Below are 72,089 nucleotides of genomic sequence, written 5' to 3'. Positions count from 1 at the left end.
CACCGGCTGTCCTGTGTTCCCGACAATGGCATCTTCAGTGTGGGCACCCATGCTCGAGTAGTGCTGCACTTTGTGAATGGTCCTGTAGTCTTCTAGGAGCTGTCACATGTCCCAGAAGACTATGGGGAGGGAGGACAACTTCCGCTTTCGATTGCATAGGTGATTGCAGCGGGATGGGTATCTGTCACTTTTTGGTACCTGCTCTCCCCCCGCTCCCCAAAGGTGCCAATCCTTAATGGGGAGCTCTGGACCAGTCCTTGAAGCGGAATTCCCCCTTTTTGGGTGGAGCTCTGCTTTAATGTGAAGCTGTTGCATTACTTTGCATTGACAAATTTACAGTAGATTGGCTTTAAACTCAACCTGTCAGGTTCTAAAAAGATTCTAAAACAACAATAGTGTAAACAGTGGGAACTTTGTGGTATCTGGAAGTACCTGTGCCAATCTTCAAGTTTATAAATGTTTGTGGTACCCCTGGTTCCTGGACACATGCTCTCAGCAATAACTCTATTTCTGTCCAAGTCAGCTCTAAGGCCAACACCTCCTGGAACTAAGACCCACCCCTGATTATTGAAACGATAGAGCTTTAGTATCTTGAAGAAACTTTGAAAGTAGGCTGTAGGGGCGGGCTTAACCTGAACTCTAAGCCCTCCCCCAGAGGATCCTGTGTATGACATATGGCCAGGATCCAGTGACTACTCAGGCACAGAGATAACGATTTGAAACAAAAAGAGGTACTGCCTGCGGTTTAGCGGTATCATTAATTTAGAAAAGTTTTAGGACTGGACAGTTTTGGTTTAATAGAGGACAGTAATAGATTTGTGCCTTTTAATTATATGTTATGTATGATGCGTGTAATTATTACTACATTATTTATTTATAGCCCTTCTGTATTCTGTAGCAGTTTTAAATCACAAATGGAAAAACAAGAATTATTATAACAATGAAAGATGTTGTAAGAAGATCATGTCTACACACCATTAAAAGAATAAGAAAAGTAAAATGTAAGGAACAAGTGCACCAGAATAGGTGCCAGCCATGGCACCTGATCCATCCAGCAATGACTGCCCATTCTCTCTAAATACAATTGATTTGTAAATTGCAACTTTCAGTGTGCAAATACTGCTATAGCTCACAACAGAACAAATATAAAATGTACATTGCACATAACCTTATAATATACAGTATGCTTTTCATGGGTTCTATCTTATGGGTAGGTTCCAAGCCCTACACAACAAGAAGTGGTCTATTGGAGTCAACATTCCCTTGCCAGTCCATGGTCACCCAGTTAGACACAGATAGGCAAAAATCAGAATATGTAAATGATACATACTGTTACTCTCTGATTACAATTTAGCGGTGTTCCTATTACAATAATACATGACCCTATGTGTTTAACAAATATTTCAACTTGATAATAGAAAGAAGATCCTTACTACGCCAGCAATATTTCAAAGAAATCTCTGTCTCAAAGATGGCAAGCAGTGAAATATGAAGATGAAATACGTATATGGTCACAGTGTTACCTGCCAAAGGATTTGTAGTTCTATTTAGCCAGTCCTGCAATTTACATAGACCTGCCAGACAATAAAGCCAGGTCATTCACTTCACTTTTTGTTTACAGCAGTTAAAGTAGTTGTAAACCTCAGACATGAAATACAAAAAAAGCATTTCCCTCTATAGTGTGTACTTGTTTCAATTCAGAGCACTAAGTGTCATTTCTGTCTGCTGTTTCACTCCTCTGCTATAAGCATGAATCACTTCTGACAAGTTTTCTTGACACGAAGAGAAAAATGGTGACGAGGGAGGGATCTCCAGCAGATTGACAGCCTCAGCTCTGTGAGCTGTGTGTAGGGGGTGTGCCTCTTCCCTCCAATCAGATCTCAGATCTCTCTTCCCTGAGCTCTGCAGTGTGCAACTTCTGCCCCCTTTTTTTCTGAACTCTCAGACAAGCTTTATACATTCTGGATTTTGAAGGGATGTAGAGAAGAGAAGACTTCAGATAGACAGGTACAATTTATATAGAAGGATTTGTTTAATCTCTTGTGTATAACCTGAGGCTAGTCACTTGACTTGGTATATGTAAAGGTTTACAACCACTTTAAGCAATATAGCCTAGTTATATCCCTGTACCATAACCTGCCTGTAACTATAGTGAAGGAGCAGTAGAACACTCCTGAGGTCATCATGCTGCTCTGTTCTCCTGTCAGCATATTCCCTTTTAACACATATGCATGCAGCAGAGCATGATCTGCTTCTAGTGCTGCCCCTCAATCTCCTAGTCCGATTGCTGCTGTTCACTGCATGACAGGAGTCAGAACATACATTGATTTTTTATTTAACCCCTTGGGGCCGGCGCCTCCCTTTAAGGAGTTTGTGACACCTGGGAAGCAGGGCGGGTTTAGGGTCATGTGACCGCTAATCATGGCGGTCACATGATCGGAAAGCTCCAGCCCGCAAGTAGCAATCGGGACCTTTCCATGAGGCGCTGGTAAATGTGCCAGGAGCGCACTCTTGGTACATGTTTTGTTTAAATATGTGGCCCCTCGGCACCAAGGCCCAGTCACTGAGAGGCCGCATGTTTGCATACGCTTGGCGCCAAGGAGTTAAAACAATTAACATGCGTTGTTTTACATCTTCATGATGTTCACCTTTAAAAATGCCTAAGAACATTTACTCAAGGACATTTCTTCGAACATGATGGCATGATATCTATTTTTATTGGTAGTATTGTATCTTGTTACTCTATGTTACTCTAATATAGATTGGTCGCACCCAGAATGCAGATTTCTTTCTTACCCTCTAACTTTGCATGGTAAAAAAGACTGAAAAGAAAGAAATATTCAAATGATATGCTTAGCATTAATATAGACGTGTTAATATGTGTTACGTTCACATGGTTCATCTATGTTTCTGTTGTGTTAAAATAAACAGTATCAGCTGAGTTATATAAGTGTGTGCATATACGTAACATTAGAAAATTAGACAATATATGGATAAAAATCTTCATTGAGGCAAATACCCTGTTTCTCCTAAAATAAGGCCTACCCCCGATAATAAGACCTAGTGCTATTTTTGGGAATTGCTAAAGTATAAGACCTACCCCGAAAATAGGACCTAGTTGTGATCAGGGCTTTTTTTCACATGGAACATGGCGGAACACCATTCCGCCACCTCCGGCACTGGCCTTGTGCACACCCATATCTACTGTCTCTTATAAACACAGAAGCGCGGCTGAAGTGACAGCACCATCAGCTCTCACAGATCCTTCCTACCTCTGTAGTCACTGTGGGACAGGGAAGGAACAGATATCTGCGGGTGCAGTATGCAGTGTGTTTAGGGGTGGGGCATCTCCTCCTGAAGCCTAATGCATGGAAGGCGATGCCCCAGGGGTGATCACCAGCCAGTGGGGAAGAGGCGGAGCGGTGAGTAAGTGCGCTTGGTGGGAAGATAGGACCCAAAACGGGAGTTACTATAGAGAGGGGCCGGCTGCTGACAGCTGTGTTTTGCAAAGCTAGCTAACCATATGAGGGCAGTGGAGGGGGAGGTGGGGATGAGCAAAGGTGAGCTGCAGTCAGGTGTTGTAGAGGTAAATTGACAGGTGAGTTGTAGACAGGGTACATAGGTGAGCTGCGGCTGGGGGGGTGCAGAGGTGAGCTGAGTTCCAACCCACCTTTACACCCCCCAGCCACAGCTCAGCTCTGCACCCCCTGGCCACAGCTCACCTCTGCATCCCACGTCTGCAACTCACCCCTGCACCCTGTCTGTGGCTCATATCTGCACCCTGTCTGTGGTTCATATCTGCACCCTGTCTGAAACTCACCTGTTAAGTCACCCCTGCAACACCTGACTGCAGCTCACAACTGTCATCAACTGGCCCTCTCCATAGTAACCCTCATCCACAACTGCCTGCAGCTCACCTCTGCACCCCCTGTCCACACTTGGACATTTAAAAAATAAGACCTACCCCGAAAATAAGACCTAGTGTGTTTTTTGAGCCAAAAAAAATATAAGACAGTGTCTTATTTTTGGTGAAACACGGTAGGTATCTAGAGCAATTACTATATTCTAGAAATCTGCATACTAACACTATAGGCTCCACACTGCTTTCTTTAACCACCTGAGTGCTAGCCCAAATATACTCCTTCATTACCAAGACAGTTTTCAGGGCTGTGATCCTTTGACTGACAAATACTCAGTCATGCAACACTGTGCCCAAATGAATTTTCAATTTTTAAACAGATAGCACTTTCATTTGGTGATATTTGATAACCAGTGGATTTTGTTTCCTATATAAGTGCAAGACAGACAATAAAACAATATTCTCTTACTTTCTCTTATAGAGTACATCAAATAATGACCCCCAACCACACACATTGGAGTTGATTTACTAAAGGCAAATAGACTGTGCACTTTACAAAGTGCAGTTGAACTCTGCTGGTGCAGTTGAGCCAAAGCTTAGTAAATAGGGTAAAGCTTCACTTTGCAAAGAATACCCAATCATGTGCAAGGATTGGATGATGGAAACCAACAGACCTTCTGCTCTGGAGCAAATGTCTTGCTGAGTGCACAGTCTATTTGCCTTTAGTAAATCAACCCCTATGAAACTGCTACTGCTGATCCCTTTCTTTCTATAATCCTTCTTCCTCCATTGGGAGGGAAAGGGGACGGCTGAATATTTGTAAACACAGGCAGTGTTTACACTTTTGGTCACTGCAATTGGTTCACAACTATCAATAGTTACAGAGCTTCTCTGGTTGTCTCTGTACATTTTGCCTCTTCTGGTCACCTGTGTGTGATTTCTGCAGCTCTGTTTATTAACAGCACTCCAAAAATTACCTATCTTCTGTTTTTTCTTTTAAATGCTTCAGTACTAAAGTACTAAAGTGGTTAAGCTAGAATAATAATATTTTGTTGGTGAAGATTAGAATCCAGTAATTGCTTGTAGAATCATTGCTGAATTCCTAAATGTCAAAATACGTTTTTTAGGCACACCAAATATGAATTGGAATAGTCACAAGCAATAACAAAAAAAAACGTTTTATTGGTTTTGGTAGCAGAGGTAGTCGATTTTCTTTAGGCTAAAACTTTTCTTAGTTTCAGATAGAATAGGAAAGGATTTCAACTCCTCTCCAATCATTTTTGGCCCAATGGGGAGGTTTCCCTTCACTTACTTTACCAAAAGTCCAACAGGAAGTAAGAGGAAATGTATCCAAAGTAAAACTGACCATAGATGGATCGAAATTCAACCCATTCAGCAGGGAACAGCCAAATGTTGTTCCATGTTTGGCCACTGCAGTTGAACAGAAGTCGATCTACCGAGTCCCCCGCTGTCAGAATACAATAGCACAGCAGGGCGGATTCCCCCCCCCCCCACCTGAAATATATGGGGGTATCAGTTCAGTGTTATTCATTCAGCACGCTATCTGAACAGAAAAAAAAAATAAATTGAACCATGTATGGCCAGCTTAAGTGAAATTAACCTATTAGTTGTCACTGGAACAAGTTCCCCCATTGGAGGATTTCCCCTCACCCCTTGTTCTTGTGACAATTGTAAAATGTTGGATTTCTCATTACTTTCTATCTCAGTGATAATGGTCAACAGGGTACATAGGAAGATGAATTCCCCCAGAGGATTGTAAAACATTCTAGGGGTTCTAATGCTTTTCTATTCCACTAAGATTAATACAAATGCACATTATTGGATATTATATTCACTTTGTACAATAGGTATGTACATTACACATTATATGGCACAACTGTTGTTCTAAGTTACTAGTAGTTATAACCCGATAGTAATCGTTTTATTGACTCCAGGGGATAATAGTCAACAAATCAACAGATTAAGTCGTAATCCTCCAATCCATACATTATCCCACTGACAAATACTGCAAAGTGGATTATAGAAAGTCTGAACAGTGGCTGACATAGGAAAACTCATATGTAAGCAGTCTATGAAATTGAAACTGCATTATAGTACAGGCGTACCTCGGTTTACGAATTTAATGCGTTCTGCAGGACTTTTCGTATTGCAAAAAATTCATAAACCGAAACTCGGTTTCCCATAGGAATGCATTGAAAACCAATTAATCCATTCCGGAGGTCAGAAAAAAGCAAAAAAAAAGTCTTTTATCTGTTCAAAACTCTTTATAAACCGCACTTTAAAGGCATAAATACTGTACAGGGACATGATTAAAAATTAATTTGTAAATGCACTGAAAACCAATTAATCCGTTCCGGAGGTCAGAAAAAAGTAAAAAAAAAGTCTTATCTGTTCAAAACTCTTTATAAAGTGCACTTTAAAAGCATAGTACTGTACAGGGACATGATTAAAAAAAAATCGTAAATGCATGGAAAACTAATTAATACGTTCGTATTGCGAAAAGAATTCGTAAACCGAGCCAATATTTTCAATGGATTATCATTCGTAAACCCGAAAATTACGTTAAACGAGGTGTTCATAAACCGAGGTACGCCTGTATATTACTATATAGGTGTGCTAATTAGCATAGACCACATTAAAGCTGAACTCCAATCTTACTTTCAGTCTTTTACAGTTGTGCAGACAAATCTTCTGTACTGAAATAGTTTACTCTGAATTCACTGCACACTGTGAACATCTCACACTACATTAGAAGCTGCAACAAGTCAGATATTTCCTGGTTGGAGAATATCCAGCTTCTGCTAGCCCTTTCCACCCCAGCTTTACTATATCTGCCTCAACCCTTTCATTCATTGGATTTTGGTTCTTTCAGTCATAGAGACTCGGCATCCCATGTGGGCATTACCTAGGTTAGTCCCAATACAAATACAGTCTGCCTACAAACTCCAACCCCTACAGACTGAGACTAACTCACCAAGGTGTTTTGCTAGTTGCATAAGTTCTTTTAAGGGCCAGCCCACTCCTTCATCGGGGTTGAGAGTTCATGAGAGAGGGGTACTGAGACAGGCCCCGCGCACAAGCTATCATCTTCCTGCATTGCATAGAGAAGCACAAAGACCCAGTGGTTAAGGTAGTAATTGAAAATAAACACATAATAGATGTAAATTGTACAACAGAATGTGTCCCTATGCCAGAACTCACAGTATCAAGTCACATCACCTGAAAACGTTTTGTACCTTTATCCCTTCCGGATGCCATCTTCCAGCCCTGTAAGCTTCTAAATGCTGGAAGGCAGATGCGGGCATTCAGGTCAGGTGACTGCTGTGCTTGGCTATCAATGCGCTCTCATGATCAGAAAACTCACAATCACATCGGGATGTATCAGGAGCTTTCCAGTCCCACGCCAGTCCCACACTCTCAGTACAGAAAAGTGTTAACATAGTGCCACATATATGCGTTCTCTCGGCATTAAAGCTCACCCGTCAAGAGGCCGCATACATGCATATCTCTGGAGGGAAGAGGTTAAACCATGTAAACCATGTCACCTGTCATTTTATACATTTGTTTTATTAAGTCTTTATAAGTCCTATTCTATCCAATTTTTTTTTTTATTTTTGTTTAGGATGAAGAAAGGTTAGAGTCTCTGTCGGGTTTTTATTGCAGTCTGGAAGTGATGAGAAATCTCTGCCACAGGGACACGGAAAATTAAAATACATTCTTAGTAAAATCCGTTCCTAACCTCGGAAACCACTAAGCAACTTATTCACTCCCTGGTTATATCTCGCCTTGACTATTGTAACTCCCTCCTCATTGGCCTACCTCATCGCAGGCTATCCCCTCTTCAGTCTATCATGATTGCTGCTGCCAGACTCATCCACCTCATTACTAACCGTTCTGTATCTGCCACCCCTCTCTGCCAATCCCTCCACTGGCTTCCCATTGCCCAACGGATAAAATTCAAAACATTAACAATAACGTATAAAGCCATTTATAACTCTGCCCCAAATTACATCACCAATCTTGTCTCTAAATATCACCCAAACCGTACTCTCTGCTCCTCGCAAGACCTCCTACTCTCTAGCTCCCTTGTCTCCTCCTCCCATGCTCGTCTCCAGGACTTCTCCAGAGCTTCCCCCATCCTCTGGAACTCTCTACCCCAATTTATCAGACTATCGCCTACTCTGCTCACTTTTAGGCGATCTCTGAAAACCTATCTCTTCAGGGAAGCCTATCCTGTCCTTAGCTAATAATGGAATCTTCTACTCTTCCAACCAGTCCATCCCCCACAGTTACTACCTTTTGTACCACTAGCCCCTCCCTCCTAGATTGTAAGATCCAAGGAGCAGGGCCCTCCTACCCTCTTGTATTGAACTGTATTGTTGCTGTATTGTCTCCCGTTACATTGTAAAGCGCTGAGCAAACTGTTGGCGCTATATAAATCCTGTAGTATAATAATAATAATAATAATAATAAAAAAATGGGGAAGGGTTAGAACACTTTTAAGACTGAGTGTGCTTTTTGTCCTTGTGCAAACCATGGCCTCCATTTATTGTATAGGCATCATAGGAAATAGGGGAATGTAATTCCTATTTTTAAATTTTATTTCTGACTTGGGAAGTCAGAGAAAGAAAGAAATACCTGCCAAAATGAGAAAAATAGAGAAAAAACTGACTGACTTTAGGCTTTAAGTTAATCACTAAGTTACCCTGAGGAAGGAGGACCCAAAACTTTTGCTGCTTGTCACGTCACATGATTTAAAAGAATCATGAAAATACATTTCTGGAGTGCTAGTGACTTTTTTCTTGTTTATAGGCCTCAAAATAGAACGTGGTAGAGTTGACTGGGTGGGTGAGAAAAATGAAGATGCTCATTATCTGGAGAAGTTGAGGTGCTTGGCAGACCAAAGGGAGTTTGGGGGTAACAGGTTTCAGTTGATAACGAGGTGGAAGATTTTCATGGGTTGTTATCAGAGAGGTTGTCACAGGTACTCATCAGTCCAGGAGGTTGTGCTGCTAAGGGCTTAAAGGTAAGTAAATGGTACTAGGTCTAGGCGGTAGCTCCGAATCATCAGTCTGGATAAATCATGGGTTATCATCGGTCCAGGGGTGCTCATAATACTCAGGAGGTAAATGGCTAACAGGATAGTTTGCCAGTGGTCCTTGGTTTGGGAACTTGCAAGCGCTCATCAACAATGTGGGAGGTGGAGTGTCCTGGCAGAGAAGTGTAGGTGCTTATCAGTCCAGGTAGGACACAATTACTGGGCTGTTACAGACTTCCCTGCTGAAGGGAATCCTTTCTGTCCTGTGAATTCCATGCTGGAGGGAGACTGCTTTGTTAGACTCCCATGCTAGAAAGAGACCATTCTGATGGATGGCCTAGTTGAGACTGCACTAACAGACTATGATGTTGAAGAAAGTCAACAGAGCTTCTGCTCACTTACTAATCTCTGGAGCAACTGCACTTGCAAAGTGCACAGTCTATTTGCCTTTAGTAAATCAACCCCATAGTCTTTTCTCCTGCCAAGGTCCTTCTGCTCTTATTGAGTCACATGATAGAATCAAAGGGTGTCTGCAAATGTTGGTTTTGAGTGGAGCTTGGGGAGGCTGCTCTACCAGTCAAAGTGGAATTTTGATCAGGCTTGGAGTGAACAAATATGCCAAAAAATATCATCATATTGGTGGGCAGGGCATTTACAATCTATGCTATCTAACAAGCCTGTTATAAATATCCAGGTATTCAGAAGGTGTCAACAAAATTGGGCCACATGCCATTTTTTTTTGCAAATTCTGTTTATTAAATTTTTAAAGTTTACATGTAAATACAAAACAAAGCCCACTGGGCATACCCAGGCTTGGAAAACACAACACAGAAAAAAATAGAACATAACACAAAGCAACAACATAAAATGGCAACCATGCCTGCTTGCATTCTATGCACCTTTCACTGGAGATGCATCCATTGTTGGAATGATAAGATAACTTCTAAAAGTACAATAGTATAATCTATAACAGGAGAAAAGGGTGTGTCAACATGGGATCTACTGGGAGTCATCAGTAAGAGCTACAGAATCTGTGGACTCTGGGAATCCTTTGGATTCATAAGTGAATTTATATAGTGGCACCACTGCATTAACCAGGTATTTCCAGAAATTAGAAGTAAGGGCCTGGGGAGATGTCCATTTAAGGACTATAGCCTTGCATGCTTAGAACAGCAACAATCCTATCCAAGTTCTCATGGGTCTAGACATAACCAAGAGATGAACTAAACCCAGAATAAAGACATCAATACTTATAGGTACAAAGATAGCAATTGTGGAGCATATACACCTGGAAACGTTTGCCGGCCATATGCCATTTTTCTACGCTCTAGAAAGCATTTTTTAATTCAAATCTGTCTTGGATTATGATCTCACTGCAAAGCAGTCCTCTTCAAGCTGAGAATGGCCCTGCCTATGCATGGATCTCATAAGGTTCTGTGAAGTCTTTTTTCTGGATGGGTACTTTACTACACAAAGTTCTGTTACTCAATCATCAAGAAAGACTGATATGAGTGACAATCCCTCCCATTGGCCTCTATAGTGTGCTTCTCAGTCTACCTCTCTGAAAACCAGAGGGCAAAGCTTTGAGCTTCAGGGTCAATAGGAAAATAAGAATCTTGGCAACAATCTGTGTTCAACAAGTGGATCAGCCAATTGAAAATGGTAAATACTAAGGTCCAACTTTGGACCTTTAAGTAATACATTTTCATATTTGAATAGAATATACATTTAATTAATCTTGGCCAAGAACGGCCACATTACTGTCATTTCTACCAAAATTCTCCTGAGCAGTTCTGCAGCTTAATGAGGCTGATTGGTGACTTGTTGATTTCCCTTGAGCAAATAAGCCTTTGATGCAGTCCCTGGGAGAGTGGTTAGCTGATGAATTGACAAAATCTAATCAGCTTTATTGGGAAACAGGTTAAGGGCAGCCGAGTGTCAATAATTCTCGTTCTGACCCCCTCATCCATTAAATGGAGCTGGCTCATTGCAGCCTGGAGACCCTTAGCATTCTGCTCTGAAATTGCTTTCATAAACTCACCATTATTAGCAGTCCGTGGAGAAGGCTCATTTAGTCTGAACATCCGAGCGATGTCACATCTATCATGTGCCTTTATGTATCATTTGCTCATTTGCTGAATGTCTCTCCGTAACGTTTTTGGCAAAATGACTGGCCCCTTGCCTTAGTTTACTCGGTTTTGCTGATCTAGACAGTAGATTCATTATTTTCTTGTTTTGCGGAGCCCGACAAATGGAAATGGCAGCTTTTAAAACAATTGCTGTTGAAATTTCACCTAAATTAAATTTAGCTTGTATGTTTGAAGATGTGGGCTGACCATAGATGAGCAAAATGTGTTCTCTGAGATGATGGGTGGAGAAATACCTGCCCATCCTTAAAAGGGCCCCATGATGGCAAATGTTCTCAACAACTTAGAAAATTTGTGTGAGCAACCAAGAGCATGGCTGATAATCTGAAGTGCTGGTTAATGTCCCTGATGTAGCTCTAAAAGGCCTGATCCTTGCCCTAGCAACATAACAAATTGGGGCAAAATTGGTTTATTTATGGTCTCACTTAGGTTCACTGACCATACACAGGGTGATATCTGCAAGCGTTCCAATGTTTTGAGCAACACTTGCTTACTCTAGTTCTATGTACCACAATATTGTTTGATTGTTACCACGACAATACATCATGAATACATTAAGGGATAGTTAGATTTTACAAGTTCAGATAATCACAGCATTACCGTAAGAAACATAAACATCTTTCACTATTTGAGGCTTAGATAATACAGGTAGTTGGGGGTTTATTGGTGTACAAAGCAAGGCTTAAAGCGGATCAAATTTACCTTTCTGTCAGTGGTCCCCTTCCCTCTCCAGCACCGGCATCTTCTTCTGAGTGGTGGTCTGGGACTCTGCAGGTCTCTTCATAGTGTGGGTTCCCATGCACAAGAGCCAGTCATCCCAGCACATGAGGAACATGCCTGCAATGTAAGCTGAGCTTCACATGAACAGCTCAGTTTACATGCCAGAGAACACTGCGAGCAGACAGGTAGGTGTATTTTATTGCAGAAGAGACTTTACATGTCTATTCTGCAATACAAATCTTGCTTGCAGTTTTTGACATTGGGACTTTAGTTATCATGCCCTGCTTACAATTGTTCTTAAGGGACACTTATCACAAAATATTCCCTCTGTTATTAAACCGTACACAGAAGACACTTATAAGGGACTCATGCAAGATGTTGATTTAGTTTATTAGAGACCTTTACTCTTTAAAAGGTTGTCATATACGAGGTAAAGTCAGTTGACAATGAACTCTGTATTCTAATTGGGGTCTTGTGTCAGCTCACTTTTTCTGTCATTGCTCAAGTATTTAAAACCTTATTCAATCAGCGCAACACACCCTAAAATAAAACGATAGTGCTCTAAATAGTTGCTGCTAAAACATTGTTAGTGACTTCACAACACATGTACCAAAATGAATATCAATAAAGTGAATATGTGGGTTTCCTCTGGGTACTCCGGTTTCCTCCCACATTCCAAAGACATGCTGGCAGGTAAATTGGCTCCTGTCTAAATTGGCCCTAGTATGTGTATGTATGAATGTGAGTTAGAGACCTTAGATTGTACACCCCTTGAGGGTTAGGGACTGATGTGAATGTACAATATACATGTAAAGCTCTGCATAAATTGACGGCTCTATATAAGTACCTGAAATAAATAAATATATAAAAGAAAGGAGTTGAGCCCTAGACATTTTAAATTGATGACCATCCGGGAGAGCGGGTTGGTGAACCATGTAATGAAATATACATTATATGCTGGTTTATTCCTTACATGTTATAAATGTTGTTAATCTGGGCACTAATCGTTTTATAAATAGAGAGCACTATGGTTCCACTTTTCTATTTTCCATAATACATATTATATGAAAGCGTCAGCTGAAGGAGTGTATACTATGGTGGTGCCGGAAGAGGAGCTGGAGGAAGACCACAGAGGGTGTACACATATGTGTCCATATGTTGAGCGCATAATGACCTATAGATGAGGTCATAAAGTGAGGTGAGCTGGTTTTTCGCCTAATGGTGGTGGCACGGTTGGCACTAAAGAAGAGAGAAGATGTATCTTATACACATTGCACAGTTGTGTTATAAGAGACTTTTTCATGGGACTTAAATCATTGTTTTTTATTGTTTTATATATGAGATCTTAGTTTGTTGCACTACACTTTATTATTACTCAAGTATTACAGATATTTAATGTGTTCAGTGCTTTACATACTGTACATTCACATCAATCTCTGCCCCCAAGCTTATAATCTAAGGTCCCTACCTCACATGCACACTTACACATACAGTAGAAGGGTCAATTTATCTACTGGCATGTCTTTAGAGTGTAGGAAAAACCCATTCAAGCACAGGGAGAAAATGCAAAGTCCATTGAGGAAGAATCCTGGTTAGGATTCAAACCAGGGACCAGGGCTGGGAAAATGGATGGGCAGAGGGGGCATGTACCCTGAATTAATTAGGAATGTATCAGTTAAACGTTTGAGTATTGAAAAAAAGGATGAATCATAGTAAGGGCTTTTTTCTCAAAGAATAGGTGTAGGAATGCCCCTCTTCTGAGTCACCCCTTGTCTCCGCCCCTACCCACCTTCGAGCATCCTCCCTTTTTTCGATTCCCTACTCACTTTCCAGTACTTTCCAGTACCATACATTTTAAAGAATACAGAACCAAGTATCATTTTGTGGTGCTAAGTAATTTTTGGGAATTTGGGAATGATAAGAAAAGCAGTAAAATAGATCCCCTGCAGCCAGCAACAATAGATCTCCCCAGAAACAATGGACATTCCCAGTATCAATAGATCCCCCACATCAATATATCCCCCTTTCCTCCAGTTACACAATACCAACCCAGCAACAACAGGCCCTCAGCAGCCAGCATCAATAAACCTGTCCCTCAACAGTAGATCCCTCCCAGCAACAATTGACCCTCCAGGAACATAAGACCACCCCCCCACACATACACACACCATCACTACCCAGCAACAATAGACTTCCCACCAACATCAATAGGACCTCCAGCACATCCCTTGCCATTACATGCATTCAGTACTGGAGGTGCTGGAGCTACGTTCCCCCACGTTTCAGCTAAAATAAAGCCCTGATGATATTGGTAGTAAAGGTGAGCTGACATAACACCCCATTTAGTATACTGAGCTTGGTTCTATCTTTATAAAGGGTAAAAGAAGATGATGAAGAGCTTACCGACTAGCAAATGCCCTCTGGAGAATGATCTGAATATGGCTCAGTCTTCCAAGAGCAAAGTTAGTTTGAACGAGCTTTTACCATTTTCTCCAACTCTATATGTGCAGTTATACTGGGCCAAGTCTGGGGTTCCGGCAGATGCCAAAGGGAGAATGGTGTCTGAGAATATCTTTGAGAAAGCATGAATTCCAAGTGTTTTTATTGCTGTCTATGCCCCCATTAAGGTGATTATTTATGTATTTATTGTTACTGATATTTATAAGACTCAGTCAATTTATGCACTTTACATACTATTCATTCACATCAGTCCCTGCCCCCGAAGAGCTTACAATCGAAGGTCCCTATCTCACATGCTCACACATACTAGGATTAATTTAAAGAAGATCCAATTAGCCTACCAGCAGTTCTTTGAAATGTGGGATTTCCTCTAACTTCCTGTATAGTGGCCCTTCACGGGTGGTCAGATCTCAGAGTTGTCTATAAGATCTTTCCCTCTGTGGCCACCTTTTATCACATGCAGAAATATATAACTCAAAGTATGTCAGCTGTGTTTCTCGAATGGCTGGTCTTGTCATTTCGATGTCGCCATGCCGTGCAGGAAAGCCTATAAACCAAATTAATTAATCTGTGACATGTTAAAGCTAAGCTTGATTACCTTAAACATGGGGATCAATATATAGACCGGCAGGGTTTACAAAGAGCTGTTTATGTCTGAAAGGATTATATAGCTCCTGGTCTTAATAAGTGATCCTAAACTGGGCTATAGATTTCTTCCATTTTTTTAGAAGATGCTGCGTGTACCATTTAATTAAATGGTAAATTAAGCTTTAAAGTATCTTCAAAGTACGAGCTAATTTGGACCCTTACAGTATGTGGATTGGATCAATCTCTACTGTCTCCTGGAATTTATAAGATTGATCGGAGAGCGAGACGGATACATTCTTCTCCTGTAATCAATGTGGTGTTTTCAGAACCTTCTCAAGGCCTTTAACTATTTTAAGCACTGAAATTTTTACTGCTGAATATGGAAAGACCACCCAGATGAGCTGAAAGGTCTTATCTCTGTAGGACTTGGAGAGATAAAGCCACTGACGGTTCTATTAACACCTGACTGTGTGACTTTATGAACACAGGTGCAGCATCTTCCAGGCCTGTAGAAAAAGGATCTGGATATGTTCTTGTAGTAGTTAACAGTTGAACTGTCAAAGAGGTCTGCAGCATGTATGGCATAAAGAGAACCTATCTCAGACCATTCATTTCAACAAAAATCTTTCGATAAGTTTACAGTATATGTACATTTAAAGTATTTTATTTTACAAAGAATTTATCGAATTTTTCGTTATCATACACAGATCATGTTTCTCAGGAATGGGATACAAGTAACACAAGTACTTGCGAGATACATAGGGGAGAAGAAACGCACGTTATTTGAAAACCAAAGAATATATAAAGCCTCTTAGCTTGATGGTTTACAAAGGTTTTAGTGGAAGCAAAAACGCAGAGCATAAAGTCCTATGAAGATTTCTCATTGACTGGGCCAATAAGGGGTGTAAATGGCGGTTCGCAGGCAGGTGTATCAATGAAATAGAGAAAACATGACCTCCTACTTTCTAGCTCCCTGGTCTCCTCCTCCCACGCCCGACTGCAGGACTTCTCCAGGACTTCCCCCATCCTCTGGAACTCACTACCACAATCCATCAGACTGTCACCTACCCGCCTCACCTTTAGGCGCACCCTGAAAACCCATCTCTTCAGGGAATCCTACCCCACCCTCACCTAACAGCCGATCTCCTCTACTCCTCCTACGACTCCATCCCCCACAGCCACTTCCTCCTGTACCACTATCCCCTCCCTCCTAGATTGTAAGCTCGAAAGAGCAGAGCCCTCGAACCCCTCATGTATTGTTTTGTTACTGTATTATCTCATGTTCTGTCCCCCACTATAATGTACAGCTCTGAGCAAACCTTTTGGCGCTATATAAATACTGTATAATAATAATAATAAATGAGATGCAAGTAGAGGGTAGGAGGGGAGGAAAGGAAGGATACAGGAAGGTGAAGGGGAGACATACTTTACATGACAATACCGCAAAAGGGACAGGGGTACAGGGGATCTTTACAGGCCTGACCGGCAACAGTACTGACCTGGCACTGTGTGGTCAGTTACAGTGAGAGTACGGAGCAATCTAGGTGTAGATGGTCATTATAGTCCAGCCATGGGCTCCAAACCTTCAAAAAGTTAGCAAGAGTGTTGGCAAGTATAGAGGTTAACTTTTCATGTACTGTATTTTTGTCCCCATAAGTCTTTCTTTAACCTCAGCAAAGCTAATGGACAGTTGCCTCCAGGCCTTAGCTGGTGTTTGCTGGGCTGCCAGGAACATAAACCCAACCCGTTTTCTCTGATACCTATCTAGGTGCAGAACTGGCTTGTTCAGGAGAGCTTCCCACAGGTTATAGTCAAGACTATTGTGCAGGACCGACCGCAGCATATTATAGACACATATCCAGAAGCAGGTGGCCATGGGGCAGGACCACCGGATGCGCAGGAGGGTGCCAAGTTCATAACAGCCCCGAAAACAGTGGGGAGTAGAGAGGCATTAGGGATGAATTTAGACAGTCAGGGGTCATGTAACAGCATGCAACTAATTTCTAAGCATTTTCTTGGGCCAGAATAATAGGTGAGAATTTGAGGTGGTCAGCCATATGTGATTCCAGTTTGCTTGATCAAGAGTGCTCATTTAAAGTATTTTATGCATGTAATTTACCTGCAAAAGCCTTCCTTGTGTAGACTTTCAAAAGCCCTGAGACTGCTGTTGGGCATTGCTCTCTTGTATGTGATGTCAGCAACCCCAGCAGACTCAGAGCTGTCACTAAAGTAATGCTTTTATTATTCCCATTTGCTTTTCCTATGGCAGCTGCATAAAAGGTTGTGTAGGAAGGGGCAGAGGAGCTGGGCCAGCACAAACAGTAATTAGACAATCCCAGAATAGGACAGGGCTATAAACTGCAAGTATAGGGGTTGTGTTAGGGAAATGGATCTTCCTGGAGTAGTCAAATGTTCTAGTAAGTGTGAAGGCACATTTCAAGTAAAAAAATATATATATGGGGAGGAAAAGCTGCAAATAACCATTTAAAATACTTGATATTTCCATGCTTTTACCTGCAATTTTTTAGATTGACAAAAGGGACTCTGTAAGATTTGTGAAATATTGGTGTCGAAGATTCTAGCGATGTAGCAATCACAGTGAGAAAAGAGAGATTCTGGAACATCACACACTGGGGTCTATTTACTAAAACTGGAGAGTGCAAAATCTGGCGCAGCTCTGCATAGAAATCAATCTGTTTCCAAGTTTTTTTTAGGTCAAAGCCTAAACTGTTACTAAACCTGGGACTCTGCATTCATTATATCTGGTCTCCCACAGTACACAGAACATGGAAATGCAATTAGTTTAGTAAATATAAACTGCTAAATACCTTTTCTCCTCAGCAGTTAGAGCAGTCTTGTGGCTTCTATCAGTGTTCAGCTGAGCACTGGTTACTTGTAGGAGTTTTCATTCTGTTCTAGGAGGATTCAGAATCCCTGATCTCTGTCTGGACAGTGCTGATTGGCCTTGTGCTGACCACATGCTCTCTCCCAAGAAAAAAGAAAAAAACCTCTCTAGCAATACACACCAAACTGAGCATGTGCACAGTGTCCCCACACATATGTCTTATCAGGAGATAAGAGGGGAGCACTGTAAGTAGGGGAGCATAAGAGAAGACAGGATCAAACAGCCTTTTTACACAATGCAGAGAATTAACCTCTTAGGTTCCACAGAGAGTATAACAAGTATGCTTTACTGCATATACAGACTGATTTTACTGTTGTGGGTTTAGTAACACTTTAATTGAACAAGCTGAAGTTAGAAGCTGATTGGTTACTTGTTTTTCAAAGCATTTGATTCAATTCAATAAAGAGATGTAAAAGGGTGTGTGATGTTAACTAAAACATTCCCAATTTATAGACATAGATCAAACCACATTTTAGGAGTCATTCAAAAGTTCTTGTGGGCTACATACCTTTTGCCACTGTATGTCCTTCCATTTTGTAACTTTAGGCTTTTTAAATAGTTAGAAATGCTTAAGGCTCGGTTCACACTAGTGCAGGAGGAAGCCGTTGCGGAACTTGCACTTTGTCTCGCAGCCGCAACCACCAGCACACAAAACGCGGGACCAGCAAGTGCGTGCCAATAATCTTAGTAGGGGAGAATGTCCCCAGCACACCGAGGATCACCAATATGGGTCCAAGAGTTTTAATGAACGATCACATAGTTACAGCAAGGCAACATTTCAGAGTCTCACAGGACCCCTTCATCAATCATGTAACGGTCACATGCCTGATGAAGGAGTCCTGTGAGACTCTGAAACATTGCCTTGCTGTAACTATGTGATCATTTATTAAAGCTCTTGGACCCATATTGGTGATCCTCGGTGTGCTGGGGACATTCTCCCTTGCTGATTTTGTTCGGTTCCAGACAACGATTGCTGCAGCACCCACTTATACACACAGCCATTTTTAACGCTAGAACATGTGCGTTTGCATTGTACACTTGTATTAATCTTAATAGCACACCGGCTCCACTGGAAATCACACCCACATTGCGGTTCCTGTGGGGGCTGCAATTTCTGGAAAGGTGACCTTTTTCGTGTGTTTTGCGAGGCACAGCAGCCCATACAAATGAATGGGCTGCCGTGCCCGCACAAACGCAGCCCACTCAATACACAAAGGTGTGAACCTAGGCTTAAGAAGAAATGTGGAGAGGCAAAAAAACAACCCTTCATACTCACCTACTTGCCACAGCCTCAGCCGCAGCTGCACCTGCTGATTCTAAGCCTGGTCTTGATCACATGACCATTGATCACTCAGTTCTCGGTCAACTCTGAGCAGAGACTGGTCAGTCACCACTCTCCGCACTGCTCCTCCAGCGCTCACTGAAGCTCTGGCCTATGGAGGGGGCAGCAGCAGCTGGCTTAGGCTCTCAGTGGCATGCAGAGAGGTTGAGCCAGCTGATGATCAGGCATCCAGGTGGCTCCCAACGTTATCGTCAAGATCCGTAGCCTGGAGCGGCTCTGTGATGTCAGCCGACAGTGAGCATTAACCAGCTGTCAGCTGATTCTGAGTCACAGGAAAGCACTAGTAAGTGCAATCCTGTGATCCAAAAGGGAAGTATGACCAAAAATATTTTGGCCATACTTTTAATTTAAAATCTATCTAAAGCCAAACTTTTTTTAGTTTTAGATAGTGTTGGGAAGAGATAGCTTTTGCCGTTATAATTGTCCTTCCCCTCATGCCAGGGTGCTAGGCGTAATCCTAGACTCTGACCTCTCCTTTGGGCCCCATATCCACTCACTGGCTAAATCCTGCTGCCTCAACCTCCGGAACATTTCCAAAATCCTCCCCTTTCTGACCAATGACACCACAAAACAACTTATTCACGCCTTGGTTATATCCCGCCTCGAATACTGCAACTCCCTCCTCACTGGTCTACCATTACACAGGCTATCCCCCCTTCAGTCTATTATGAATGCTGCTGCTAGACTCATACACCTTACCAACCGATCAGCGTCTGTTGCCCCTCTCTGCCAATCCCTTCACTAGCTTCCAATAACCCAACGTCAAAAATTCAAAATACTAACCACAGCTGATCTTAATGGTAAAGTCGTGAGTGGGGGATTGGGGAGGAGGAAATATTACAAGCTCAGTTTTTGAAAGATTGAGTTTGAGGTAGTGATGTGACATCCATGCTGATATGTCGCTTAGTAGATTTGTGATACGTGAGGAGATTGAGGGGGTGAGCTGGGGAGTGGAGAGATAGATCTGGGTGTCATCAGCATAGAGGTGGTATTGGAAGCCATGGGAGGTTATCAGTTGGCCCAGGGAGATGGTATAGAGAAAGAAAAGGAGGGGCCCAAGAACAGAACCTTGGGGTACCCCAACAGAAAGGGGAAGAGGAGCGCAGGAGGAGGAGTTGTATGTGACACTGAAAGTGCGCTGAGAAAGGTAAGAGGTGACCCAGGAGAGAGCAGAGTCACGGAGGCCGATGGAGTGGAGTTTACTGAGGAGGAGCGGGTGGTCGACTGTCAATTAAACCATGGCAACATCTAATGTTTGTGTAGTATTATGTTCAGCAGACTGTGTTCTTCTATTGTTGTGACTTAGATGACGTTCAGAGCACATTTTATGCCCAATTCATGCAAAACTCCACGTAATCCCAAGGGGTTCACATACTTTTTCTTGCAGCTGTACCTGTGCTCAAATCCCAATAGCTTGTACACGTACTATATATAATTCATCGGGTTCTAAAGGGGTGTGACCACATGTTAACAGTAGAAATTCTGGATGAATTGTCTGCGTACTGCTATATACTCTTTCTATCAAACTTTGCAATGACAAAACAGGGATTTTTAGTTCACACATATTGCAATGCAGGTTTGAGCTGGCCAACTGCTTAAGGTATATCGTATCTCTATTGCAGGTAAGTGGCCAGACCTGAACCTGTAGCTGTTCTCCAGTTTGTGTCTACTTTCCCCATATTGGCACTATCTCCACTGAAGTATTTGTAATTTGCAGAGCAGAGTAGGGATTGGCCAGAGGCGGATTACGTTTACGCAGTTGGCCAGCTGAAACATGTATTGCAATATGTGTGAACTAAAAATCCCTGTTTTTTTTTTTTCATTTCAAAGTTTGCTAGAAAGGATATATAGCAGTGTGCACAGAATTCATCTAGAATTCCTGTATAATTCTATCACAGAGCAGTCCTTTCAAAGAATCCTGCAATGTCTCAGTATCAGAAAAGGGGGGGTGCCACATTTTGAGTAACATTTTTTTAAAGCTAGCAGTCCACAACAGTCCCCATTCCACTCCTTAGTCCCTCCACTAGACTTATCTGTAGACAAGTTTTCGGTCCACAAATGCTGAATGAGAAATTATGATGAGGATACTGGTGGAAGGGACAGACCTGAAATCTTGCAGAGTGCGCCAGGGTCTTTTCATCACATTCTGATTCATGGAAGTGTCATCACAAAAGTGAAAATAAGAATGGATGAAGAATAAATGACAATAAGCTTTCGAACAGAAATTTATGAACCCTTAAATCTTTCAAACAATTGTCTAATTATTGATGGCGATGAGTGTGATGATAGTGTGGGAACTGTGCAGGTCACTCATCTGGGAGACAATCCTGTCTTTTCCTCCTCCACTCAATTTTTCTATTAAGCTCAGCAAGGATGAATTGTCCCAAGAGAGCTTTACACGGGTCTTGTATAAATAACATTTTACTGTTTCACCATTAGGAGTGTATATGCACTTAGCATGTATGTGGTGCACGGAATTAAGAGCAAAGCAAAACAAGTGGGACATATGTTGCAGAACAAATTGAAACAATATGTACATGTCACTGCACAGTAATGTAGTACGTTGTGCTGCTGTGCAATGGCATGCGCTGCCGTAAAATCCTACATATCCTGAATTTAACTGTAGCTCACCTCCGAGCTGCGTCATACTGCCATTTACTTCCAAGCTCCTTGAGCACTTAGTCTACAATCGCCTAAGCGCCCACCTCACTGACAACAATGTCTTCGGTCCACTACAGTCTGGCTTCCGTCCCCTACACTCCACCGAAACCGCCCTACTCAAAATCACTAATGACCTGCTAACCGCCAAAGCTAATGGCCACTACTCTTCCTCTTACTCCTCGACCTTTCTGTGGCCTTCGACACAGTTGACCACCCCCTCCTCCTTAATAACCTACACTCCCTTGGCATCAGAGACTCTGCTCTCTCCTGGCTCTCCTCCTATCTATCCCAACGCTCCTTCAGCGTTACCTATAACGCCACCACCTCCCCCTCTCTCCCCCTCTCTGTTGGGGTCCCCCAAGGCTCTGTCCTCGGGCCCCTTCTCTTCTCCATCTACACCTCCTCCCTCAGCAAACTGATACACTCCCACGGCTTCAACTACCACTTCTACGCCGATGACACGCAAATTTACCTCTCCACCCCTCACCTCACCCCCTCAGTCTCCGCCTGTATCACCCACCTACTGAACGACATATCAGAATGAATGTCGCTTCATTTCCTCAAATTGAACCTTTCCAAAACCGAGCTTCTAATTTTCCCCCCAGCCCATGCCCCCCCCCCCACCCTCTCCATCACGACCAACAACGCCACCATCAGCCCCACCCCACAAGCCAAAGTCCTAGGTATCACTCTTGACTCAAACCTGTCCTTCCAACCCCATGTCCAATCGTTGGCAAACTCATGCAGGCTCCATCTCCGCAACATCTCCAAAATACATACGTTCCTAACACCAGACACTACTAAACAACTCGTTCACTCCCTTACTATCGCACGTCTGGACTACTGCAACTCCCTTCTCACCGGCTACCTCATCGCAGACTATCCCCGCTTCAGTCTATCCTGAACTCAGCGGCCAGACTCATCCACCTCACCAACCGCTCCTCTTCTGCCACCCCCCTCTGTCATTCCCTCCACTGGCTTCCGATTGCCCAACGCATTAAATTCAAACTACTAACACTGACATACAAAGCCATTCATAACGCTGCCCCAAACTACCTCACCGACCTGATACCCAAATACCACCCTACCCGTAATCTTCGCTCCTCACAAGACCTCCTACTTTCTAGCTCCCGGGTCTCCACCTACCTCGCCCGACTGCAGGACTTCTCCAGGACTTCTCCCATCCTCTGGAACTCACTACCCCAACCCTGTCACCTTCCCTCCTCACCTTTAGGCACACCCTGAAAACCCATCTCTTCAGGGAAGCCTACCCCACCCTGACCTAACTGCCGATCTACACTCTACACTCCTCCTACCATTCCATCCCCCTCAGCCACTTCCTCCTGTACCACTATCCCCTCCCTCCTAGATTGTAAGCTCGAAAGAGTAGGGCCCTCGAACCCCTCGTGTTTTGTCTTGTTACTGTAATGTCTCATGTACTGTCCCCCACTATAATGTACTGCGCTGAGCAAACCTTTTGGCGCTATATAAATAATGTATAATAATAATAATATAATAATAGTGTGAATGGGGCACATAGAAAACAACTATTTTCTATGTGTCCTAGCGGGCACATACTGCAAAGGCTACATTTCAGGGCCACGCCTGACGAAGGGGCTCTGTGTGGCTCCGTAATGTTGCCTATCTTTGCACTATGTGACCACAGAATAAAACTTTTGACCTGTTTGAGGAATCCTTGGTGTGCTGGTGACATTTCTCCACATTGAGGGAATTCTTTACTAAAACCTCATGGTTCAAACTGTGGTGCAGCTCTGTATAGAAACCAATCTGCTTCCAGGTTTTATTACCAAAGCTTAATTGAACAAGCTGAAGTTAAAAGCTGATTGGCTACCATTCACAGATGAACCAAATTCTGAGTGCGCAAGTTTTAGTAAATCTCCCCGAGTGCCTTTGCAGCCTGTGATCACTGCAGCACCAAGCAACACTGAACATCCATTTTCAGGAACATGTTGGGAATGTTATGATTGGATGTGATGCACTGCCTTTCACTTCTATGGACCTCCAATGCACTAAAATGGGGAATTAATGGGCATGACATATTTTAAAATTGCACTGCACTGCAGCACTGAGATGAGAACAGACACTATTTTCTTTGTGGGGAGTCACAGAACATGCACATACTATGCAACAGTGTGAAGGATCTCTTCATTTTTATTTGCGCTCCATTTAAAATTCAAGTGTGCAATCCAAACGCACACGTTCCTGCGTTAGAAATGGCGGTGTATATAAGTGGGTGCTGCAGCGACCGTCGGCTGGAACCGAACAGAATCAGCAAGGGAGAATGTCACCAGCACACCGAGGATCACCAATATGGGTCCAAAAGTTTTAATGAACGATCACATAGTTACAGCAAGGCAACGTTTCGGAGTCTTGCAGGACCCCTTCATCAGGCATGTGACCCATATTGGTGATCCTCTGTGTGTTGGTGACATTTTCCATTTAAAATTCAGATACAAAGTAAATGAAAGAATACCTCTGTTACTGATACAAGGCTACATTCACACGGCCATAAATAAAACGCATTTACAAGTGTTTTTTACTTATGAATCTGAACGCAGCTACATTTTTTTCATGAAAGACATTCACACAGGTGCATAAACATGCGCTGCACTCCGTAACACACAATTCAAAAATCTGCATCTAAGGACATGCGTATACACGTATACCAGATGCAGGTATTAAAGAAAAAAAAAGCAGAACAATTGTACGCATTAAAAAAAAAAAAATCTAAAAGCAAGTATTTTCTGAACTTTTGTGCTTTAAAAAAAATGCGTAAAGAGATCTGTAAAGTGATTATGCCCATGTGATTGTAGTCTAAAACATGGCAGGAAGGAGCAGATGCTACAAGGGGTGCACCAGGGGGAAGAATTGAAGGGACAAGCTCCACTGAGATTTTTCTTTTTTAATGTAGATGAAACAAGTGCGGGGAGGGATGGACGGACGGATGGACGGCCGCCTCATAACACCAGCACAAACCTTTCAGGGCAATTTCCCTAAAGAGCTCAGATCTGTCCAGGGTTACACGGGCACCTTTAACGAGTTCATTAGTCAGATTAAGGCAGCCAGTAATAAACAGGCGGCAGTGTCAGGCAGAGTACACACAATTCATCTGCAAACAAATCAGCGGCATATGGTAGAGCTACAAGTGATTAGAATCCAGAGATAGCTGACAATCACTTAACTGGATTGGTAAGAGGTGCAGGGCACAGTCTCTAGGCTTGATTACTGTGTATGTGTATGCAATGGGTGATCAATGGCAGCCAGGCCTTCAGGTTTATAAATAATGTGTTTGTCCTTAGGCTCATTGGCAGGGCAGTGGAACGGCCCCCCGGAGCCCACCGCCCCTCACATCACTGCTAAGAGGTAATGCAATCTATTCCTCCACACAATATAAAGGGGATTTCTGTGAAAATGAAGTGGATATGACATCACTGTTCGGAAACCAAGCCTTATCGTTACATTACTAATATTACATTAATGGCCTATCTCATGGATGGGAGCTTTCACTGAAATGCTGGAGCTATGGCTGTAATTTGTCCCTGTGGTATTAAGAGGATTGGCTCTGGAACATTAACAATTTAAAGGGCGCTTAGGAAAGGCGAAATCTGTGCTGTATTACCTCGTTGTAATAAGGTTGTCCTTGCCTGACAAAAAAAAGAAATACTAAATTATGGGCCGTGGTGCAAAACATGAACCAAGCCTTCAAACATCTCCTTATAATTAGTCCTACCTGCTATTAGCCTGATTTGTTGGTCATGAATACAGCATAATGTGGGGTCAGATTTACCATCCTTGGGGCCCCGGGCTCTTTTCCCCTCTGGGCTTGATCTCCAGACCACAATACTTAACCGCTTCCCATCCGCCCTTTACCAGAAATACTGCTACAGGTCGGCACGGTGCGCAAAATCCCGTATATATACATGATTTTGCATTTCAGGGTAGGGGGGGAGCGCGCCCTACCCGTTCCGCATATTCGCGGTCATGGCTGTCAATCACCAGGCCCCGGCCGGTAATAACTCGCTGACATAATAAATAATTCTGACAATCACCAATGGGGAGGAGGACTGTTTTGTTTACTAACAGTCCTCCTCCCTGTCAACTCGAGCACACTGCTCTGGATGACTGTGCACAGCACAGCCATCCAGAGCAATGTGATTACAGTGAAGCACCAACACACTGCCCCCTAGTAAAACACTCCCAGCACACAGTTAACCCTTAGATCGTCCCCTCATGTTAACCCCTTCCTGCCCAGTGCCATTAGAACAGTGTCATAGTTTTTTTTAGCACTGATCATTGTATTGGTGTCACTGTGGATGTCAGTGACACCAGGTCAGTTCCTCCCAGTGTCACAATGTACGCCGCAGTCCCACAGTCCTGCTATAAGTTGCTGATTACTGCCATTACTTCTAAAAATGAAAAAAAAAAATCCTAGTATATATACCGCCATTTGTAAATGCTATAACTTTCATGTAAACCAATTAGTTTGCATGTATTGGATTTTTTTTTTAGCAAAGACATGTCGCAGAATACATTTTGGCGTAAATTTATGATGAAATTTCATTTTTTAAATTTTTTTACTGGACATGTTTAATAGCAAAAAGTCAAAAATTTTGTTTTTCTCAAAATTTTCAGTCTTTTTTTTTTGATAGCACAAACAATAAAAAACGCACAGGCAATCAAAAAGCACCGAAAGAAAGCTCAATTCATGGGAAAAAAGGACATAAAGGACACGACCACGCAATTGTCAGTCAAAATAATGCAGCGCAGTAATGCAAAAAATGGCCTAGTCAGGAAGGGGGGTAAATCCTCAGGAGGGCATGTGGTTAATAGGCTCAATGCACAAAGCTACAACACCTGGATAAGAATACGTAAGCTGGCCATACATGGATTGAAATTTCACTGGTTCAGCAGGGTCCGGCCAAATTTCGATCTATGTGTGGGCAGGCTGGTTGTACATAAATCGATCTATCAATTGACATATGTACAACCAGCCTGTTTGAAAAATTTCTCTCAATCAGCACTGTTGGCTATACCCTGCAGATCTGATCAATGTATGCTGACAGCAGGTATGTTTCCCAGCTGTTAGGCTACTTTCACCTTCATCCGCCGCAAAAACGCATAGACATTTTTACCACACTTTTGCCACGTTTTCTGATAATTTTTTAACGTTTTTTTCTGTCTGCTGCTTCGTTACTCTGCTATCTGTATATGTCACTTCTGACAAATTTTCCTGACACCAAGAGAAAAATGGTGACAGGGGAGGGAGCTGTTGGCTGTGTAAAGGGGGGTGTCCCTTCCCTCCATCAGCTCTCAGTTCTCCTCACTGAGCTCTGCAAAGTGTAACTTGAGCTCCCCGCCCCCTTCTTTCTGGCAGCTCAGACACAGATACAATTGAGCGCTACTAGGTGTCACCATTAGTATTGCTAATAGGGGAGAGAGTCCATGGTATGATACAGTCTGTAGAGTCCACTGTAAGGATGCAAGAGAAAGACAAGTGCCATCTGGGTGTAGTAGTAAAACAACCAATTCAATGAAATAAAAGCATTCACTAACAAAGGTAAGGTATTCAGAAGGCATGGATAATGAAGATGACCATCAGTAAAGGTCCCAGACCAGGGTGGTAGTGGCTGTGAGCCGGCTGCTAGTCTGTTTTGGAGGCTCCCAGGGCCTCCTGGTCGGCGTGGAATGCAGCCGAAGGTGGAAGTGACGTCAACGACCGAACTGACGACCAAAGATGGTGACACGTCTCACAGCCACTACCACCGTGGACCTTTACTGATGGCCATCTTTATTATCCATTGCTTATGACTACCTTAACTTTGTCAGTGAATTGCTTTTGTTTAATTGAATTGGTTGTTTTACTACTACACTCAAATGACGCTTGTCTTTCTCAAGGATCAAACTAGGGTACTGTGCAGGCAGCTGACATCCTCCTTATCAACCGATGATGTCATTGGTTGTCAGGACGCTGGCGGCTAGAAGGTCGTAATGGTGCACAATGAAAACCTGGGGCTTTGTGTAACTAAAAGGCAGGCTTGTTCCACCCGCTAGCTTCTATACAAGTTTGGGGCAATTTTCAGACATTTTGCCAAGGCATCCCTGATGAAACCTCAAGGCACCCCAGAATGCCTGGGCACCCTGGTTGAGAAATGCTGCAGTAGGGGAATGGTTACAACCCTTGTCATTAATGTCTCTTTTGTGCTGTGTTTGTCCCATTGGCTGTCTGTGTTCTAGGGACAAAAAAATGTGTGAGGAAATCCCTTCAAATAAGGGGAAGTCCCCTCTAAGACTGTTGTCACTGAAACAAGTAAACCCAGTGGACATTTTGCTCCTCACCTCCTGTTCTAAAGAAGGAACCACAAACTTTTAGATAGCCCATTAGTTTTTGTTCCAATGACAATGGTCACCTGTTTCCTAATAGACAGGGTGAATTGTCCCAATATGAACATGGACAGCAAAAAAAAACCTGACAGAGGGCCTAACCACTGCCTGCTCTATACAAACAAAACAAAAAATAATAATAATAACAATAATAATAATAATAATAATAATAATAAAAGCTTGGCTATAGATACATTACTAATTGTCCAATGGTTAGGCACATAAGCCAGCAAGGAGATTGGGAAGGGGGGGGAGGGGTTGCAAAGGTAACAACTGGGAAACTGGTCACTATTTTGCCTTGTAGAGCACCCACAATGTTGTCAAGGGTGCCTCTAAATGGGATTGAAGGGAGAATGCAGGCACCTGAATCTGCCTCCAATCTGTACTATATGGCACTATATTTTTGTTTTCATCCAAAAGGTAAACTGTAAAACACAGATGTCTATATTTATTTATTTTTAATAGATCACTTTGATATGCTTGCACATTTAAAACCCTACTAAGGTTTTCTTAAAAGATTATCTATCATAAAGGGATTTTTTTTAACATAAGATTCACAAAACTCTAACCTAATATTCACCCATTTTTTCTAATTGAATCATATGTAAAAAAAATAAGATGGGCAACACAGTAGCTAAATGGTTAGCACTTCAACATGGCAATACTAGGGTCGCTGGTTCAAATCCACAGCACCACCTGCCTGGAGTTTGCATGTGCCTGCGTGGGTTTCCTCCAGATATTTTTTGGTTTCCTCCCACACTCCAAAGACATGCTGGTAGGTAAATTGGCCCTAGCATGTGCAATTTTTGAATGTAAATTAGGGACTTTAGATTGTACACCCCTTGAGGGTTAAGGACTGATGTGCATGTACAATATATATATATGTAAAGCACTGCATAAATTGACGGCGCTATATACCTGTAGTAATGAAAAAAAATGGGTAATTCTTGGGTTAAAGTCAAATGACTCTTGGATGTAAGCATTGATAAACGGACCTCAAAGACTGATTTAAAACTTTACTTATTTTCTAAAATGTAAAATTCAGGTCCAACTTCCCCTGGGAGATGAGTTGTGATACAAATTTGATACCGGGAATATTTGACCATTGTGATAGTACTAGTTATGGAATATCCTGTGTAAAGCATTTTTATGGAATCACTAGGATTGATGACCAACTGAGCAAATTTTAAGCCTCAGTAAATCAAGTCCATTGTTCCTAGTCAACCTTAGCTGCATCGTCTGCAGATGACAAATTCATTTTAACCTGGAACACAATCAAGTGTTAATGAAATGTTGAGGAATTATCTCCAGGCAGCCTGCACTGCAAAGGGTTACTCTGGTGGCAGTGACGTTCCCTGGTAATAGGTGACACCAGGCCTCTCTGTTACAGCTCTCAGCTGGCACTTTTAGCTGTATCAGCACCACTAAATATACCAATTAAATCTGCCTTCCTGTCATTAACCACTGCTGATTTCAACATTATAGCTGTTCAGTGAAATCTCCGAGCTCTTCCTCTGCTGAGATATCCCAGGTTAAAATGTAAACTTTTAGCAAATTAGCTGCTGCAGATAAATCAATCAATTTGGAATATTGAACGCATTGAGGTTGATTTACTAAAGGAGTACAGACGCTTCATTTATCATAGTAAATAGATTGAAGCGATGTTTACTTTTAATATCCAGTCATGTGCAAGGGAAAATTTAAAAAAATTGTTTTGCTTGCACATGACTGGATGAAAGAAGTGAACACAACTTAACCCTATATGCTACGCTAAATTTCATTTTCATTTTGCAAAAGGAACAATCTCTACTCCTTCGGGTCTGGTTCACAAATGTAAAGCAGACCATTCATTTCAATGAGCTACCCTACCTGCAAGAAAAATAGGGAAAGAAATCTTGGACCCTTTTTATTTATTTCATATATATATATATATATTACATTCATATCAGTCCCTAACCCTCAGGAAGCATACAATCTAAGGTCCCTAACTCACATTCATACATCCACATACTAGGGCCAATTTAGAATGGAGCCAATTAGCCTCCCAGCATGTCTTTGGAGTGTGGGAGGAAAGCAGAGTACCCAGAGGAAAGCCATTTCAGAAACAGGGAGAACATGCAAACTCCAGGCACGTGCCCATATGGAAGAAAAATATATTTGAAATGTATTTTAAAAATATTCTTCCTAAGTATATTGACATATATTTGAAATGCTAAAATTTTGGCCATATTCAATATATTTAAAAATATATTTCAATTAAAAAAAATAATAATTATATATATATATATATATATATACACTGTATGCTGAAATGCATTTTTATTACAAAATATATGAAGAATATTTTTCAAATATATTCTCCAGATTTTTTTTAACATATAAAAAGTAATTTTTACATATATTTGTAAATGCATTTCAAAAATGTAGATTTGTATTTTTAAAGACATACAGTATATTTGAAATGAATTTTTAAAAATATTTTTGAGATATTTTGTAATAAAACTGCATTTCAACATACAGTATGTATATATTTATTGAAATATATTTTGAAATATATTGAATATGGACAAAATTGTAGCATTTCAAATATATGTCAATATATTTGGGAAGAATATTTTTAAAATATATTTTTCTTCCATATGGGTGGTGCCATGGTTGGGATTTGAACTGATGACCCTAGTACTGCCAGGCAGAAGCGCTAACCATTACGCCACTGTGCTGCACTGGACCATGTGTTTTGGCATGCTAGAAAACGCACCATGGGTGCCTGATGTGTGAAAGTGCCATTAAGAATTATTACAAACAGGCATGAAAAATGCTCCAAAAATGCTTGAAGAAGCTCAAATTCAGGTTTGAACCTAGAGATCTTGTTCCCCAGAGCCTGCTACAGCTTCCAGAGCTTGCCCTAGTGCTATGTGGACTTATACACACTGAACCTTATTATCATCATCATTATTATCATTATTTCACCCAGGATTTGTGATTTTTTTTTTTGCGCCTATTTGCTGTTGTTCAGGTTTCAACCTGGCCCTATACTACATGTACTGCTACAACTTTTTTTTGGATTGGTTTTGCTATCTGTATCCCATTAGGTGGATTTCCCTTCACTTTCTGTCCTGGAGACACAGCAGGAAGTTAGAGGAATTCTCCTAAATCGTCCCTTGTTAAACAGCTGCCCTCAAAACGCATGTTAGAAGATTTCCCCTCTCCTCTTGTTCTGGGGATCTAAAATTTTGGATTTCTTCTTTCTCTCCTTCTCAGTGGCAATGGTCACCAGTACAAATAGTAAAAGTGAACCTCCACAATGGGGACACAGATAGGAAAAAACTAAATATTTCCACATTCTATACAAAATAAAAAATAAATTTTGATTTATATAAACGAAGTCACCAGTCATACCGCTGCAATTTGAAGATTGCGCGTTTTGTGTGCAATTTCAGCGTGATTTCAGGTTCGATTTCTGAAGACTTTATTACTACTTGTGAACATTTTCAACAATTTCTTGCAATTTGCAGTGTGATTTCCATTATATTCTATGTATGTGAAATCGCAACAACACTGCAGAAAAAGTAATGCAAGAGCTACTTTAGCAATCGCACAGCAGCAAATCGCACATGTTATGACACTGACATTCACATTCATTAGATGTGATTTTAATTCGCAAATCACACCTGAAGTCGCACCGGTATGACATGGCCCTAAATCCAGCCCTAGTACATTGGTCTGATAAGGCCATTCCCTTTATAAAGAATTACAAATTGCCAGATAATATTGATATGATGTTTTCAGATCTGTAAAGTGTGCATGCATATGCAATGCAATCAGTTGAGTATCTCAAGATGTCAAATTACTCATATGAAAAGATCATTTGAACAATGCCAAATGGACCAACTCTGGTCTCTTATAAGGATTATTTTCCTAAAATTGTACGTGATTTCATGTTATTGGGTTTAAATTGTACATTGCTTAAAATCAATGTGCATCCAGTTGCTAAAATGTTTTAACATCCTAAGGCTCCATGCAAATGGGACTTAAAAGAAACTCCATTTCCCTTGGGAGAAAAAAACGCTAATATAGACAGTTTTTGTACACCATTTAGATGAGTTTACAAGATTTTAGCATTTTTTTTTCTGCCAGAAAGCTCCAACCAAAAACGCAAACCCAAAAACAAAAGCAAAACATTATCAATATTATCAAGTTCCAATCATTTTAAGAATACCTGGTACTCCTGCCATGAAGGTTCATTTAAGGCTAGGTCAGGGGCAGACTGACAACTCATGGGGCCCCCGGGCAATAGGGAATAATGGGGCCCCTGTGTCCTTGCCCAAACTCAAAAAAAGTCTATGAAAAAGGTACCGGGGCATCTCATGGGGCCCTCTACTGACCCCGGGCCCTCGGGCAGTGCCCGTTTCCAAATGGTCAGTCCGCCCCTGGGCTAGGTTCACACCAATGCAGGTTACATTTGAGTCGTTTCTGCACTGTGTTTTGTGTTTTGTGTTTTTGCACCTGTATTTTTGACACATTTTTGCTGCGTATTGTTTTTTTTTTTCGTTTTTTTTTTCTTGTTGCTAGGTAGATTTAAAACGCATAATGCAGCAAAAACGCAGAAAAAATGCACTTCATGCTTTTCTGCAGCGTTTCCATTGAAGTCTATAGAACCAAAAATGCTATTTTTTGCATTAAAAAGAGTCCCTGAGGGCCAGTTCACACTACATGTGTTTCAGTTGCTTTTTTCTGCATTCAAAAGGCACAAAACGTAGGTTATATGGTTGTCAATGTCATTGTTCACATCAGTTCTTGCAGTTCCAGTGCATTCCAGTTGCAGAAAAAAAGTAGAACAGGCTGTATTTTTTCTGCATAGAACTGTACTGGACGTGGTAAAACGCATCAAAAATGCACCGGAATGCACCAAAAATGCACGGGAATGCACATGTCCATATTTTAATTTGAAGAAAAAGAGAGGGGAAGAAAAATGAATTGGAATACATAAAAAATGCACTGGAATGTGAAAAAACGTGCATGCAAAAAAAGCATCCAGAACGCATCAGGACTACGTTTCTATAGTGTGAAGCGGCCCTGACCCTTTCCAAAAAATGCTCCGGGTGAAAATGCAGAGATGTGAACACGTCCCATAGGATATCATGTTAAATGGAACGTTTCTGCAAAACGCTGCAGAAAACACTTAGGTGTGAACCTAGGGTTAAATAATGCGTGGTGATCTTGCCATGAAGAGTCAATAAAGTCCTTATTCAGACCCCTCCTGTTGAAGATTGATAACAACCTGTCCATGTTCCCCAGTTGTGCTCCTATATTGTGAACCTGTCATGCCATGGTGTGGCTGTCTCACTACACATTATACAGATAAGGTCCACTGTTGTCACTATCAGGAAACCCACTCTGAGAAATACTAGGCAACCACCACTGAAGTGCATGTAGACATGAAGTGGCAGCAAAAAGGCTGCAGGAAATGCAACAAAAGATGAAAAAAAGGGAAAACAAGGGTTTTAATTTAAAAAGACAATTTTTCTGATGCACAGCTCTTCAGCAATTATGACATTCAGTAAGATTTTATTATACTACAAGAACATTTTCTTATATTTGCTGGAAGACTGTTGAAAACTCCTAACAAATATTTTTCTTAATATAAACATGGGCCCACCAGGATGTACAAATATTCACTAATTTCATTTTATCAGTATAGTACAAATATAAAATCAATATTGGGGACCAATTTTCAATGATGCGGCTGTACAATGAAAAATCATAGCCTTGCCCAAATGACATTTGTTGTCCAAGGAACCTCTTTAGCAATGTGCAGAAATCCTATTTTTCCATTTCTCTTTCACATGATTGGGTATTTAAGTGATAAAAGCTTCACCTTATTTAGAGCTGTAAAACAAAACCAAACAAATGTTGTTTGATTGCAGTCATTTACACACGTAGGCATCTTTATGCATGTTTACGCAGCTATGTATGCATATATTGTAATACTGGCAATGAAGAAGAATTTTTACGCTTGTGTACGCTTGTCTGTCTTTGCGTTGCTTTACGCATCTTTATGCAAGGTCTTTTCACAACATGTTACTCAGGATCTTTTTGTCAGCAAGAACCTGACTATAAAACATCGGTAAATTCTTACGTCTGTGTGCAACTAGCCTTGGAGCCAGTTCACACTACAAAAATGCACTCCGGACACATTTTTGCTTACAGTTCAGACCACACGCAGTTCCGGTGCAGTTTTGATGCAGGTTGCTATGTTCCGGTATGGTTCTGTGCAGAAAAAATGCAGCATGTTCTATTTTCTTTTTTCTGCACCAGAAACTGACCGGAACTGACTGCACTAGTGGTAACTAGGGCCATTGGAATACATAGAAAACACTGGGCATGCATTTTTGATGCAGAAAAAAAGTGCACTGAACTGCATCTAGTGTGAACTAGCCTTTAAAGTGTTACTAAACCCAGGACCCTGTATTCACTGTATCTGGTCTCCCACAGTACACATAACAATTATTTTAGTAAATATAGACTGCTAAAATACCTTTTCTCATCAGCAGTTGGAGCAGTATTGTGACTTCTATCAGTGCCCAGCAGAGCACTGGTTACAGCTTGTAGGAGAAGTTTTCATTCTGCTCTAGGAGGATGCAGAATCCCTGACCTCTGTTTGGACAGTACTGATTGGCCATGTGCTGATCACATGCACTCTCCCAAGAAAAAAAAACTATCTAGCAATACACAGCAAACTGAGCATGTGCAGCTTGCCACCAAGTCTCTGTTCTAACAGGAGATATTTAGTAGACACTGGAAGAAGGGGAGGATCAGAGAAGTCAGGATCAAACATTCTTTTTGCACAATGCAGAGGATTAACCCCTTAGGTTCCACAGTGGATATAACAACCATGCTTACTGCATATACAGACTGATCTTACTGTTGTGGGTCTAGTAACACTTTAATGTGGTTGGCAATTTTGCATTGAAGTCACTAGGGGGCGTTTTGCACTGGAAGAAGGGGAGGATCAGAGAAGTCAGGATCAAACATCCTTTTTACACAATGCAGAGGATTAACCCCTTAGGTTCTACAGTGAATATAACAAACATGCTTTACTGCATATACAGACTGATCTTACTGTTGTGGGTTTAGTAACACTTTAAACTTATCAAGACTTCCTTCAGCTAAGTAACTAATCTCCACTTCTTCATTATATTAGCTCCATTGCATCAGGCATTTGCTGCTTGCTAGGAAAGAAGAGGTTAATGGAGCATCTTCTTATTGGGTGTTAATTGTTATTCATTGCTGTGTGACATGTTATGTGCTAATTATGGGGACAATGGATTGTAGGACAATAGTAGATTGTATTCATTAACTCCATTTACATTCAGGACATAAAGACAGGACTTTACATTTCCTAACAGATTACAGAGAGGAGGGAGATGTGTCTGGTGACCGGATAGCAGAGGGTGGAGGACAGGCGGTCAGGGAACTGGTCTGGAATCTCTGATCACCTTCCACTAAAATCCTCACCCGGTATCTCATCCACCCAAAACTTTCATTTCACTTTTCTTTTTTCTAAAGGTTAAATAGTCACATCCCACAACAGTTTATTGTGCTCTGTACACCTGTCTCAGCACTCACATTCTTCTTATTCATTTTTAGAACTTTTTTTATTTTCAGGAATTCAAGCCCACGAATTGGAAACATCCAGCAAGAGGAATGAGACTTCAAACTGGGAAGGCATACAATCAGAAACTATGGTGGGGAGAGCTCCAAGGAGATATTAGGAGCTAGAAGGCAGCTCAGCTCTCTGGGTTCCACCTAAGCCTGAATCACCATTGTTGTGTGGATGTCAATACATGAATGATCGGTGATAAGTAGTGTGCTTACACCCAATTTCCCCCTAATCATTATGTGCTGGCAGTTATCAGGTGTTTTGTGTTATGGCTGTTCAGCACCTGGGTGTCACTTATATACCTATGAAAGATTGGGGTGCAGGAGGAGCTCAGATCACGTGACTTAGTCTTTATAGGCAAATTTAGATTGCACACACATGGACAGATTGGTGACTGGGCTGTATGCCCCCTCTTGATAGATTGCCTCCAGCCTCCTCCAGAGAAACTCATATGTGCTGAGTGTACATTGAATGGTCATTAGGTCTGGTGGAGAAGAGCGAGATTGATCTTTGTTCTGAAATAAATGTCACCATGTTGAAAAATAACTTTCATGGATCTCAGTTTGGAATCAGACTCAATTCCCACCATGGAGTTGTCCTAAGTGACCCTAGAATCACATGGAGTATGTTCAGCTTTATTCTACATGCGATGTATAGAGTATGGGGAAATAGAGGGACAACGCCATCCTGTATTCTCTACTGCTAATAGTAATAAGAAGAAAAAGAAGTATTATTATTATTATTATTGTTATTATTGTTATTGTTATCGTTGTTGTTTATTGTTATCTTAGTGCTACTGCCTTACATATTGTATAATAATAATATATAAATATATATATATATATATATATATATATATATATATATATATATATAATTTATTGTTGTTATTATTGTATTGCTACTACTTTACGTCATGTATAATAATATATAATGATAATGATAATAAAAAATATCTTATTATTATTATCATTCATATACTTTTTCTTCTTCTTCTACTTCTTCTTCTCATTATTATTATTATTATTATTATTATTATTATTATTAATAATAATAATAATAATAATAATTATTATATTATTATTATTATTTCTATGAATAATACTAATAATAATAATAACAATAATATTTTCATTGTTACATAGTTAGTCTGGCTGAAAAAAGACAAAAGTCCATCCAGTTCAAACATAAAAAGAAAAAAAATAATAATACACTACAGTTGATCCAGAGGAAGGGAAAAAACCCAGCAAAGCATGATCCAATTTGCTCCTGCAGGGGAAAAAATTCCTTCCTGATCCCCCGAGAGGCAATTGGATATTCCCCAACTTTACCTATAAATGTTAGTATCCAGTTATATTCTGTGTATCCAAGAAAGATTCCAGACCTTTTTTAAAGCAATCCACTGAGCTGGCCAGAACCAACACTTGAGGGAGTCTATTCCACATTTTCACAGCTCTTACTGTGAAGAAACCTTTCCGTGTTTGGAGATTAAATTTCTTTTCCTCCAGACATAAAGTGTGCCCCCTTGTCCTCTGTGGTGACCTCAGGGTGAATAACTCTACACTGAGTTCACTATATTGTTATTTTATTTTAATTTATTTATTACTACTTTGTCTTGTATAATAATAATAGTAGTAGTAATAATAATAATAATATGGGCAGCACAGTGGCTAAATGGTTAGCACTCCTGCCTGGCAGCACTAGGGTCGATGGTTCAAATTCCAACCACGGCACCACCTGCCTGGAGTTTGCATGTTCTCCCTGTGCCTAGGTGGGTTTCCTCCAGGTACTTCGGTTTCCTCCCACACTCCAAAGACATGCTGGTAGGTGAATTGGATCCTGTCTAAATTGGCCCTTGTATGAGTATGTATGAATGTGAGTTAGGAACCTTAGATTGTACACCCCTTGAGGGTTAGGGACTGATGTGAATGTACAATATATGTGTAAAGCGCTGCATAAATTGACGGCGCTATATAAGTACCTGTAATAATAATAATAAGAGCAACAATAACTATCAATAGTAGTATTGTTGATGAATATTAATAATAATAATAGCAATTAGTATTACTATTATTATTTTAATTTAGAAATGTCGTTTTGTCTTGTATAACAATAATAATAACAACAATAATTATTAATAGTAATATTGTTGAATAATAATAATATTTATAACAAATATTATTATTATTATCTGTTAATATTATAATTTATAACTGTAGTTTTGTCTAATAATGTACAATAATAATAATAATAACACCAACAACATTATTTATTAATAGTAGTATTGTTGTTGCTTGTCATTATTTTATTACTACTAATTTATGTGTTGTATAATATAAAGATGGAGTTTCCAAGTCCTCGACCTGTTCCAAAATCATACATATATATGTATGCAAGTATATATATATATATACAGTATATATAGAACAGTTTAGCTGTGCTGTGTATTGTGAAGTAATATTACGGTGTATATGTTGTATTTATTATGCATTATTATGTTGTATTGTATTCGTTACCCGTGTAGGATTTACTGTTGAATTCTCCGCTGTGTATTATGATGGACAGGTAGATACTTGAATAAAAGGGAAATGTAACAATTTATGTCTATTTTCGGTGTCTCTTCTACTAACACTCGATTGTGTCTTCCACTATTTTGTAAAGGTTTGTTTAAACACGTCTATAATATATTGGTAACCTATTTTTATTGTGTTTTCTATCTATCCATGAACTGTTAGATTGCATTGTCCCTGTGCTCATACGGAGATCAGTGTCATATAATAGGAAATGAAAGTCGGAGTTCCCATTAGTGCTCAATTGGGACTTGGCAACAAATGTGATTGTTGTGAGTGTCCATGCACCAGCACTTCTAACTTCTCACTAGACCTTCATCAGAGGGGGCCGAAACGCTATCAACCGTGCACAGAGCCCTGGAAGCATTTGCCGCACCGTCCCAGGGGGACCATTACCTGTCCAGGGCTCTCCTATAGACTACCGACTCATAGCAGCAACTTCAAACTAGTCATAGACTGCATGACCAGTCCTTAGGTGACCACAGGGCGGGGTAAGTTCTTAGGTGACCACAGGGAGGGGCCAGTCCTCAGGTGACCCCAGGGCCAGTCCCCAGGAGTCAGGGGCTCAGAGAAGGTCCAGAGTTCACATCTCACTTCATAGTGAGGGGACCTTGTATGTCATCTAATCACCTGATAGCTTTCACTTCTCCTACCCAAATTACTGTCATAAGTGCAAAAATAACAGTCGATAGATACAATAATTATAGATATAAGATATAATAATATTGCAAGGATACCTATAGGGGAGAGAGAGAGAGAGGGAGGGAGAGAGGGAGGGAGAGAGAGGGGGGGGGATAAGGATTACAAAGGTAAATAGATTTTCTGGAACTAGAGAAGTATTGTCCGTTTATCTGGATCCATCTGTCTTCTATGTATTATAAAAGATATTTATCATTGATATACACAGCGCAATGCACATCGAGTGCAGTCAGGATGGAAATCCCGGGGTGATACCTGTCCAGTCCTCTTCTAGGTCATTGCAGCACACTGGGTGAGGATGGGATTGATCCCCATCATCCTGGAATCTCCAGCACTGTGCTCACCCACAGATCATCACATCCATATACACATTGCCTCCCTGAGCTCTCACATACTGTACATGGATAGTCTACACTATTCCAGATATTTGTACAAATGTTTAGAAAATAAAACTTTCTGGAGGATCATTTCACTAGTAGAATGTTGTACCGTGTTAGTCAATAAAGATTTGTAATAAAAAAAAATCCACTGTATGTACTACCACTAATAGTAATATAAATAATAATAGCAACATTGTGTAAACGTTTGTTCCCTAAGACATGTACACACTTGCACCCTCCAACCATCATGTTCTGATGTATAGAAACATTTCTGAAGCAGAGTGATTGGTGAAAAGATGGTATGTACCTAGGGTGCTCAGGGGGAGATTTATTAAAATTGGAGCACTCAGAAGCTGGTACAGCTCTGCATGGTAGCCAATCAGCTTCTCACTTCAGCTTGTTCATGTAAGCTTTGACATAAAAACCTGGAAGCTGATTGGTTTCTCTGCAGAGCTGCACCAGATTCAAACCCTCAGTGTCTTCCCAGATCTCCATACCTGAAAGGTATATATTTATAGACTGATATCAGGGACACTCCTCACCCCTACACAGATAGGAGGTATATGTACAAACACAAAAAGTTCATTATAGCAGACTGGTTAGTGATCACTCCAGAGGTGTGGGGAACCACTGGTCCCAGCCAACACCAAACCTATCCAGTCAGTGTGCTCCCCTTCACAGTGCCAGCAGTCAGTGTGCTCCCCTCTACAGTACCAGCAGTCAGTGTGCTCCCCTCTACAGTGCCAGCAGTCGGTGTGCTCCCCTCCACAGGTCCAGCAGTCGGTGTGCTCCCCTACACAGTGCCAGCAGTCGGTGTGCTCCCCTACACAGTGCCAGCAGTCAGTGTGCTCCCCTCCACAGTGCCAGCAGTCAGTGTGCTCTCCTCCACAGTGCCAGCAGTCAGTGTGCTCTCCTCCACAGTGGCAACTGTCAGTGTGCTCCCTCCACAATGTCAGCAGTCAGTGTGCTCCCTCTACAATGTCAGCAGTCAGTGTGCTCCCCTACATAGTGCCAGCTGTGCCATCTTTTGCACTGATTTATCACTCAGCACTAAGACCATCATCTTTTCTTTTCTCTCTCTCTTTATTTTTTTCCCTAGATAAATACAATTTCAACGATAGCAAAGATTGTCACCCAGCTATCATATATACTGTATATCACAGACAGATCTAAGCATCAACCTCTAATACATATTTATTAGTCTATCTAATATTATCTAATATCTAACTGAAATGATTTGTTTGTTTGTTTTGTCTATTTGTCTTTTGTTCCCGCTTCTGTCATATATTCTTTCTTTCTTTCTTTCTTTCTTTCTTTCTTTCTTTCTTTCTTTCTTTCTTTCTTTCTTTCTTTCTTTCATTCCTCCCTTCCTATCTATCTATCTATCTATCTATCTATCTATCTATCTATCTATCTAATATCTGATATGATTTGGGGGAATTTTTGTCTATCTGTCTTTTTTTCGCTTCTTTAATATATTCATATACTGTAGATATATCTATCCACTCAGTTTCTTTCCTTTCTCTCTCTCTCTCTCTCTCTCTCTCTCTCTCTCTCTCTCTCTCTCTCTCTTTCTTTCTTTCTTTCTTTCTTTCCTTCTTTCTCGCTCCCTCCCCCTCTTCTCACTGTATTTATCTCTATTTCAAATGTATGTCTATTTACACATATATATATTTCCTTTCTTTCTCTTTCCTCTCTTCCTCTGATTTTTCATCTATCTATCTATCTATCTATCTATCTATCTATCTATCTATCTATCTATCTATCTATCTATCTATCTCTCATATCTATCTATCTATCTATCTATCTATCTATCTATCTATCTATCTATCTATCTATCTATCTATCTATCTATCTATCTATCTATCTATCTATCTATCTATCTATCTATCTATCTATCCTTAGGTGTCTTATTCCTTGGATGTAATATCTGTATGGTGGTCGAGGTGGGGAGGTTGTCGATGGTAACACGTGACAGGGGCCCCAGTCTCCCATCTCTCTCCCTCATCTCCATTCATTGACAGGAGGGGATGTGAGTAGTGCCCACATGGCCCCGCCCCACAGCCTGCGTCCACCAATTAGACAGCGGTCTGGAGGTGACCAATAGGCAGGCCAGCCGGGCCTTGAAGTGTGGAGAGTCATGCGGTAGTCGGGACACCTGGCTTCTCCGCTGTCGGCTCACCTGGCCGGGCTCTGGACTCCGCTGTGTCGGTGGGTCTGCTCACCTCTCCGGACCGGACTGTGCCGTCTGTCGGTCTGTGTGTGTGTCGGTCGGTCTGCTCCCATCCAGGAGGATTGATGGAAAAGTCGAAGAATTTCCGAATCGACGCTCTTCTGGCCATAGAGCCCCCCAAGGTTCAGACGTCCCCCCTGGCTCTGGTCACCTCGTTATCCTCGTCCTCGGGCAGCCCCCCCTCTGATCACCCCGACATGAGGACGGAGAGCCCCTCCCCCCCCAGGACTTGTGGTCTGGTCCCCAAACCCGGTTTCCTGAGCAGCCACCAGCACCCCGGCACCATGATGAGCCTGCACCCCCCGGGAGGAGTGGGGATCCCCCCTCAGGCTCTCTATGGACACCCCGTCTACAGCTACTCAGCGGCGGCAGCCCTGGCGGCGGGGCAGCACCCAGCCCTGGCCTACCCTTACCCCCATATTCAAGGGCCACACCATGCCCACCCTGTGGATCCCATCAAGATCAGTGCCGGCACCTTCCAGCTGGACCAATGGCTCCGAGCCTCCACCGCTGGCATGATGTTACCCAAAATGGCAGACTTCAACTGTGAGTACCCCGATGTGGTCACTGCGGGGAGGGGGAGCAGCCAAGCCTGGGACGGTGGAGGAGGTGACAGGGAGCAGGTCTAAGCTGTGCATACCACCCTTTACTGATGGCAAAACTGCCAACATTGTCACCACAAGGGGGGGGGGGGGGTGGCAGAGGTAACAGGTCTAATCTGTGCATACCACCGTGCCATCCACCCTTTACTGATGGCAAAACTGCCAACATTGTCACCACAAGGAGGGGGGGGGGGGGGTGGCAGAGGTAACAGGTCTATGCTGTGCATACCACCGTGCCATCCACCCTTTACTGATGGAAAAACTGTCACCAGTGTCACCCCAAGGGGGGGCAGGGATGGCAGAGGTAACAGGTCTAAGCCATGCATGCCACCCCCCTTGCCAACCTACAGGGAGCGATCTAGAATGTGATGTATGGATATTATAGAATGGACTCCAATGAATGCGAGCATTAACATACAGAATAATACATCTAATAATATTATTGTTACCCGAATGTTTTATAAGCCTGACATAAACATCTAGTAACCAAAACTACCCAAGATTCAATAAATTCATCCAAAATTCGATTTCTGTGTAGATGACTAGATCATGGAAATAATGAGGAATAATGATTTACTAAAGAAGTTAAAAGCCATCATGCAATAAATTATGCGATTATTCAATTTAGTTATCCAGCTATAGAAGCAAATTCTGCTTTTCTTATTTCTTTTGCATAGGATTGGATCAATGAAGTAATTATTCACAGACCTTATTAAAAAAACAGAAAAGTAAATTTATTTGTAATATATTTTTATATCTGGAAATAAATAAATAATAATAATAATACAAAAAAAAAAAAATATATATATATAGATATATATTAATAAGCATACATTAGTAAACATTATTCGTATATTTTTTTACTTTATTGCCAAAATTTATTATAATAACAGTTTTTAATTAACACATTACAGTTCAACATAATGAAATCCATTCTGACTGCTATTACAGTATAGTGTGCCCAGTTACTATATTAGTACAATTTTAATTAGTTATTATATTATGAACATATCTTCAATTGTCCTGTGTTTTATGTTTATATTTATACAAAACATAAACCTATAAACCTTACTTATGTTTGTTTATCTATCTATGGTCTATATATTTAGATAGATAGATAGATAGATAGATAGATTCTCAGCTCATGAATGACAAACATACTGATACTTTGTATGACGTAATAAACACTTTTTCATTATGTCTGACGTCATTCCTATTTCAGTCAAGTTGTGACTTTTTTTTCTCCTTAAGCTGTGAATTCCTTTCTGTACAGGCTTCCTCTGTCCCTTCTGCTTCTATTTAGCAGCCTATAACAGGCTATTTAGCGCTGTCTGTCAGCTGGTAATGTTTATACTGGGAGATGTCACAAAGGTGAGAGATTCTGAAGACAGGCCAGTCATGTACTGTTCCTCTGCAACCCATTCCCCTCCAGGATGACATCCTGTCTCTGACCACAAAACCAGTCCAGCTTTCCAGTGGTCGGGGGGTCACCAGCCAGGCTGGGCCACCATGGGACAGAACACAATACACACTCATATAAATGGTACATTGATGCTCAGTGTTCCAAGTGATAGACGTCCCCTTTAAATTCCGTTTTATTCGTGTTATAGTTAATGGGGGGGGGGGGCTTGTAAATATAAGGGTTCCTATTTTATTAATACAAGGATATAGGGGTCTTATTTGATTAATACTGATGATAATGGGGTTTTATTTGAACAATAAATAGATAACTGTTTGATAATATTGGTTCTAATTGTAATAATAAAATGATAACTGGGTGGTAAAGTTCTTTCCATTTACATAAGGATAACGAGATGATGATAATAGGATCCTATTTTATTAATATATGTAGATATGGGTTCCTATTTTCTTAATACAAGTATGTTGATATGGTTTTTTTTTTATTATTATTATTATAAGACAGGATTTATATAGCGCCAACAGTTTGCTCAGCGCTTTACAATATAACGGGAGACAATACAGCAACAATACAGTTCAATACAGGAGGGATAGGAGGGCCCTGATCCTTGGAGCTTACAATCTCATTATATAATTTCATTATATAAGTATGTTAATATAGATTTCATTTTATTATTATAACTACGATGATAAGGGTTCCTATTTTCCTATTATAAGTATGATGATAAAGTTTTTTTTTTTAATTATTATTATTATTAGTAGTAGTAGTAGTAGTAGTAGTAGTACTGGTAGTGTGATGATGATATGGATTACGATTTTATTATTATAAATATGGTGATAAAGGGTTTTATTTTATTATTAAAAGTATGATGATATAGATTACTATTTTATTATTATAAGTTTGATGATATAGGTTTTATTTTATTACTATAAGTATGATGATGTGGGTTCCTATTTTATTAACATAAGGATAACTATGTAATATGGGTTCTTATTTTATTAATACAACCAGGTTCTATAACTGTTTGAGTACATAGGATCTTATTTTATTAATATCTGAATAATGATGTGAATATGGTTATTAACACAGGGATATCTGGGTGATATGGGTTCTTATCTTCTTACTACTTAGATATCTCTGTGAATAAATTGATTAATCTTTTATAAATATATGGATAGCTGTGGAAGGCTTTCAGGCTGTGAATACAACATAATGCATCATTTGCAGCAGGAGTAATGACAAGCCTTGTGTCCGGTTATAAGGGTTTAATACCCCTGTTTCTGATACACTGACTGTGGGAAGAATAATTCCCTCACTGTGTATATATATATATATATATATATATATATATATGTATATATATGTATGTGTGTGTATGGTGTATATACATATATCTGTCTCTTCTATTGACCCCTAGGGAGGCCTAATGATGGAACATTACCGCAGACCACCCGACTGCCTATTGCAGCGCTGTGTATCATTCCCAATGTGACACTTGAGTCTATTGCTTTTAATTAAAGCTGTAATGTATTAAGGCAACTAAACGGGGGTGTGAGCAATCCCTATAGATAATTAGCCTGCCCCAGGAATATTTTAAAATAACTGTTATATTTGACCACGGTTTCTTTATTTTAAATCAGGTGCTGGAAATGACAAGAAATAATAGCCTTCCCTAGAAATAATTTCAAAAATAATAAATACCGTACATTTCAATGTATTTTGCCATATTTTACTATTATTTGAAATCCGTGATCACACCATATAAATTACTTTGAATAGAGATGTGGTGGAGGTATGTGTTCTATGTTATATTTCCTTAGGATGTGCCCGATATTATCATCCCCCATGTCATCTGTGCTGTCCCTTTATCTGGGTAGATCTATGCAGTGATGAGTCAATACGATAAGCTCGGGCTATTTAACTGCTGCAGAGAAATCCAAGGATCCTTGCTAAAACAAACACCCTGCTTATCAGATAAAGGGAATTACATCTTACAACAAGGCTCTAGCACTTATCAGGCCGATTACAAATCAAAGCCTCGTCACATTGCTGCTTTCATGTTCTCTAATGGCCCGCAGACACATTCCGGCCGGCCGGCTGTACTCCCAGCGCTGAGCAAACGCCGCCAGTCCCTCCGGCTCAGTACTGAGCAGACCTGCGTGTGTACTACACCTGGCATCACATATATGTAATTTCAAATCTCTATCGGAGTAGTGTTAGAATAGTAATATATTTCAAATAATACAGAAACTCAAAATACCAGAAAATGCTCTGTCTTATTTCAACATCGATATGTCACATTTTTATTTATTATTACTACTGTTATGTTAGTTTTATTATCATTTATTGTGTTCTTTATTTCTTCTTCTTCTTCTTCTTCTTCTTCTTCTTCTTTATAATAATGGTAGTAGTAGTGGTATTGCTGTTATTATTATTTATATTAATAATAGTAGTATTAGTATTTCTGTTTTTATTATTATTATTACTATAATTATATATAATAATAGTAGTAATAGTATTGCTATTATTATTATTATTTACAATAATAATTGTAGTATTAGTTATTCTGTTATTATTACTATTATTATTATATATAATAATATTTGTAGTAGTAATATTAGTATTGCTGCTGTTATTATTATTAATAATAATAATAATAATAATATTATTATATATAATAATAGTTGTAGTTGTATTAGTATTGCTGTTGTTATTATTATTACTATTATTATATATAGTAATAGATGTAGTAGTATTAGTATTGCTGCTGTTATTATTAATATTATTTTTATTAGTAGTAGTAATTGTAGTAGTATTGCTATTATTATTTACATTATTATTACTGTTGGTATTATGATCATTATCATTATTATTACGAATGCCACTATTATTATTATTATTATATTAGTAGTTACTAGTAGTGGTAGTATTGCTGTTATTATGACTTTTATGCTGATGATGAATATTATTCTTACCTCTGTTGTTATTATTATGAATATTATTGCTGTAATTTTTGCAGTTTTTGCTCTTCTTGCTCTCATCTCTTGCTGTGTGTTGGTTGCCCCGCAGCCCAGGCTCAGTCCAATCTGCTGGGGAAGTGCAGAAGACCGAGGACAGCCTTCACCAGCCAGCAGTTGTTGGAGTTGGAACACCAGTTCAAGCTGAACAAATACCTCTCCAGACCGAAACGTTTCGAGGTGGCCACATCGCTGATGCTCACAGAGACCCAGGTACATTCAGTTCAATATCTTCTTCACACCTCCCTTCTTCTGATTTACTAAAGAATGGCTGACATGACTCCATTGGGTGCTGGTTAGCTGGAGTGCTCAGTGTTTAGTGAATGGCCTCTTTGTCAGCAATTACTTAAAACGTCAGTGTAATTAATATATATATATATATATATATATATATATATATACATATATATATATATATATATAAATATATATATATATATATATATATATATATTAATCTCCAGTGTAATATATGTAATCCCCTATGTAATATATATCCCTTTTTTGTAATATATACAGCACAATCCTCAGTTTATATACAGTATCATTCTCTCTGAAAATTGTGTGGCCACTTAAGAATTGTCCCTGGGAAAGTCCTTGTTTTACTGAGGGTCCAATGAATTACAATTGGTATGTAATTCTGAATTATTATTGATGTTCTATCTAGACACTTATCTGTGGATATTCTTGTTTCTTTTCCTCAGCAAAAAGGTCCCTGAAAATGATTTTATGGTCCTGGAAACTGCAGATGAGAGCTTAGCCTGCTACTTGGCTATGCTGGGATTTGTAGTTGCCCACCTCTTCTTGGGTGTGTGTCGCCTGTAAACACCAACTAATAGGTGGTATTTTAAGAAAGATTTGAGGAGAGTGGAGCAGTTACTCATAGCAACCCACTAGATATTTATCTAAAAGAGGAAGACTGACTGGTTGCCCATATGATACATTACCTGTGCTTGGGGTTTCAATAAATCAGTCCAAAAGACAGTGTGGCAGATACAGAAGATGTATGGAGCCGAGTGACTTATGGTGGGAATATTAATACTGTATATAGGTCTGGATGTACAAAGAATAAAATAGCAGCACAGGAACAGCAGTGACAGTGTGGGGATGGTGTGCAAAAACTGGAGCTCATTTAATAGATATAATCTGATTGGTTACTGTGGGCAGTTGATGCAATTTAGCTTCAGTTTTATTTGCTGCAGCACACATGAGATGAGACAGTGGGAGCTATTGTTATTATGAGGCTGTACTAAGGGGGGCATTGTTACCCCAGACAACTACCTAATCAGGCACAAAATGACCTAATAAAACACAGATTTACCCTGACCTGTCTGTTGGAAATCAGAAGTGAACATGCGCTGGGCTGGTAAAAGACTCTTAGTAAATCAGACCCATAAAATGTTGCTGCATCCTACTCCAGTTTAACAATCATTGAAGGTGTCATTAAAATCTGTAGATGTGAGCTGAGCTGAGTCCAGAATAGGTTCAGCAGCCTGTAATGATATCTGATGTATGGCAAGTATGACTTACCTGATACCAGATATACTACACCTGTCTGTCTATAGAACAATCAGCATATGACTAGGTGAGCTACGTGGATTATAGGTGGAGCCATGTCTTTGGAGAGCCTTATCATAGTTGGAAGCATTCTGTGAGAGAATTACATTGCTTAAATTACAGGTGGAGCTATTACTTGTAAAAATTAGACTTCAGGTAGATCCATGCCTTGGTAGAACTAAGTTCAATGGAGCGATTGTTTAAAAAAAAATAGATTACAGGTAGAATTACAACTTAGGAGAACTAAGTTAAAGGCGGAGTTATTACTTGGAAGAATTAGACTAAAGGTAGGTCCATGCTTAGAGAGAACTAAATTACAGGTGGAACTATTCTGTTGGGGGGGCTACATTACAGATGGAGCCATTAGCTTATAAAGTTAGCTTACAGGTGGAGGCATTTCTCTGGAGAGATAGGATTCCAATCTCCTGTATTATATTTATTTCAGGTACTTATATAGCGCTGTCAATTTACGCAGCGCTTTACATTCACATCAGTCCCTAATCTTCAAGGGGCGTACAATCTAAGGTCCCTAACTTACATTCATGCATACACATACTAGGGCCAAATTAGACAGGAGCCAATTTACCTACCAGTGTGTCTCTGGAGTGTGGGAGGAAACTGGAGGAAACCCACATAGGTACATGGAGAACATACAAACTCCAGGCAGGTGATGCTGTGGTCAGGATTTGAACCAACAACCCTAGTACTGCCAGGCAGAAGTGCTAATCATTTAGCCACTGTGCTAAATGGTTATATATATATATTTTATCTTATATTCAATCTGGATAGTGCAATGGACCCCTTTATCACATTCATTTTATTTTCCATCCCATTGTGCGTATTAAGAGAACAGCTGCTGGTACATCATATCACACCTGTAGGATGGTGCTTTACATGGACTCCCTTTGTTCTAGGCTGCCTGGAGTCAGTGCGGCTCACATTTAGAGCCACCTACCATCCCTTCATACCTGTACAATATGCAGAATGTATACTCAATAGCTGAGCAGTGGTGATCAATGGGAGCCTTGTACAGTGAGTAGGGATTGAAGAGTGAAATTACTGGGTTTGGTTGCTCAGGTACACTTTCCTTAGCATTAATTCTCTACAGGAGCTTAGTGGTAGATATATATATATATATATATATAAGCAGAAGTCTTCAATTCTTATCTTGGACTACAGAATGATTAGCTATTATGTGTAAAGATCTGAGAGTGGACATTGATAAGGGGTTTAGGAAAAGACATTGGGCAGGGCTGACACCACTCAATCCACAGAAATGCTGGGTATTAAGAGCTGATTGCATTTCTGGCAGGTCATCATGTATTATTCTATACTTGCAGGATCTTTAAAGAGATAAAACATGTGGACATGTACATGTATTGTATATGTTTTTATTTATTTTGCCTTGATCCATGCTTTATTAAAAGGGAATGTCTACTAATGAGTAGGGTGAAGCCTTGCTCTCTTGGCATACCTAGTCATGTGAATTTTGCTTCAATATGATTGGGTGATTGAACTAAATGCAAGTTCATTTGATTGGTTAATACCCACTGCAAAGGGAAATACTGTGTTACTCTAGGTTATTAAATGCACACCAAAAAATAAACACACAGACACAAGGTACATTATTATTATTATTGTTTAAAATAATATTTTTAGTTATTAATAACTAAACTCTTTAATTCCGACTAAAATGGAAAAAATGCATAATTAGGGCAAATATTCAGTCAGTTAATTCAGTTAATTGCAAATATGAAATCAGAAATTAACTTTCACTGTATTGATTGCTATATGCACCAGCACCTTATTCTAACTGGTCTGGGCTGTGACTATTGCCGGTTGTGTTATTGTCATTTTTTATTTTCCTGCTCATACCTCAGCTCTTCATTACACATGCAGGATATATTAATACATACCAGAGTGTGCAGCTCTTGCATGCTTGTGATGTGTAAATTACACTGACTTCCCTCCATGCTATGAACCGTTAATAATAATGAACCCAGTCCCTATAGCTATGTGTTGTCCATAATATGTGTTCACATGGATAAGACTGGCAGGATTCTTGTTTGTTTAGAAGGTGCTAGATCTCCATGGATGGGAGCTGGGAAATGACAACCCATTCTCCTAGTGAGGAGATCTGAGGATCAGGGATTCTGGGAAGCCTCTTCTTGCATAGGTGTCCGTTTATGAACCAGCAGTAATAGATCGCTGCTCAGTTCTCCGGCATTCTCAGAGAACACAGTTCTCCTGTGAATGCAGTTTATGAAGCAGTTCTCTGAACGAAGGGAGAACGGTCTCCAAATGCTGGAGAACAGTCTACAAACTCTGGAAAACGGCTGATTTTACTGTAATCTCGCGAGATTACAGTAAAAGATCAGTTTACTAAGCAGAAGTAAATCATCTCTGCTTAGTTTTCGGTCCCTCTGATTCTCCAGCTCTGGGCTGGAGAATCTGGAGGGAGAACACAGATCTCCAGTGAAGGGCTGACATGATCTCCTGAGTGTCATAAACTGTGAATGACCAGAGAATAGCTGAGATCCGTTGAATCGCAGCTATTCTCTGTGTCATAAAAGGACACCATAGTCTGTTGCACTGATTGTGTGTAATTTACATATATATTCATGTTAAAGTGGAAGACCTTTTATCTACATTGTATAGTCAAAATAAGAAATAAGATACAAATATAGCACACAATATACTACATTTTAAAGTGTCTAAGGCTGTCTCTAAACTGACTATTGCCTGAAACCCTTTAGACAGTGGGGGTTATTCACTAAAACTGGAGAGTACAACATCTGGTGCAGCTCTGCATAGAAACCAATTAGCTTCCAGGTTTTATTGGCAAAGCTTCATTAAACAAGCTTAAGTTAGAAGCTGATTGGCTACCATGCACAGCTGCACCAGATTCTGAGTGTTCCAGTTTTAGTAAATTCCCCCCTGTGTCAGCATTGTTTCTGAGAAGTTACTCTGCTGCTTATTAGAACAGGGGCACCCATGATGTCAGCAGAGCCGTAACATAGAGCAACCAATCAGATTTGGATTTCCTTAGAGCAATGTGGTGTGCAGGGGCTGCAGGGCAATATGTGCAGGTGACATCTTCTCTGCATAAAATCCAAGCAGTGATGTTCTATCATTCTTTTTATATCCATGAAAGGTGAAAACATTATAAACAAAGCAAAATTCTCCAATAACAGGGGAAAATGCTTTTGCCATGTTCTGTGTTTTAGAATTAATTACTAATTCTAAAACTAAATTGTGTACCTGGCGATATCACTGCTTTGTAGCTATGCTATAAAATTCTCATGTTCTGCATTTTTAAATTTGAGTGTATGTTCTGTGAGGTTTTTTTTGCTTTTATAAAGAATTTTATTATTATTATTATACAGGATTTATATAGCGTCAACAGTTTGCTCAGTGCTTTACAATATAACGGGAGACAATACGGCAACAATACAGTTCAATACAAGAGGGTTAGGAGGGCCTGATCCTGGGAGCTTACAATCTAAGAGAGACCATTTACATTTGTGCAGAGCAATAATGCATGTGCGTTAACACGCATCAAGTCACATGCATTGCATTAAGATGACCCATTGAAATCAATGGGCTTCTGATGCACCAAAACACTAAAAAAACTGGGCATGTCACAAAATCTTAGCTGCAAAGTATTATGGTGCATTGTAATGCATATGCACGTTCTTATTGCTTTGGGCTATTATTGATGCTTGAGGTGATTGTCGCCGTATTAGAGCACTTGCAACCAGTGCTGGATTTGTAAATAATACATAAAAAAATAATACAAAATAAATAATAATACAATAGGTTAAAATATATAATAATAATAATAATAAAAATTACTTTATTTTATTAAATGTATCTTGGGAAACAATATTTTGCCTGCCATCATCTGTAAAATTTTTATTTATCTGGACTGGTATATTGTATTTTAAAAACAAATATTGGTGGCTCCAGTGAACCACACATAGGGGTTGATTTACTAAAGGCAAATAGACTGTGCACTCTGCAAGTGCAGTTGCACTCTTTTTGTAAATGTGGTAAGGTTTCACTTTGTAAATAATACACAATCAGGTGCAAGGAAAAAAAAAAAAAGCATATTTGCTTGCACATGATTGGATGATGGAAATCAGTTGAGCTTCACCACATTTACTAAGCTGTGGGGGAAATGTGTGCAACTGCACTTGCAAAGTACACAGTCTATATGCTTTAAGTAAATCAACCCCACAGAGTGCTTATGCTTTTAATGAAGGTGGCCTATAGCCGCATGTGTATGTGCATGCTTGACCTTAGAATGACGTTGTGTCATGCATTTTAAAAATGTGTGACTGTCATAGAGAATGTGAACCAGCTCTGTGTATGAGGGCCCCCTGAATCCGAAGTGCCCTGAAAAGTCTAAAAGTCTAAATCTGGCCCTTCTTGTGACAATAACAATTGAGTACTGTTTGTGATACTTTTTTTAATTTGCACTGACGTTCAAATTTTCAGGACAAGCTGCAAAATCAACAGAATCATATTGCATTAATGCATGTCGCAATGTATAGATGTAAACTGGCCCTTATAAAAAAAATACAGTTTAATCAAATCCAATTAGAATACCAGTGGTCTTTGATCCTCCAGGTTAGTATTCTGTGTTAGCATTAGAATTACAAGCTTAGCTGAATTTTCTATGGTCAGCGATTGTTTCTAATTATTTAGGAAAGTCTACCTTGGCCAAAGAGACAAGGATGTGGCCACTGAACCATCCTTCTAGGCAGTTCCTGCAGATGTACATTTGTGAAGGGTCCACATGCATGTTTGTGCCTATGGAGAGAAGAGGGGGTACTTAGCAGTTATACTTGGTGCCTACCAGGGGCGGACTGACAACTCATGGGGCCCCGGGCAATAGGGGATCATGGGGCCCCTGTGTCCTTGTCCAAACTCAAAAAAGCCTATGAAAAAGGTACCAGGGGCATCTCATGGGGCCCCCTACTGACCCCGGGCCCTCGGGCAGTGCCCGAGTTTCCAAATGGTCAGTCCGCCCCTGGTGCGGGAAAAAACATTAGTAATAATGTGCTGGGTAATATTAAAATTGTCTGATCACCTCTCCCCCATTTCATGCTTGGGAAGGAGATGTTTGGTGCAGTTGGAAAGTGCCTACAGACACACAGTTGGGTAAGCACCAGGTATGCATGTCCTATACCAGTGCCAGTATTATCCACCTCCAGGATAAAGCTCCTACCTGTAGCTTTGCCTGTGATTGGAGGTGTATTCAATGGCTGCATTCCCCTCATTTCACTCTGTAAAACTTGGTATTAAACATTTACAGCAATAGAGTGTTGTACCTTTGCCCATTGATTAGTGCCGAATGTTAACTTACAGCGGTATTAAACCCAAAACCAAACGTTTAGTGCAGTTTACCAGTCATTTGATATGTTGGTTGTATTATTTTTCTTTGTTTACAGTTTTTTTTTTAAATATATCCCGGTGATATGGCTAGTTGGTAATTCCGGTCTTCATGCTCCTTCACACTGGCAGTAATGCTTACCACCCTCTGAAAAGCAATCTGTGGTGGATAACTTTTAGAGGATGGTATAGGAGCAGCTAGCAGGTGTTCAAGAGGTGCTACTGCTGACTACTGACTGCAGCCCAGTTGATTTCAATGTGTGAGTTTGATAGCTAATGCTATCTGTCATTGCAGCCTGATTTAAAAATGCCTCAGTCACAACACAAAACATTATTCCTGCATCATGTACACAGCCCTGTTAGGCTGTAATGTTAGAGTTTAAAATGATTGTTGTAAGCACCCCTGTCAGTGGTAAATGGTTGGTCTCAACCCTCTAACTGCCACTTTTGCTGGACAGCTTGGTATATCAGTTAAAAAATAATAGACTTACTGGCTGGATCACCAGGTGATATAAAGAAAAAAAGAAAATGAATGCAGCCACCACATCTAAGAAATGGTTAATTCAATATATTACATTTTTGATTTTGGGTTTAATGTTGATTTAAGTAGTTAAAGATGCATGCTTTCAGGATAGCTTAGATCACTTCTTTAGCCTATATTCATTTCTGATAAAAGGTTTTAAATACAGATATACAGTGTATTTAAAGGTAAAAAATATTTATGTGTAGTAAATCATACCTACCAATAGGAATTCCTTTTATTCAGATCAGATCAGTAAATGATGAAATCTGATTGGTTGCTCTGTAAGGCTATCTGCATTTTCCACATTGCTATATTCCTTACTGAAAAGTTCTAAGACACCCTCACAAATTTTACTATGAGATTTGAAAAGTTCTCTATGTGTCAGTTAGATCAAAGAAAATTTGAGGTGTTCCTAAGCATTTTTTGTAGTCTTCTATTTTTATAGAGGGCATGGAATAGAAAGCATATAGACAAGGCAGAAGATTTGAGATACATCTAAATTGGGTTACAGTTTGAGCTCTATGATGGAATGATATTTTTTCCGCTTTATTATGAAAAGAATCAAAGGAAAATTTGTTGGAAAGCTGTCAATTTTCTGTGGGGTTCTGCTTAGAATCTCAGATATTGGCTTTGATCTACTAAAGGAATAAAACATGTATACATTCTATTCTAAGTGTTCATGTACTGTAGTTTCACAATGAGATGAAGCCGTTCCCTTCAATCATCTAATCATGTCCTAGCATAAAGTTCATTTTTGTTTTTTGTTTCCATTAAACATAATTGGGTATACTAAGTGCATATAGCTTCATCTTATTTACTATGCTAGGCGAACATACAATCTCTTAGATTGTAAGCTCCAAGGACCAGGGCCTTCCTCACCCTCTTGTATTGAACGGTATCGTTGCTGTGTTTTCTCCCTTTATATTGTAGTAGTAATTGAAGTGCTGAGCAAACTGGCGCTATATAAATCCTGTATTATAATAATCACATACAGTTTGCCAAGTGAACAGCCTGTGCAGTTTTACTAAATAATTTCCATTAATTTAATGCTTGAGGTGATTGTAGCCGTATTAGTGCATTTGCGACAGAAACAATTGAGTACTGTCCGTGATACTTTTTTTATTTGCACTAACATACAATTTTGAGGACAAGCTTTCGGGGTATGTCCATTAATTTAATAAAATTTAGGATATTATTGGCACCATCTAAAAATAGCAGAAAAGCAAGCACAGGCTCTTCATAAACAACAAATGAGCTAAAGGGTAATAATAAAATATAGGGAGTGCATACTTTGACTTCCTATTCTGCAGGTGTGGAAAAATACTATTAATTCCTGTGGATAGTCCATCTATTATGAGTCTTAGAGAGAGCTGGGCTCTCCATAGGAATGAATGGAAATTGAGGGACCAGCCAGGAGACTTCACGGCAGCGGCTGTTCAGCTTGTCATGGTCCTCATAGTATAGAGATTGGATAGGTGAGACTTTTGGGGTTGTGCTGGTGGGAATTCTAAAATAATAACAAAAACAAAGTACACAATGTATTTATTTTATTAAATATCTGCCTACTTTAATGTCTATGACCATCTTTTGCCCCTTTGTTCTTCTTGTTGAATGAACAGTTGGGCTTGTACTAGCCTTTGGGAGAGTTACTAAGGATTTCTTTGTCAAAATCAAACCACAAGTGGCCATAGATATTTATTTATTACAGACATTTATAGAGCGCTGACAATTTACACATGGCTTTACATACTGTGAATGCACTTCAGTCCCAAGGAGGTTACAATCTAAGGTCCATATCTTCATACTAGAGCAATTTTAAACTGGGTAAATACTAGTAGAATTTTGAACAAAATTCTTAGTATACTTGAATGTCATCCAAAAGTAGTTCAAGATTTTAGTTTGCATTTAAAGATTTTAGTTTGCATTTAAAGCATTTGCAAAATCAAAATGTTTTCTTTTAGAATAACAAACATGTTATACTTACCTGCTCTGTGCAATAGGATTGTAAGCTTGAAAGAGTAGGGCCCTTGAACCCCTCGTATATTGTTTTGTTACTGTATTGACTCATGTACTGTCCCCACTATATTGTAAAGCGCTGAGCAAACTTTTTGGCGCTATATAAACACTGTATAATAATAATAATAATAACAGCTCCGATCCTCCTCTTCTGGGGTCCCCCACCGGCGCTCTTGGTTCCTCCCCTTATCAGTGTGCCACCATAGGAAGCTGCTTCCTATGGCGGCACACCTGCGGGCTTGCTCCTGAGCTGCACTGCCTGCATCCATAGACACAGACAGTAAGGCTCAGACCTGGCCCAGCTCCCTCGTCATAGGATTTGATTGACAGCAGTAGGAGTAGTCGATGGGTCCTGCTGCTCTTAGTAAAGCCTGTGAGAACTGGGAGAGAGGAAAAAGCCACTGCAGACAGGCACAGCTCTGGATCAAGATGGAGCCCAAGTAAATATAAGGAGGGGGGGGGGGGTGAGGAGGCGATACTCATCCTGAAATATTTTTTACGTAAATGCAGAGGTAAATCCACGTGCACTGTTAGAAATGTATTAATTTGAGAAAAAGTTTTCAGTCCTGCTCGTCCGAATTTTCACATCACTGCGGTCAAAATAGAATACCAATTTGACCCCACTAATGATTACAAAAATGAGCAAACGTTCTTACAATGAAATATATCGAACAAAATTCTACCCAGCTTAAAGGAAGAGCAAGTTATCCTACCAGCATGCCTTTGAGGTATGAGAGGAAACGGAAGTACCCAGAGGAAGCCCATACAAGGACAGGGAGAACATTCAAACTCCAAGCAGGTAGGGTCCTGTTCGGGATTAAAACCAATGACCCTAGTGCTACAAGGCAGAAGTGTAAATCACATACTGTATATATGGGTGTTCCTAGCATCTGTTGCTAATTCAGTAAATTATACTTCTTGCATCTTACAGTGGGATTTCTGCAAGGAGCGTTTAACCAGTTTTACCCTTCTGTGTGGACTTTATGGACCATTTATTCAGGTCCCATTGGGTGTCAGTCATTTTTGTTAAGACAACAGAAGAAGCCAGAGCTTAGTGGGAGCAGGAGTCACAATGGAGTGCAGTTCTTTCCAATGGGTGCCAAACTGGCTACACATTGTACAACCTCTGCACAATTTAATTTACAATTATCATAAACCATACACTGTAAAATGTCTGACGGTACATTGCATTTAATTTATATCCAGTTAGGTAGATGCTCACACTAAAATGTAGTTACTGATTAAGAATAATTCTCCTGAAGATGTACCAATAGTATAGTCAGGGCCAGGACAATGGGAGGACAGGAAGGGCAGCTACCCTGGGCACAGCGGTTTACTGTAGGGATGGGGGCGCCATGTAGTGAGCTCATTTTGATACAAGGATGACAGGAGTAGTGTGAGCGGCATCACTACTTCTGTCAGCCCAGTGCTGGAAGCAGCCAGGAAAGAGCAGGGAGGAGCTGCGGGTTGTTTTCTCTCCCCCTTCCTCTTCCTGCCAGAGCAGCACTCCTGTATGAAGAAGCCGTCATCTGTGTGTATACAGGAGTACAGGATCATTGCACTGGCAGGAAGAAGGGGGAGAGAGAACACAACCTGCACCTCTTCCCTGCTCTCTCCTGGCTGCTTCCAGCACTGGGCTGATACCGGTAGTAATTCTGCTGTCACTAATGATGAGAGGGGTACAGTTTGGCATCTTTGCCCTGGGCCCTGAATGACCTTGTCCCGGCACTGAGTCTAGTAAAATGGTAGACAGCATGCAATGCCTAATAGGATTATTCACTAAGATGAAATCAGTAAAGTGAGCTGTGACTGGCTGCCGTGGCTCATGGTACTTTGTGAAACAGTAAATTATTTTGCATTGCAGTATTAGAGAAGATGCATAGCACTAATTTACTGATATATTTATATGGTGATAGATATATGTATAGATATATAGGGAATAAACCGATCTCCACAGTGCAAATCCCCACAGCTGCCACCCTGTCTTTTGCAGAGGTCTTTCTCTTCTAAATTAACAAAGTAATAACTGAGAAAAACACTTCAGTTTGGTAGCTAATCTTTTCCTTTCTGTCTGAGAACCAAGGATTCAAACAAATGTGCAGAAACCAATGATGTTCCACTGCTGACCACTCAGAAATAACTTAGTCAAGCCAATGCATTTTCTACCTCAATTTAGTTGTTCCTAGAAAATGTTGAGCTTGCTTCAGATAGGATAGATTTTCTTGAAAAACATAGAAAAGGTGTTTACTGAATTTGATCCCCAAACTTGTTAAACCTTAAATTTGTGGTTCTGTGATGTAAAAACATATTAATTTTTTACAACATTTTGTCACTCATTTATTATTACATTTATTATTATGAGGTTTTTCATTGACCAAGCTAGCCAGACAGAGCCGTGTTCAACCTAGCCGAGAGGTAATATCAAAGACCATTCACTCTGGTTCAAGTGACAGTTATGAAGCCCGCTTCAATAAAACAGTCACACTAGGCCGGAGTCCAAGCCTTGGAGTTTGAGTAGCTCAGAATGGCCATTGCCAAATCCTCTCTCTGCCTTACACCAGATGTTCTTACAGCAGAGCCATCAACCTTGACTACATTTCACCCTAATGATAGAGTATGATTAACGATCAGAAAGAAATATTCACATGGAGAGCTATAGATATCATTATTATTGTCAAGCCTGTTACATTGTCAAATCTCATAGCTCTATACATATGAGATTATTTGATTATAATATAAGATAGATAGATAGATAGATAGATAGATAGATAGATAGATAGATAGATAGATAGATAAATGTCCTGAGAGAAATACATAGACTGCCACTACTAAGTTCTTTGTGAAAATGTTAGTTTCCTGGCTATCTGAATCAGACCTGGAGCAAGCAGGACACCAGCAAAATCAAAGCCAGAACCCCTCCTGGTCTGCATAGCTGTCACAAGACTCTGGTGATGATTTATTAAGGAGCAGTGATTGATCATTTAGCAAATTGAACTTTCTCAAACTTGGTGAATAAAGTAAAGCATTACAAAGCAATCATCCAATCATCAGCAAGGCATTTCTAATTCCCCTGCAAATGCACATGTGTTGTTTCTTTATTCAACAAGCTAGGTGAATATTTTACTCCTTTAGCAAACCAAACCTTACAAGTTAAAATACAAATAAATAAATTCAAGGGATCAGTATGACAGCCAAGCAACTAGCCATCAGAAGGAGACTGGCAGTGGTGTTCTCCATATCTCTCCCAGTGCAGGTTTCTTTTAATGCCTTTAAAACCCTATAAATATATGTATAGTGCTGCAGTCATATATGCTCATCACACTTACTTGCTGTACCTCCATCTCGAGTGCAACATTTCAGTTTTGCTTTACTGCTCTTTTTATTTCAGTACCAGTTTATGGACCAGCTCAAACAAAAATGAATAGCTATACACAATTCACTATGGGGTTGATTTACTAAAGGCAAATAGGTTGTGCACCTTGCAAAGTGCAGTTGCTCCAGAGCTCAGTAAATGAAGTAAAGCTTGAGTTTGCAAAGAATACTCAATCATGTGCAAGGAAAATAAAAAAAACTGAATTTTTGCTTCTATGTAATTAGATGATAGAAGTCAGCAGAGCTCCCCTTCATTTACTAAATTCTGGAGCAACTGCAGAGTGCATAGTCTATTTGCCTTTAGTAAATCAACCCCTATATGTGGTTTATCTTGTAAGTAATCTAATCTTAGCAGTCTCTCACATTGACAGCAGCTAGATGTAGAATAAGGAGAACAATTATTAAAATATGGTAGAATAACTGGGTAAAACATGATAGCCACATCAGAACTTATTTTCAGACTTACAATAATAACTGAGGACCCATTTACAGTGTTCCATTTGAATGCACGTGTTGAAAATACATGTGTTAAACGTTCCCATCCCAGCGTTGCAGTGCAGTACTTTTTTAATATACAACATGTCTGTTTTTATTCTGCGTTTTAGTGCATCAGGAGGCCATAGAAGTCAATGGCAGGGCATCAAAACATATAAATGCATTTTGATGCTTTGGTAACAGGTATTGGTCAATGGATGTTAAAGCTGAGCTCCACCCAAAAAGGGAAGTCCCGTTTTAAGGACTGCTCCCCCGCTCCCCATTTAGGGGCGGGTACCCGAATTTGACAGGTACCCGCTCCCACTTCCGGTCCAATTGCCTAGGCGATTTGAAGCGGAAGGTGTCCTCCCTCCCTCCCTACCTGTAGTCTTTTGGGACACGTGACAGGTCCCAGAAGACTACAAGACCATTCATGAAGCGCAGCGCTACTCGCGCATGCGCAGTGGGTACCCAGCAGTGAAGCTGCAAGCTGTCACAGCCGGATGCCCACACTGAAGATGCCGGCCTCCTGGAATACAGGATGGCCGGTGAAATGGGCTGCAGGGGACACATCGCGGGACTAAGGGACAGGTAAGTGGCTGTTTTTTAAAAGTCAGCAGCCACAGTTTTTGTAGCTGTTGACTTTTATTTTTTGACAGCGTGAGTGGAACTCCACTTTAACTCTGTCCACTCCATATTTAAATTCAAAAGCTCATGTCAACGCACAAAGGAAACACATGTTGACATATGACAATGCAGCTGCCTTATCATTAATAGAAAAAGTAACTCTAGGCACATACATAGCTCTAAATAGGCCCTTAAAAGTGAACCCAATGAAAATACACTGTACATTCACTTCAGAAGCACATAATTGGTGAATATTTCCCATAATTGAACAATTTATAACATAAAACCTACAGCATTGCCCTAGTCAACATCCATTCTCCATTAAATTATTAGGTGCAGCTATTTGCTACTTATATTCTGAGGTTTTGTGTGGTTACCTGTGTAAAAAGATGGTGGCCACTTTGTTCCATTGGTGACCATTTCCGTTCTTCCCAACAGGTAAAAATCTGGTTCCAGAACAGACGTATGAAATGGAAGAGAAGTAAGAAGGCAAAGGAGCAGGCTGTCCAAGATGCAGAGAAACAACAGAGAGGAAACAAGGGCAACTGTGAGGACAAGTGCCCAGAAGACAATCAGGGAGAGAAGAGTCCATCCTACCGCAATCACTCCAGAGGAGAGTCATTGAAAGCAGGCAGCCGCCTTCCCAGGGACTATACAGACAGTGAAGAGGAGGAGGACCGAGATGAGGATGAGGATGATGAGCATCGAGATGATAAGCACTTCTACCACCACTCGACTGACTGTACATCCGAGGAGGAGGACAGCAGCCAACAGCAGAACAATCAGCTGCACTGAGACTTGGACAGTCCCCCTTCCTCTCATGGGCCTTTCCCAAGGTCCACCAAGCCGCTGCAGTATTGTACATGGGGGGCCAGACTCCCTTTCATCGTATTTTAGAAAAGAGTGGAAAATAAAAAGAAAATTTCCCCCAAAATGACTTTAACTAAGTTGACCAGTATCTACATCATGGAGACTTCATGTCTTGCTCAGGTGCCATTAGCCCCACTCTTTCATTTTTCCAAACACTCTTGGTGAGTTTTTCAGCTGTTTCCCATAAAAGTCCCCTAAAAAGCTGGAGATAAGTCCCACAGACTCTGTCCCACCTGCCTCCTATGAGACGAATATTGACACCAAGGACAGGTAGTGGGTCCATTGCGTCCAAACTACTTGTGCTTATTCTATATATGTTTACTTCATGAATGGTAAACCTGCTGGAGATATTATGACTATATTCTGTATTTTTGTATATTGTATTTATAAAGAAATACCTCTACTTATGCATGCTAAATTATTATTTAGCTTTTTTTCCATCATAACGATGGTGTGTAAAATAAATTTGTTTTATATTAGAAACGTTTATGAGGATTTTTTTTTAAGTTTTGTAAATAATACAAAGAAGTATTGTGTAAAATATATAATTTTTGTTTTTCTCACTCCTGCCTGCAACAAATTATGTAAATGTAATTATGTAAAAAAAGAAAAGAAAAGACTATTAGAAAAATCTCACAGCCACCAATCACATTGTAACCTACCTTGAAAGCTTGAATGTGATTGGTGACAAAGGAATCAGAGAGAGAGAAAAGAGAAGTAACAGGACAAGCCTCAACTCTATTCTGGCAGTGGCTTACAGAGAGCCCAGACTAAGAGAGGAACAGAAAAGAAAGTCAGAACTGACTTTCAGGCAGGATTTCAAGACAAGACTGGAAGAGTATTTTTTTGTGTGGCAAAGTAAAATACTTTCATGTTGTGCCATCCTAAAAAAAATCTTTTCCTCCAAGAGCATTTTAAAGTGTACCTAAATCCAAGAAGAAAAATGCAATATGTTGCAGACTATAGTCCTCAGATCTGGAGGCTGCATTAGTTTCCTTTTTCCAGGCTTTTTCCTTTGTTCTCACCTGGTGTTCCTGCCAGTAACATATTTCCTGTCCTAGGATGGCAATGCTTGCTCACTGTACTGTATCTATGGAGGGACAACACTGAAACTCTAGGACAGGGCTATAGAACACCTTCTGCTCTCCGCTTCTCAAGGGGATGTCTTCTGGTCAGGGGCGGACTGACCATTTGGAAACTTGGGCACTGCCTGAGAGCCCGGGGTCAGTAGGGGGCCCCATGAGATGCCCCTGGTACCTTTTTCATAGGCTTTTTTGAGTTTGGGGAAGGACACAGGGGCCCCATGATCCCCTATTGCCCGGGGGCCCCATGAGTTGTCAGTCCGCCCCTGCTTGTAGTCCACAGAGATAGCTGGGAACAATGCTGTATATGCTAACAGTCAGCTTAAACAGAGCACACAGAAAATGATCAGCTCACAAGATTTCTTGCAGGACCAATGGGTCATTTTTGTACCTATCAAACAGATAAAACACAATGCAAAGCAGTATGGAGCAAATAAGAGGAGTTCATTGTTAAAGCTAAACTCTGGCAAACGAGAATCTCCTCTGTGCTTGCACTGCATGGGTTAACTACTTGTTTGGTCCACGCACATTAGGCGCTGAAAAATGTCAGAATCGCTGGCAGAAAAAGCAACATAAAAAAACGCTCATAGTGGCTCATATCGTACAAATGTTTATATGCATTTATGGGCATTTTCTTTTGTAAGCATTTTTTTCAAAAACATTCCCCTCTGTTGATTTTTCAGTATAATCAATGTACACTTGAAAACGATGGACTTTCCTAAACGCCGCGTTTATGCGCATCAAGTGTTTTTTCTGCCCAAAATCCCCTTTCAAAAACACTCTTGTGATGGTTTTTTTTTCAGCCTTAAAATGCTCCTCTGCAAATATGCCTGTAAAAGCCCAAATGTGCTTGGACACATAGGCTAACATATAGCTGTTTATACAGGCTGAAGAAAAGCAACGGCAAAAGCCTGTATACGCTGTATAGTTTTACCCAGTGTGCATGAGACCTTATACACTGGTTCCTCTGCTCCCCTAGTAAACGGAGCTCCCCTCTACTCAAGCAGTGGACTATCCCCCAGAGTCATCTGTCCAATGCAGGGCTATAGTCCCTGCATCGGCCCTGATGATGTCCCACTGCAAGGGAGGACTTTATTATTTTCCAGGGTTTAGCTTTAAGGGTTACAAACACTTTAATATTCATCCATTCACTAAGAGACAAATAGAACTGTTAGAACTAACCAGGGGCGGACTGACCATTCGATCACTCGGGCACTGCCCGAGGGCCCGGGGTCAGTAGGGGGCCCCATGAACTGCCCCTGGTACCTTTTTATAGGCTTTTTTAGGTGTGGTTTGAATGTGGGTGAGGACACAGGGGCCCCATGATCCCTTATTGCCCGGGGGCCCCATGAGTTTTCAGTCCACCCCTGGAACTAACCGTTTTATTCAATAAACATAAGTCGTCAATATAGTCTTATTGGACGAAAGCTGATTTTTTGTTTGTAAATGTAATCAGCTCACAACAGGGAGGAGTCTCCTTTGCTGTCTGCTGATTGGTTAGTGTGTTTTGGTATGAGTAGCAAAACCTGGAAGCTTTGCCAGTATATGGCTGATGACTGATGTATCTTTCTATTAACATTTAGAATGAACACCTGTCCACTCCATTACTATTGCTGCCTATGCACGAGCTACTGTCAGCTTCCAACCACAGCAAACTGCCGTCAAGGTTTTTAACCATTTCCCAGTTGGAATGTGTACTTCCACTTTTGCAGCCAAATTGGGATAACACTTACTTTATAGTTGTTACATCTCCCCATTCACATAGCATGATGTAAGAATAAAATAAAAGATTTAGATTTACTAAAACCATATAATATGAGGTCAAACCTGTGGGAATATGCGCTAGGGCTATTGATTCAGGTATACCATTTTGTATTCATTATGCTTGCACAAAACCTAAACATTTTCAATTTGTATGCAGTCAGGCAGGCCCCGGCACTACATACAGGTGAAACTCGAAAAATTTGAATATTGTGCAAAAGTTAATTTATTTCAGTAATGCAACTTAAAAGGTGAAACTAATATATGAGATAGACTCATTACATGCAAAGCAAGATAGTTCAAGCCGTGATTTGTCATGATTTGGATCGTGTCGTGATTTGGATTATGGCTTACAGCTCATGAAAACCTCAAATCCACTATCTCAGAAAATTAGAATATTACATGCAATCAATAAAACAAGGATTGTACATAGAACAATATTGGACCTCTGAAAAGTATAAGCATGCATATGTACTCAGTACTTGGTTTGGGCCCCTTTTGCAGCAATTACTGCCTCAATGCGGCGTGGCATGGAAGCTATCAGCCTGTGGCACTGCTGAGGTGTTATGGAAGACCAGGATGCTTCAATAGCGGCCTTCAGCTCTTCTGCATTGTTCGGTCTCATGTCTCTCATCTTACTCTTGGCAATGCCCCATAGATTCTCTATGGGGTTCAGGTCAGGCGAGTTTGCTGGCCAATCAAGCACAGTAATCCCACGGTCATTGAACCAGGTTTTGGTGCTTTTGGCAGTGTGGGCAGGGGCCAAGACCTGCTGTAAAATTATGTCAGCATCCCCATAAAGCTCGTCTTTGGAAGGAAGCATGAAGTGCTCCAAAATCTCCTGGTAGACGGCTGGGTTGACTCTGGACTTAATGAGGCACAGTGGACCAACACCAGCAGATGACATGGCTCCCCAAATCAACACAGACTGTGGAAGTGTGTGCCTCTCCATTCTTCTTCCATACTCTGGGTCCTTGGTTTCCAAATGAGATGCAAAAGTTGCTCTCATCAGAAAAGAGGACTTTGGACCACTGAGCAACAGACCAGGTCTGTTTTTCTTCAGCCCAGGTAAGACGCTTCTGACGTTGTTTGTTGTTCAGGAGCGGCTTGACAAGAGGAATACAACATTTGAAGCCCATGTTCAGGATCCGTCTGTGTGTGGTGGCTCTTGATGCACTGACTCCAGCCTCAGTCCACTCCCTGTGAAAGTCCCCAACACTTTTGAATGGCCTTTTCCTGACAATCCTCTCCAGGCTGCGGTCATCCCTGCTGCTTGTGCACCTTTGTCTTCCAAACTTTTCCCTTCCACATAACTTTCTATTAATGTGCTTTGATACAGCACTTTGGGAACATCCAACTTCTTTTGCAATTACCTTTTGAGGCTTTCCCTCCTTATGGAGGGTGTCAATGATGGTTTTCTGCACAACTGTCACGTCAGCAGTCTTTCCCATGAATGTGATTCCTACTGAACCAGACTGAGAGACCATTTAAAGGCTCAGGAACCCTTTGCAGGCTTAATTAGCTGATTAGAGTGGGACACTTTGAGCCTAGAATATTGCACCTTTTCACAATATTCTAATTTTCTGAGATTGTGGATTTGGGGTTTTCAAGAGCTGTAAGCCATAATCAGTACAATTATGACAAATCACGGCTTGAACTATCTTGCTTTGCATGTAATGAGTCTATCTCATATATTAGTTTTACCTTATAAGTTGCATTACTGAAATAAATGAACTTTTGCACGATATTCAAATTTTCCGAGTTTCACCTGTATTTGAACTAAAGGAAATAAGAAAATTGTATAATGTATGGTCAGCTTAAAGCGGGGTATGCACTTTTAGATTTTCACTTAAAATTTTAACTTTAAAATTCTCAGTACATTCAATGGCTTTACAAGCGTAGTTTAAAAGAAGTTAAAAATTTTATTTGCTGTTAACAATGTATTTTGGAATGAATGGACAAATTGAAAACCACATTCACTGTTAGAAATTTGTTTCCATCCTGCTTAGTCAATTTGTCTTACCACTACTGTTGAAAATTAACATATAGTGGGGTTTTCTCAAAGTCGGTGAGGAAATCAGTCTAAAAGACTTTTGCACTGGAATTGCAGTGGTTTTGTTAGATTAAAGCCGATAGAAGGCTCCACATTTTCCACCAAAATTGCTAAATGTATAGTTCAATATTAGATACTGATCACTTACTGCTTTATTTTATGTTATATAGCACTACCCCCTTAGGAGTCGCTGAGTTTTGGGTCCCTCTAAAGCTCTGCACAGCCAGGCAACATTCATTTTCTTTCACACATTGCATTCAGAGTCAGTACGCAGTCCATGAGCTTGTTTTTATGATTTTATTAAGGAGTTAATAATTTGGATGGGGTAGAAGGGTGTATGGGATGCCCAAGGAAACTGCAAACCTGAGGACAGACTCCTCAGGTGTGGACAGATGTGGACAAAAATAGTCTCTCCTTTAAGAGCATTCTAGCTCTCTGGTGTGCCTCCTCAGATCCCAGATTAATCTTCTTCTTCACCCAACTGTACTGAGAGTATTCCCTAAGCAAGGGTACCCAGAAATTGCCAATTTAGCACAACGGCCCCAGATGAGAAATTATTTGGGTTTTCCCTTTCCCCTTATCCAGCCCAGGGGGTGTAAGAGTACTCACATTGTCCTCTCCTGATAGTTTAATGGGTTAGTGGCTGTCTTCAGGCCTCTTGCTGGACTGACTTCTTCCCTGCTGCTCAGGATATCCTCCCTTGAAGATGGTGGTACAGTTGAGATCCTCTTCTCCAGCACCTGCCTGTAGGTAGGCCTCTTCCCTGGGCCCCCTCCCAGGCTCCACACTCCAGCCTTTCACTCTATCTTCCACCTGACACGAACCTGACTCCTCCAAGGCTCTGCTACTTTTTAGGGTTGCCTTGGACACCAAGCCCAGGGGATTGGCCAGGGTCCCTCATACGTGCAGATCTGGGCCTCCTCCATCCCTCTTGCAGAAAGTTCTCTAAGTTTCTGGAAGAGTGGAAGGGCTCCAGAAGCCCTGACCTGTTAGAGCCTCCCAGCCTGTCCTGAGGTGACCTCTCTACCTCACTCCCCAGGCTGCTACTCAGCCTGTGCCTAAAGAGAAAACAACAAACAGGCTATCTTACTAACCAGGAGGGTGTTGCAGTTATAGTGTAATAAACACGATTATTACCTGGCCGTGCTGAATATATATCACCCAGACACAGAGCAGGGAGAAGATCACATGACTCCAAAGAGATCTTTGCTATTGGGTCAGAAATCTGAAAACAAAATTCTATAAAGTTCATTACATTTCTATGCTCTGTATGTTTCTACGGCAGTGGCTCTCTGAAAGTGGTACGTGTACCTCCAGGGATATTTAGATTAGTTCAAGCGGAACCCCAACTTTGAATTCTTTAAAGAATTCAAATATATCCCTAGACAAAACATTATTTTCTTTTTTAATTTTGAACAGAGTGAGGAAGTGTTATACTCTTTATAAAGGGTTAATTGTTGTCTAAGTCTCCATACACTACTATGTTTGCACTGGTGACCAATTTGGTGGTGGTGGGCAAGATGCAGTTGGTAAAAACAGGTGGATGAGCCGTGGTTTTACTGTCTACCAACCACCCTCCTAAATTCTAGAATTACTGCCAGATGAGGCGGCTGTACGCATGCCATGGCCACGATACCACGATGGCCCCGATGCCTTACTGGCAATTTTAACTTGGCTAGTGGAGTTTGACAGGTGGTGCTGCCAATCAAGCATACCCATTAAAGTCAATGGAAGCGTGATACAAAGGAAAGCCAATTGTGGTTGTGGTGCAGTTTTTTTACTCTAAAATCCCCTTTGGGATTAAAGGGTTACTTAAGGTAATTGTTTTAAATGAAAATAATAAATATGGTAAGACATGGTCTCCTCGGGTCCCCTGCAGGTGATCTCAGCTCCTCCTGCTTGCTATGGGGGTACAGTGTTTGCTCACTCCTGAGCTATGGGTTTCTATGGAGTCTCGCTCCATAGACACACACAGCAGGGTTCAGCCCCACCCCCTGCTTCCTCCTCACTGCATTTGATTGACAGTAGCAGGAGTCAATGGCTCCTACTGCTGTCAAGTCCCTATATGAAAAGGAAGAGAGGGGAGAAAAGATGCAGTCATGCACAGCACCGGATCTTTACTCCCCTCTCTTTCCCTTCACACAAGAAAGGAGGTAGGACAGAAAGCTATAAAATGTAAAAGTTTGGGCTTTGGAACCACTTTAACAATAAAAAAAACAGATATTCAGGAATTGGCAAGGTAGCCTTCTTAATGTCAGGCAGCCACTGCTCTACTGACCTCTGAAAAGTGATCCATCATCGATCATTTTTCAGAGGGTGGTAGGCACTGCCACCCATGTAAAACAGCCTTTACCTAAAAAAAGGGAGTGAAATCCATCATGCCTCCAAAACAATTGGTAAAGAGAAATCCTCCATTGGGGACACCTGTTTTCGAGACAGCTGTGTAAGAAGGGAATTTCCCACATTTTGGAAGATTTCCTCTAACTTCTTCTTGTGTCTCTAAGACAGGAAGTGCAGGGCAATTTGCCAAATGATACACAGAAAAAAAAATGACAGGGTCCCGAACCCTTCCCTGCTCTATCCTAAGCTAAAACAAAAGTTTGGGCTATATGCACACTTTGAAGTGTATGCCAAGTCAAAAAAACTTTTTTCTAGTTGTTAACAGAATAGAGAAAGATTAGAACTTTCTACTGCTTTCAGGGCCTCCGTTAGTGAGCTTTATCCTCACTTCCTGTCCTGCTGGCAACGGTTTCATCAGACAGAAGCTTTGCTCCTGTTGGAGAGTTCTCCTCACTTCTTGTCCTGCTGGCAACGGTTTCATCAGACAGAAGCTTTGTTCCTGTTGGAAAGTTCTCCTCACTTCCTGTCCTGTTGGCAACGGTTTCATCAGGCAGAAGCTTTGTTCCTGTTGGAGAGTTCTCCTCACTTCCTGTCCTGTTGGCAACGGTTTCATCAGGCAGAAGCTTTGTTCCTGTTGGAGAGTTCCCCTCACTTCCTGTCCTGCTGGCAACGGTTTCATCAGGCAGAAGCTTTGTTCCTGTTGGAGAGTTCCCCTCACTTCCTGTCCTGCTGGCAACGGTTTCATCAGACAGAAGCTTTGTTCCTGTTGGAGAGTTCCCCTCACTTCCTGTCCTGCTGGCAACGGTTTCATCAGGCAGAAGCTTTGTTCCTGTTGGAGAGTTCCCCTCACTTCCTGTCCTGCTGGCAACGGTTTCATCAGGCAGAAACTTTGTTCGTGTTGGAGAGTTCCCCTCACTTCCTGTCCTGCTGGCAACGGTTTCATCAGGCAGAAACTTTGTTCGTGTTGGAGAGTTCCCCTCACTTCCTGTCCTGCTGGCAACGGTTTCACCAGGCAGAAACTTTGTTCGTGTTGGAGAGTTCCCCTCACTTCCTGTCCTGCTGGCAACGGTTTCATCAGGCAGAAACTTTGTTCCTGTTGGAGAGTTCCCCTCACTTCCTGTCCTGCTGGCAACGGTTTCATCAGGCAGAAACTTTGTTCCTGTTGGAGAGTTCCCCTCACTTCCTGTCCTGCTGGCAACGGTTTCATCAGGCAGAAACTTTGTTCCTGTTGGAGAGTTCCCCTCACTTCTTGTCCTGCTGGCAACGGATTCATCAGGCTGAAACTTTGTTCCTGTTGGAGAGTTCCCCTCACTTCCTGTCCTGCTGGCAACGGTTTCATCAGGCAGAAACTTTGTTCCTGTTGGAGAGCTCCCCTCACTTCCTGTCCTGCTGGCAACGGTTTCATCAGGCAGAAACTTTGTTCCTGTTGGAGAGCTCCCCTCACTTCCTGTCCTGCTGGCAACGGTTTCATCAGGCAGAAACGTTGTTGCTGTTGGAGAGTTCCCCTCACTTTCTGTCCTGCTGGCAACGGTTTCATCAGGCAGAAACTTTGTTCCTGTTGGAGAGCTCCCCTCACTTCCTGTCCTGCTGGCAACGGTTTCATCAGACAGAAACTTTGTTCCTGTTGGAGAGTTCTCCTCACTTCCTGTCCTGCTGGCAACGGTTTCATCAGACAGAAACTTTGTTCCTGTTGGAGAGTTCCCCTCACTTCCTGTCCTGCTGGCAACGGTTTCATCAGACAGAAACTTTGTTCCTGTTGGAGAGCTCCTGCACTTTCTGTCCTGCTGGCAACGGTTTCATCAGACAGAAACTTTGTTCCTTTTGGAGAGTTCTCCTCACTTCCTGTCCAGTAAAATGTTGTCAGCAGGATAGGAGATGATGGTAATTCCTTCTAATAGAGCTCCGAATAGCAGCAACCACCTTACAGGGGTTCTAATCCTTTACCATGCTACTCAAAAGACAGAAAAAGAACATTTGGTCAGACATAGACAGTAAAGCTGAGTAAATATTGAATCTACATTCAAAGCTGTATTCCTCATTTTAAAATCATAATTGATTGTCTGGAAAGCAGTGATCTAAATTTAGGGCCAGAAAATGGGGACACATGACTGGTGCTGGAGATAAACTGACACATTCGGGGGGGGGATTTACTAAAACTGGAGCGCTCAGAATCTGGGGCAGCTGTGCACGGTAGCCAATCAACTTCTAACTTCAGCTTGTTCAATGAAGCTTTGACAATAAAACCTGGAAGCTGATTGGTTTCTATGCAGAGATTTTGCACTCCCCAGTTTTAGTAAATCGCCAACACAATGTCAATAATTTGTTATAATACAGGGGTACATAGGGGCAGGTACATAGGGGCAGCACAGTGGCTAAATGGATAGCACTTCCACCTGACAACACCAGGGTTATTGGTTCAATTCCAAACCACAGCATCACCCACCTGTAGTTTGCATGCTCTCCCTGTGCCTGCGTGGGTTTCCTCCTGGTATTCCAGTTTCCTCCCACACTCCAAAGACATGCTGGTAGGTGAATTGGCTCCTGTCTAAATTGGCCCTACTATGTGTATGTATGAATGTAAGTTAGGGACCTTAGATTGTGCACCCCTAAAGCCTGGGTTTACACTTCTGCAGTGCAGCATATCACACATGATTCACACAAGAACCACACTGCATTCCTGTGCAAACCACATGCAAATTCTGTGCAGTGCAATTTGAGCCATACATTTTGTATGGCTCAAATCCTACCATATTCGCACCAAAAAGGTGCAGAACCCTTTTTTTGATCCACACTAGAATCAGATTGCATGGGTATTCACACCCATGCAATCCAATTCTGCACATCGCACTGTGTTTTGCGGACTGATTTTAGGGTGTTGTTAACATACACATTCGCATGAACGGGGTGCGATTGTGATGTGGTGCAGAATTCGCACAGAAACCACTGCAAATTCCATACCGTATCAGTGTGAATCCAGGCTGAGGGTTAGGGACTGATGTGAATGTACAAAATACAGTATATACATGTAAAACACTGGATAAATCGACAGCACTATATAAGTACCTGAAATAAATAAACATAGTAATATGAAACTGAGATGACCTGTTCTAGAGATTACTATAATCTAGCCTAAAGTGACAATTCTATCACAGGTATTTATATAGCACCAACAACTTACTGCAGTCTTTGCCCTCAAGGAGCTTACCATCTAAGGTCCCAATTACAGACACTACAGCCAATTTAGACAGGAGCCAATCAACCCACCAGCAAGTTGTAGAGAGTGGGAGGAA

General features: G+C 40.8%; 1 protein-coding gene across 1 annotated transcript; it reads left to right on the top strand.

The window, feature by feature from the left end:
- Window positions 1–41,601: 41,601 nt before the first annotated feature.
- MNX1 (motor neuron and pancreas homeobox 1) lies at window positions 41,602–62,046 on the top strand. Its single transcript, XM_089652668.1, has 3 exons — window positions 41,602–42,234; window positions 46,780–46,940; window positions 61,132–62,046. The coding sequence occupies exons 1-3, from the start codon at window positions 41,754–41,756 to the stop codon at window positions 61,486–61,488; spliced, it is 999 nt and encodes a 332-aa protein (XP_089508794.1). The 5' UTR covers window positions 41,602–41,753; the 3' UTR covers window positions 61,489–62,046.
- Window positions 62,047–72,089: the final 10,043 nt, after the last annotated feature.

The sequence above is a fragment of the Staurois parvus genome, unplaced genomic scaffold (genome assembly GCF_062004578.1).
Source record: "Staurois parvus isolate SC_StPar_1 unplaced genomic scaffold, SC_StPar_1.0 ptg000005l, whole genome shotgun sequence".
In the NCBI taxonomy this organism is placed as follows: Eukaryota; Metazoa; Chordata; class Amphibia; order Anura; family Ranidae; genus Staurois; species Staurois parvus.
This window is presented reverse-complemented; position numbering and strand designations above follow the sequence as displayed.

Excerpts from the sequence above, each read along its gene's own strand:
- MNX1 (XM_089652668.1), top strand. The coding sequence starts at position 41,754 with ATGGAAAAGTCGAAGAATTTCCGAATCGACGCTCTTCTGGCCATAGAG. Across the intron at positions 42,235-46,779 it reads CAAAATGGCAGACTTCAACT|CCCAGGCTCAGTCCAATCTG; the intron begins GTGAGTACCCCG and ends GTTGCCCCGCAG. Across the intron at positions 46,941-61,131 it reads TGATGCTCACAGAGACCCAG|GTAAAAATCTGGTTCCAGAA; the intron begins GTACATTCAGTT and ends TCTTCCCAACAG.